General features: G+C 42.0%; 1 protein-coding gene and 1 pseudogene across 3 annotated transcripts; both read left to right on the top strand.

Annotated features, from left to right (window-relative positions):
- Positions 1-12,012: 12,012 nt before the first annotated feature.
- Positions 12,013-51,379, top strand: LOC139449796 (serine/threonine-protein phosphatase 6 regulatory ankyrin repeat subunit B-like). Of its 3 annotated transcripts, XM_071231327.1 has the most exons (7): positions 12,013-12,202; positions 20,636-20,870; positions 40,695-40,812; positions 46,576-46,786; positions 48,162-48,269; positions 49,302-49,468; positions 50,434-51,379. In XM_071231327.1, the coding sequence occupies exons 2-7, from the start codon at positions 20,775-20,777 to the stop codon at positions 51,300-51,302; spliced, it is 1,569 nt and encodes a 522-aa protein (XP_071087428.1). In that variant the 5' UTR covers positions 12,013-12,202; positions 20,636-20,774; the 3' UTR covers positions 51,303-51,379. The 3 variants fall into 3 exon arrangements, with proteins under 3 accessions (XP_071087428.1, XP_071087429.1, XP_071087430.1); XM_071231328.1 differs by lacking the exon at positions 48,162-48,269; XM_071231329.1 differs by lacking the exons at positions 12,013-12,202; positions 20,636-20,870 and adding an exon at positions 27,957-28,075.
- LOC139451114 (flagellar attachment zone protein 1-like) lies at positions 17,458-18,922 on the top strand (annotated as a pseudogene).
- Positions 51,380-58,373: the final 6,994 nt, after the last annotated feature.

The following is a 58,373-nucleotide window of genomic DNA, read 5'->3' as shown; positions in this document are numbered from 1 at the left end:
ACTACAAGTGTTACTTGATGGTCCAAGTGTATTTTGAGAAACAAATTACCTAAATGGTTACAAAACAAATGTTGGTGATACAAAAATACTAGTTACGGATAGATATAATTACTTAGGAATTACATTTGAAACTTAAAAATAGTGTTAAACCACTCCTGAAAAAGGCCCTAAGGTCAACCACAAGATCATGTCTCTATTCTTAACCAAGATATACGTGCAGCTCTTACTTGCAAATTATTCAAAACATTAAGGGTTTTGTAAATCAACGACTGGGTGTCGACAGATTATTTTGCAAAACTTTTCATGTTCTTAATTAAAGTGCTCATGTAATTTGCACTTCGCGAGGTAAGGGCCGTACACCCATTGATGTACAATAATAGCTGTCGTGGTGAATAAGCAATACTGCAATAAACTGACATGCATGGTTTGCTCACTGACGCTGATAGTTCTCTATGTTTCGTAATGCATCCAGCTTCTCCAGTACAAAAAAACTCTCTTGCCTTTACATTGCCGATTGTATACATGAAACCACCATCGGGGGTGGCAAGAAATCTCGAATGTGACATAACTTCAGCAAATTATATATCTAAATTAATATATAGATGGTAGCAGCAATGGCAGGTTCTAAGTGTTGTGCGTACAAACGTACGCAAAAATATTCGGCCATTTTCAAATCCTCAAATGGTTTGCCTTGAATAACGTTAGCGATTAGGGCACAAGATGGCGCCACATTTGTTAAATGGCTCCCGGTCGGATCTATGTATTATCGATCGGATTGTCTTGACATGGCGTCGCCATTTTGTTTGAAACAATTCCAAGTTATATGAGAGGTGGAATCTGATTGGTCAATAGGAGGGACATAGAAGGGACATAACTCGTAAAAGCCATTGGTGGTGCTACGATCGAGTGTGGAAATTCCAGCATCGTTTTGCAAGGTTGGAAACTGGACTTTTATAGTTAGTTAACGCCCTTGCCTCGGGAAAATGTAAAAAACCCAACTTTGTTGAAAAGGATGGGTATACCAACTCAATCTATTCTTACAAAAAACCTATTAATAAACATAATTCAGATTTCCTATCGCCAGTATTCTAAGAGACAATAAAGTCTAAATTAGACTCTCACTTCAAGGAAGCTCTTCAGATGCAAATGCAACCAAAGGCCCAGGACACAACCTTAGGACATACAGGGTAGTTAAAAATGAAATAAAAATATAATCTTAACTCAGTCCCTGTAAAATAAGGAAATATCGAGTGCATTTTTCTAAACTAAGATTAAGTAACAATAAATTAACTACACTGAAAGCCAAAAGAAACGTCATGTGGATGTATCATATAAATATCTTTATTTTAAATGCTTATATATGTAAATAAAGACATCGGAGAAAGTCAGAGTTTGACCCACATGAACTTAACAGTCTGGGGAATGTTTTTGCGAACTGTGAATTTAGGGAGGCACCAGAAGACATCACAGCTGGGGGTTCAAAATCAGTACCTGGTGTGGCCACCACCGACGTGGACTACGGCCACACATCTGTACATGGAGTGGACTAGCCTGTTGATGAAGGCCATTGGGATATGGGCCCATATCCTCAGGAACGCTACACGCAGTTCTGCTGCAGTTGTCGGCCTTGTCGGGCGTACGTCGTTGCGTCGGCGTTGGATCTCATCCCACAAGTGTTCAATGGGATTCAAATCCTGACTTAGGGAAGGCCAAGGCATGATGTGAATGTTGTGCTGATGGAGGAAGTCCCTGGTGATTCTGGCAGTGTGGGGACGGGCGTTGTCTTGCTGAAAGGTGTGGTTTTGATGACGGGCAAAAAAGGCACGATATGGGGTCTGAGGACTTGGTCAATGTAGCGGAAAGCTGTGATGCCATTACCCCTGCCTGGACCAATATTCTGTAAGACCTCAGCTCCCACTCTCTGGTTCAGTCCGATTCCACCCCAAACCATGATGCTTGGGCCGCCCCACGGGTCTCGTTCCATAACACAAGCATCAGTATAACGTTCGCCCCTCCTTCGCCAGACCCCTGACTCTGCCACCCACCGTTGAAACACAGTAGCGACTTTCATCAGTGAAGATGATTCTTCTCCATTGCTGTTGACGCCAATTTTGATGCTGCCTGGTCCATTGCAGTCGGGCATGTCGGTGACGATCTCTCAGGGTGGGTACACGAGCAGGACGGTGGCACGAGATGTTGTTGGCAGTTAGGCGACGTCGGTGGTTGCCAATGGTTTGCCGAGCCGTTTCAGTGGCCATTCGGAATCGGTTCTGCAGATGTTGGCGTATCATGAACCGATCATGTCTGGAAGTAGTGACTCCAGGACGACCACTACGCGGTCAGTCGTCGGTTGTGTTGGTGGTGTTGTGGCGATGTTGCAAACGATATATCGTTCTGACGTTGATATTGAATGCATTTGAAACGACCTGTGCACTCTGGCCTGCTTGCAGTCTTCCGATCACTTGTTGTCTCTCATTTCCTGATAATCTTGGAATGGCTGATGAATCGAAATAACGAAAGCCAGCTAAACAGTTTTGGGTGTCTTTTATACCCATACCAGCCGCAATATGCACGTGCATCATGTTTTTGACAAGACTTTTCCGCAACTGAGTCCATTGCACTTTTGTAGGCTGCGTTTTGGCAAAGCACTCCATTTTAAACTCAATTGTTAAATGGACTTTAAGGCAACAAAAAGAAGCAGTAGAACGATAAATGAGTTTATTGACCAAAGTACATGTCACTGCCAGTGCCTGTTAAGTTTTATCAGTATTTTCAAAAATGACGTTTCTTTTGCCTTTCAGTGTACTTAACTTGGAAGACCCCAAAAACCTCCTTCCCCACAACATCAATGACAGTGCTCTATATGTTCAACCAAATGGATGTGTGGGTCAGGTGATGGGGAAAGCTTTGTTTGTTTATAGTTGGGGGTGTCATACAAATTACTGGATAACATTTTTACTGGTTCTGTGAGATCCTAAAAGAGAGGCACTTTTCTTGCATTTGGCTATATTCATAGTTAAGGGGTTAAGGGGTTTGAACATGTGCATTCCAGCTATATGACGGTGGTTTGTAAATACTCGAGTTATGACAAGACAATCCAGTTATTTACATCAAGAGCAATTGGGATACGATGACATGCCTCAACCAAGTCAGTTCGCCTCTTACAAGCATGGGTTGCTGAAGGCCTATTCTAACCCGGATCTCCACGGGTACGTTTTGATTAATGAACAATGAAATTCTGTTCATGTTCAGAATACGTGTATTTAAGTAGAAAGATAATATATCGGTACACGCCAATTAAATGGGTTCGACTGCATATGGTTCAATGATGACCTCTTTGACAAGTCCATAGTTCAAAACATGTACTTAAAAGTTAAAACATGTATCTAAATAGTAAATTAGCTGGTTTAAAAATTTACACTTCCGACATGTTTCGTATGGGGTTTTTTTGCGTTCGGAGAGACAAGTAGTAACAGTGGTGACTGGTATCTGGTGAGTCCCTCAGTGCCTGAAACATATTATTTTCCCTTCCGCGCAGTCCTTGCTGTAATGCTATAGTCCCAAATGAAGCAAGCCCAGATGTTCAACAGGTTCAGGCTGAAATTTCCTTTTATCAAAATAATATCTCCTCAGAGACTAAGCTTTAGTCTCACCGTGAAGTACAAGTATCCAAAAGATCCCATGCTAGTCTAGATTTCTCCAGATTTCTTCACACAGACTCTCCTAGTTTCTATCGATATATACTACTCAAAATTTGATAAGGATCACTAGGTGATATGTGTGTAAGTTACCACAAACATAACAAAAGACATGACTCTGACTCAGAAACGTGTTTAATCATGTTATGAATTACAAATTCATGAACGGCATGAACTTGTATCAATATGGAATGTTTGAAATCTGCAAACACCAAAAGGCATTTCATTAAAAAATGTTAACAGCAAACAAGAGAAAGAATTACACAGTTATGAGGGATAGTCCATCATTACACTTAGTCGATGAAGTGTCAATATCGAGTATGACCTCCCCTTGCATCAATGACGGCCTGACAACGTCGAGATATGCTGTCAATAAGCACCCGGATGTTCCCAATGGGAAGGTTGTTCCACTCTTCCACGAGGGCATGTCCGAGCTCTACCAAAGTCTTGAGTTGTGCTCTACGGCGTGAAAGGGCAACCTGCAGCATGTTCCAGACATGCTCAATCGGGTTCAAGTCCGGCGAGCGCGCTGGCCAATCCATGCGGACAATTTTCTCCTGCTCAAGGTACTGCTCAACCACCCTGGCGCGATGAGGACGGGCGTTATCATCCATCAGGATGAACTCAGGGCCAACAGCACCAGCGTAGGGTCTGACGTACACATCGAGGATCTCATCCCGGTACCTCACCCCCGTCATTGTTCCTCTCTCAAGGACATGAAGATCTGTCCTTCCATCTCTGTTGATTCCACCCCAGACCATGATGGAACCACCACCATAACGGTCATGTTCACTGATGTTGGCATCATGGAAACGTTCACGTTGTCGTCGCCACACCCGCTGCCTCCTTTCTGTAAAGTCCAAACAATACCTGGGCTCATCGGTGAACAGAACTGGAACCCAATCGTTCCGTGTCCAAGTGACATGATCTTCAGCCCATTCCAATCGCTCCCGCCGGTGTCGAACAGTCAGGGGGATTCGGACACATGCCCTTCTCGAGTAGAGACCTGCATTGTGAAGACGATTCCGTATCGTCTGAGTGGACACATTCACCCCCGAGGCGTTCAGGAGGTCGTTACGTAGGCTGGTTGCTGTCCAGAAGGGATGACGTCGTGCCTGAAGAGCCACAAAATGATCTGGGCGTTGGGTTGTCGACCTCTGACGACCACCCCCATGTCGGTGTGCTGCTGTACCAAAATTTTGCTGTCGGGACCAGGCCCTGCTTACAACGCTCTGGCTGACGTTTAGTGCATTGGCAACGTCACGTTGTGAATAGCCAGCATCAAGCATTCCAATACATCTGCCCAGTTGTTCTGTCGTCAGGCGACGCCTTACACGTTGAGGGGGCATTGCGTAGATAAACGTAGTGTAAACACTCAATTGAGTTTACAGTTTCAGAATGAATCAGACACCGTTGCCTGATTGGAAATCGTGCAATGGTAGCAAAAGCATGAACTGTGATGTGAAACGCATTTCCCATGGTATGAAATGCACGTGCACGTGTGTTGGAGACGTTTTTGATTTCACTTGAACACAATATTGCCAGTTATGCAGTTATTTTGTTTTTGTATTAAGAAAAATATCTACGATCCTTATCAAATTTTGAGTAGTATATATCAAAAGACAATTACGTTTTGTTTTATAAATTCACTGTCTATGAGTGTATTTATGTTATTCTTTTTGCGCAGAACACATACATACTGATTAATTAACGTTGTAATACAACGCAAATATGTGTCCATTTGTAAACATCAGTTTAATTTTGTGACCTTTATTTGTACTTTTGGCTCTTTTTTACATGTAATTATTGGGTATAGACTAGTGCCTGAACATGGCTAAAAGTGTACTAAGCAACTCCGGCACTCCGGCACTCTTCCTTAAAGATATATGCTAAGCATTTCCTCTGTTAATATTGATGTATGTAAATATCATTTTAATGTCAACACTGTTGCAGTGAACGTACCACAGACCTGGTGCTAGACTAACATCTATTCTCTGAAATGAACATATTTTACAGAAAAAAACAGTTGTTAAATAATAGTTATAAAATATAATAAAGAGGAGCCAAGAGACTTTCTTCATCTTGCCAAATATCGGGCTGTATTTGATATATATACGAACCTGGTGCATTTAAGTATAATGAGTCCAGATAGTTGAAAAAATTCTTCTCTATAATGTTTTCTATTGTCAACTTTAACACAATGTTCTGAGCCAAATTATTCATCATTGTACATCAAAATGTGCTGAAATATATGAATGTCCTTTCAAACATGCATATGGGATGAGCTCTGTTAATAGTTCATTGAAATCAGCCTTTTATTAAGAAATAATCAAATCATCTAATTAAAGATATAAAGTAAGTATAGATGTGGTATACATTCAAATATGTTTGTGATTAACCCAACCTTGTTTCAATATATATTAAAAGATAAATAGTACCATTTTTTATAATTATTTCAAATGGGTGAATTTGGTCTTTCCCGCACATTCCCATAATTTTCACGTCGATTATCTGTACCTTTTCTTGCAATACCGATTGTCATATCGCTCTCACTTTCGGATGTGATTGTTCGGGCATTGCTTTTATCTTCGTTGCCCAGCTACATCTAAGGGGAACAACTCACTGGACACTTCCTTCTAAATAATAACGTTGTCAAATTTACGACGTCATCAAGTTGCGCGTGCATGTTCGAATCTCAAGAAAGGGCGTCATGATAGAACAATGTCGTGAAATAAATCCCGCTTTGTTCTATCTCATTTCATCAAATATATGTCAGTTACTCATTGCTTTCTGATGACGTATCCATGTCTAACCAACAACACAGTACACACATATCGTTGTCTTCGACGTACAATAGAGTCATGATATATGATATATGAAATCTTGTATATACGTAAGAGTGAGTGAGTATGGTTTTACGCCGCTTTTAGCAATATTCCAGCAATATTACGGCGGGGAACACCCGACATGGGCTTCAAACATTGTATCCATGTCGGGAATCGAACCCGGGTCTCCGGCGTGAAGAGCAAACGCTTTAACCACTAGGCTACCCGACCGCCCCCTTTATATACGTAAGAATTAAGAATGATGTTAACAATGCCAATGTTAAAAAATAATCACCATAAACTCCACACCTCTCTCCATGTTTAATATGAAAACATAATAACTTTTGTTTGTAATAATCTGAGAGAATAATAATGACAATAATGTTAAAATATGTTACAATAATCCTTAACTGAAGTAGTCCTGCACACTTCACATTCAGTGAAGAAGCCCATGAACATTTTAACTAGTTAACATACATTAATGGAGATGCGATGAACAGTTGAAAGAGACCTTCGACCGAATAACATCACTTGTTATCAGCCAATACTAATTATGGAATTGTGAGTCTACAGTGTTTTTTGCAAGGCTACTCTCACAAATTTCATGACGCAATTTAGGTCAGGGTTCTATACTCGCATTAATGTGGTGACTCATTATTGCGTTAATTTCATGATTTACAGTATTCATGAAGAACATTATATGTGGGACCAATAGAGGGAACTATTAGCATAGACTTGCTACTTATTTTATGATATTTATGCTAGCTCAAACAAAACTTTGATTTATGTTTATGGTATCCACAAAATAAGTAGGATCCGGGTGGGGGTGGGGGGTGCGGGCACAGATTTAACATGAAGAAAAGTCATCTTCAGCGGGACGGTGTTTGGAGTTGGATTAGCATATGAACTATTATTCTCTTTACGTAGCCAGTGTTGCGTGTGGTTATACTGACAAGATTCCCAGGTACACGGGGGCCTTTTCGTCACCTTGAATATCCACAGAGCGGATTACATGAGGATCCACAATGTTCGACCTGGTAAAAGTGTGTCATCAAACCGCACAACATTGGCCTTTGACTGGCCGTGGCGTTACAACACACTCATTCACTTACTTGTATGGGGAACTGAATGTTCATCTTAATTGTTATGGATTATAACGAAGTTGTGACCCAGAAAAACAGGTTGCCATTAAATAAGAATAAATCTATAACAGGATTACCAGAAAAACAAGGTATAACACCCTAGCCAATAGGCTTCCATCAGTAACACCAGAGTAAGTCATTATAAAATTGAAAACTGCCCCATAATTATGTGTGACAGATTAGTCGGGTAGTGCTACATGCGTATTGTGAAAAGTTATTAAATGAAGAGCACAACTGTTAAAAGTTACTAATAAACGTGTTTAAGTGTTATATCGTCTCTGAACAAGTTAGGACGTATGCTTGTATTTAGTGTTAACATTCAAATACATGACTTTTGTATCAGCGATATTGCGTACGTTAGACTATGAACAATAAAAGGTTATATGAGAGGATGACTCTATAACGGTAACAGGCGTTAATGTATATATGATATGTATACAAGATGACATATAACAATGAGTAGCACTTACAGTATCTAAAAAACTTTTTTATAATTAATTTCAACAATTCTCCTTATAAGTCATTTTCCTGACTTAAAAGTAAATGTAAGAATACAATCGTGCTCAATCGAAAGTATAATTCTGGTCGGTCCACTTCCATATGACTATTTAGCATACAATAAGCTTTCGGGCTCCGTTTGGATCGGTTTGGGTGGCAGTCTAGATATAGATATCCATAGAATAAACACAAGTCTGTCTCAAAGTCCCTGAACCATATCATTTTCCCTTTCGCTCAGCCCTTTCTATAATGCAAAAGCCCGATATGAAGCAAGTCTAGATTTTCTTCAGGTTCATCTCTGAATCTCCTATCTCACTGGGGCTCCTTTTCAATTTAAAAGGATTTTTTTGTTTCCATTATTATATATTTTTGGAGACTAAGCATTAGTCTAAATAGACATCAGCAGTTTGACAATAACAGAACATTGTCGACTACATTATAATATTAAGCATCTTCCCGAAGCAAGAGAGTTAACTGACTATAAAAGTCCAGTTTCCATCCATGCCGAACTAGGCTGGTATTATGGAGTTACATTTTGGCTGGACTAACGAGTCTATGCATAGTCCAATCAAAATCGTGCAAAGAAATCGAAATCCGGTTCGTAAACTCTCGTGCAGACTTTGGTTGCAGGATTTGCAAAGCGTGTGCATCGCCAACAGATATTTTCCCAATCTTTTCATGTTTTTAATCAAGGTGCTCACGCATTGCCCGATGTAAGACCCGTTTTATCACAACATAGACCTTGATTATCGATCAGATCGTCTTGACTGGGCGCCACTGTTTTTTGTTTGAAGCAAATGCAAGTGATACGAGAGATGGAATCTGATTGGTCTAAAGGAGAGGCTTAGAAGGGACATAACTCGTAATAGCCACTGGTGGCGCTACGATAGAGCCCAGGAATTCCAGCCTAGTTCGGAAAATGGACTTTTAAAGTCAGTTAAATCTCTTGCCTCGGGAAGATTAATATTAAGCAGATCACTGCTTAAGTGGCATGTGCAAATGAGAAAGTGGACGGACCTTAAAATTATTAATAAACAATGTTTCCTCAATTCCAAGCAATATCGGAAAAATATATTTGCATAAATTATCTAGCAAAATACACAAAGGTCACCTTCTACAAAAAATAATTTTTGAAAGCCGTCAAATTATTTAAGTTGATATTAGTTTGCGTATTTGACGATTATGTAACTTGCGAAAGTATATATCTTGTGTTAATAATGCACCTACAGTAAACTACGGTTATAACGAACTCAAAGGGACTACTAATTTTAGTTCGTTATAACCGTAGTTCGTTATAAGCATATATACAGCATAACTACAGCAAATAGTCGGGACAAAAGAGTAAGTTCGTTATATCCGTCAGTTCGTTATAAGAGTGTTCGTTTTAACCGTAGTCTACTGTGTTTTAATTTATGTAATTACTAGCACCATGCATTCGCTCTAAGAATAACAAAGATTTTGTAAATCTTTGGATTCATTCATTCATTCATTCATTCATACACAGCGAATTGTGTGGCCTTTGTCTACTGGGCCACCCATTCCCCTCTCATTCCCAGGGCTTTCAGTGACGCCGTATTGATGTAGAAACGAGTCCATCTTGTGTCAGTCGCATTTAAATGAAGTGGTTCTTTCAATTCCATGAGCTGACAGTCGCTCATGGCAACATCTGTCAACATTCTGTGACACCATGATTTCCAAATTGAAGAACAGAGTTGAACCCATAAATCAAAAAGTAAATCGGTAAATGACCACACAGGATTGAACTATAGGCAGCAATTTATACTGGAACGCTTAGGTTTACAATGAAAGCAGGCAATACAATGGGTCAAGAAGGTGAATGAACCGACACGTCACAGGCCTATAATATGTCAGAGCTCTCACGAATTGGGCAGAATTTTACTGTTGAATGTCTTGAAACAGTGTTGGAACCTGGCAGGAATTTGCGTTTTTACATAGGTTTCCGATCCGCACGTGGCAAGTAGACAAGACGCAAGCCAGGACGTAAAATCCCTCCTACCTCCCTGCTGTAGACTTATATAGGCACCGCCAGCCTTTCAGAAACTGTCACCTCACTTCTCATTTCGCACGCCCCAACTCCGCATATTTCGTAACGGGATCGGATGGTCAGGCTCGCTGAGATAATTGATGAATGTCATTGTATCCCAATTGCGAGGATCGATGCTCATGATGTCAGTTACTGGATTGTCTGGTCCAGACTCGATTATTTACATATATTATTAAAATACATATACCTGGAGGCTGAGTGCGGCGTTAAACAACAAAGAAACAAACAAAAATATTGTTTACACAAATGCGGATTATTCTCTGCCACCGATTACCGCTCGACATTTTACTAACGCTTCAATCATTTGCTGACCCATAACAATTCGCTCATTCCCGCATATTCGGATATATGAATCAATAACTAAACAGACCATATTTTAAAACAGAAAGTCTTATGTCCCCAGTTACGATAACGATAAGTTATAATCACTACCGCTTTGGGGAAAGACAGCGTCACGTTGGCATTCCGGTAGGGCTTTTTTTGTGTGTGTGTTTTCGCGCGTGCATGCATGTGTTTAACATGCTGGTCGTGAAAGGCAACGTTTCCTAAGATGAACGCCATATTTGGCAAGGGACCAAGTATAACCCATCGGTGCCAATGTAGTTGTCAGATTCGGTAACTTGATTGATAGCACGTCATCACGTACGACAGCATGGTTCCTTACTCACTGATCACTGGATTGTCTGGTCTGGTTAAATTACATACAGGCCGCGGTCATACAGCTCGAAAATTGCTACTGAGTGCGGCGTAAAACAACAAATCAAACCATGAGGACTTCTATTTCATTTGCATTCGTTACAAATTTGCATGCATAATAGAAGTGAAATATTGGTTACACATGATGACAAAGTCATTTGAAAATATACGTTTAGATAAAACGCACGGCTGGTGGCGCATAATCAGCGTTATGCTGGTCGTAAGAGGCGGCCAAATTGATCGGGTGGTCAGGCTCGCTGACTTGGTTAATGCAAGTCATCGTATCACAATTACGTGGATTGATGCGCATGATGTCAATCACTGGATTGTCTGGTCCAGACTCGATTATTTACAGACCGCTATCTTATAGCTGGATTATTGATGAGTGAGGCGTTAAACAACAAACAAACAGAGTCAGACTGACGACTGTACGATTCCGACTATATGATCAGCATGTGTCTATAATTCACTATCATATAGTCATGATACTAGATTTTCGTCGAAAAGGTGAGCGTAGTCTGCCCCACTGACATACAAACACGTGATGTTGCACTGACATACAGTTCACATCTGCTCCACGCAACTTGGCCACAGGGTCGGTGGAAACAATTATCCCATTATCTGTTTGAAACGTCGTTTTCCTTTTTCTGCATTAATCCAGTAGAGGTCACAGTGGGGGCTACAATATCATTTTATTTATTGATTAAGAACATTGTTGGCCTCCGAAGTGCCATATGTTGGACAATGAAAGGCAGAAATCGTTATTCATAACGCGTCGCTCAAGTTGAATCAAGTCATTTTGTTACCATCCTCGACACGGGGTACGTTGTATCTATCACGAGCCCTTAACGAGCATACGTGCAATCCCACGTCTAAAAGTTGAACTCTTACATATACATGGTAGGGGCTTCCTCGTGCCAAATGCAAGCCCCGACCAGATATATACAACATCGACCTACCTCTGTGGTATACTCACAGATAGCTCTATGTACGTGCTGGATAAGGGTCAATCGTTTCCATATACCTGCCCCAACTCGGTGTAATGACAAATCAGCTTTAAACCGCTCGTCTCCCAGTGCTCACGTACAACAGGTTACGTGACAAGAGTGCGAGTTTTAAACTTGTTTGTGGTCACTCTCAGCTTTGTTTATAAGCACAGCGATTGACAAGATATAAATCGGATTACACAGCGGGTGACCCGAGGCGAGTATCAGCACATGTGTGGTACGGCTGACCGCTTCAGGAAATGTGAAGTTTTGTACGCAATCAACAGCCCATGTGAGTAGCAATTCTAGTTTAATGTCTCAAGCGATATTTATACACACAATTGCATTTAGATCTATACAAATGGCGTTTCGGAGTAAGTATGACATAAGTTAACGTATTTTTTAGAGGATACCTTTAATCTGATTCGTTATCAATACTGGGATACTGACTTTCGTTCTCTGTGTGGTTGTAATTATATGTTACATTGCACAAGTATAAAATCTGGTCATGATGTTTTCAGTTGTATATATTCTGTTGTATGTATAGCTATATCACAAGCCATGGTATATTTCACCTTCGTATTTCCCCTCAGTCAAGCAGTCGTTATCTGGTCTGACCTGACACGCCTTTATCTATGGAGGTAAACACTCTAACCCGGGGCTTACTCTTGACGTGTTCACACACTTCAGATCACTCCGAAATATGCCGAATGATTTTCGTAAAACGCCCGATTGGTCAACACGCATCTGATCTATAAATAGAAATATATCACATTTGGCCGGGTCGCGTGTATACAAAAACTGTGTCACACACTACCCGGACTGCGTATATATACTGTGTCACACACTACCCGGACTGCGTGTATATACTGTGTCACACACTACCCGGACTGCGTGTATATACTGTGTTACACACTACCCGGACTGCGTGTATATACTGTGTCACACACTGCCCGGACTGCGTGTATATACTGTGTCACACACTACCCGGACTGCGTGTATATACTGTGTCACACACTACCCGGACTGCGTGTATATACTGTGTCACACACTACCCGGACTGCGTGTATATACTGTGTTACACACTACCCGGACTGCGTGTATATACTGTGTCACGCACTACCCGGACTGCGTGTATATACTGTGTCACACACTACCCGGACTGCGTGTTTATACTGTGTCACGCACTACCCGGACTGTGTGTATATACTGTGTCACACACTACCCGAACTGCGTGTATATACTGTGTCACACACTACCCGGACTGCGTGTATATACTGTGTCACACACTACCCGGACTGCGTGTATATACTGTGTCACACACTACCCGGACTGCGTGTATATACTGTGTCACACACTACCCGGACTGCGTGTATATACTGTGTCACACACTACCCGGACTGCGTGTATATACTGTGTCACACACTACCCGGACTGCGTGTATATACTGTGTCACACACTACCCGGACTGCGTGTATATACTGTGTCACACACTGCTCGGACTGCGTGTATATACTGTGTCAAGCACTGCGTGTATATACTGTGTCACACACTGCCCGGACTGCGTGTATATACTGTGTTACACACTACCCGGACTGTGTGTATATACTGTGTCATGCACTGCGTGTATATACTGTGTCACACACTACCCGGACTGCGTGTATATACTGTGTCACGCACTATCCGGACCGCGTGTATATACTGTGTCACGCACTACCCGGACTGTGTGTATATACTGTGTCACACACTACCCGAACTGCGTGTGTATACTGTGTCTCGCACTACCCGGACTGTGTGTATATACTGTGTCAAACACTACCCGGACTGCGTGTATATACTGTGTCACACACTGCCCGGACTGTGTGTATATACTGTGTCACACACTGCGTGTATATACTGTTACACATTGCCCGGACTGTGTGTATATACTGTGTCACACACTACCCGGACTTCCGGAAACTAATAATAATAATAATAATATCCACTTTTTAATTAAATTCTGTCACCTTCTCAAATGCAGCTGACGCTGTAAATATTTAATATCTAATCCCGCCTCGGTGTGTCGGCACGCAGGTTGTGGAGAGACAGGTGGCGAGATCGTACATCGTACATCGTACATCCAAGCCCACCTCGATGTATTGCGTTGATACAGTGCCCTCGTATATGTCCGTGACCTCCACGATGAGTGAGTGAGTGAGTTGGGTTGGGTTTAACGCCGCTTTTAACATTATTCCAGTTATATCGCGGCGTGTCAGCTTCATGTGGGAGGAAAGCCCGAAGTGATGCAGGTCTCAGGCGTTTACCACTTCGGTGAAACCCACGAGCACGGGTATGGTGCTGACAAACCTAGAAACATAATTTGGGCGAACCGGGATTCGAACCCACAATCATAGGTTTCTGGCGTGTCCAAGGGACGCAACTCTGCACAGCGAATCGCGGCGCCTTAGACGACTGGGCTACCCGTGCCCCCACCTCGACGATGAATGGAGACAGTGGACTGCTTGTTTTACGTCACGTTTAAGATTATGACACTTATATAGCAACGTACATGGTACTGGTCCGGACTGATGCCAGTTGTACTTCACTAGCATACAGAGATACCATGCCACAGCTTACCATGGATACAGACCCAGTATATCCGCCTAATACTGAGCCATGCAGGGTAACAAGGAGTACCATGTTTTAACGTCTTTTGGTCGGAGATCGAACAACCTACCTTCCGCACACAAAGTGTTAACTCTGACAGTTTAGGTTCGAATCCCGGACGGGACTCAATCCAAAAAGTACGAGAATCTTGACAGTTGGTTTGAAGTCACTGTACGGGATAAGTAGTGGAGATAACTTCAAATGCTCAGTTTGCTAAATATCACAACTGTCAGTCGCTTTGTAACCTCAAGAAGAACATCCCGCGAGTTATCGGCGGTAGACAACCACACGTAACGGCCGTTGTTGACTTGACGCGCTTCACGTTGAGCGGCATGCAGTCCGATATTTTCTTTGTAATGTTGTCATTTTGGAAATTTGATCATAACTTTTTGCTTTTTATGAACTTCAAAACTTAATATCTGATAGGTTTGATTAAATATAAACAAAAACAATCTAAGTCGTGACATCATCGACTAGATGAAACGGACACAAACATGACAAGGGATGTAAACACACACCCCTACATGCACCGCAATGCCGGAATTCCATAACATCCAATTTTTAACAGTTAACTTAATTTTTCTAAATAAAAATGCATAGATTTATCAATACACAATGCCTTTAGAAAGTGGTCAAATGTACCCCTGGCAGTGTGGGTTCGAAACCCGGACGGAACTCAACCCCCAAAAGTTCGAGAATCTGTACTTTAAGTGTTCTCTAAAGTAAAACATTAATTACATTTGACCACTTTCCAAATGGCATTGTGTATTCATAGCTTTCGGCCATGAGAGCTGAGCCAATCTACTCTTGTCAGAGGGGTACACAAAGCACGCGATCCAGACTTCCAGTTGTCAGACTTTCATTTTTGTGGAAGCCTCGGTGGCTGAGTAGGTCAGATCGCTGACTTTGTAATGCTGGCGATTAGGTCCCTCACTCTGGCAGTGTGGGTTCGAATCCCGACGGGACTCAACCCAAAAAAGTACGAGATTCTGTACTTTACTAAGAAAGTGTTCTCCCAAATATAACATTAGTTACATAGATTTATCACTCTTTAAAAAAATCTACTATTTGACGAGTTCGTAAATGGTTTCGTAAGATAAACTCGAAGTTTTTCGAAAATTCGGATAGCGAGGGGATGACGATTTTTTCGGGGTCCATGCTGAGAATTTGAAAGAAGTGGACAATTTGGACACTGAAGGCACAGGAGAAGACAGAAGAGGACCCTCAGTCGGAGCGATCGAAACACCGTGGTTTTGAGATTTTGTCGACCGATCGGGGCCTAGAACTATTGGTGAAAATGTTAGCAATGCCCTCTAAGCCTTTACCAGTGATGAAGTGTTTGATTTTCTTGTCACTGAAACCAACAGGTGTGCGGCTCAGTTTATAGCTGATAAGATGGACACGTTGAAAGTACATTCACGTGTGAATAATTGGAAAACTGTTGACACCTCCGAAATGAGGGCTTTCATTTCTATCGTGTTAGGGATGGGCCTGTCAAAAGACCATCTTGTGAATCCTACTGGTCAAGTGACCCACTAATTGAAAGTAAAGGGTTTAAATCTATCATGTCCGGGGATAGATTTATACCGATTCTGACGTGGTTTTTTTTCATTTAAATGGCAATGCCAAAGACTTGCCCAAAGAGGATCCAAGACATGACAAATTATTTAAAATGAAACGTCTGATGACAATTCTTGCATCAGGATGTTGACGAGAGTATTATTGTATACAACGGTCGAACTGGGTTTGCTGCAATATATGCCAAATAAACCACAGAATTGGGGTCTGGCAGACAGGAGGGCCGGGTACATGTGGAACTGGCAGGTTTATACAGGGGGCAGGGGGCAGGGAGGCAGCAAGGTTTGACGTATGAAGTTGTTACATCATTGTGTGAAACACTGTACATCTTCCCGAGGCAAGAGAGTTAACTGACTTTAAAAGTCCAGTTTCCACCCTTGCCGAACTAGGCTGGAATTCCTGGGCTCGATCGTAGCGCCACCAATGGCTATTACGAGTTATGTCCTTTCTATGCCTCTCCTATTGGCCAATCAGATTCAACCTCTCGTATCACTTGCATTTGCTTCAAACAAAACGGTGGCGCCCAGTCAAGACGACCTGATCGATAATCCAGATCTATATTGTGATATTGTCTTACATCGCGAAGTGCATCAAATCACATGAGCACCTTGATTAAAAACATGAAAAGATTTAGAAAATATCTGTTGACAACGAGTTAGCGGTGCACATACTTTGCAAATCCTGCAATCGAGCGAAATCTGCATGACACTTTACGAACCGGATTTCGATTTCGGTGCGCGATTTTGATTGGACTATGCATAGACTCGTTAGTCCAGCCAAAATGTAACTCCATAATACCAGCCTAGTTCGGCAAGGGTGGAAACTGGACTTTTTTAGTCAGTTAACTCACTTGCCTCGAGAAGATGACTACTGTATGGTAAGGGTTACCATTTGACCATGGAATGTTTTTTACTTCGCCCACTTTTTTTTCAGGTTCTATCAGACAAGCGGCAATGAAATATTCTTGTACATCACATGGTCTGATAAAAGGAAAGAAAACCTCTTGACCAGTGTTTACAATGGCTCTTGGTTTTTTTGAAAGAGTAAGATCTAGGTCTTCACCAAACTGCATCAGGGAAGTAAGTCCAAAGCAGTTCAGTACAGTCACACATGGGAGGCGTGGACCTGGGCCCCGTTGCACAAAGCGATCTTAGCACTAAGGTGATCTAAGGTGATCGGAACTCCAGTACTTTAACAGAGGCTTCCGATCATCGTAGCACTAAGATCCCTTAGTAGAACGGGGTCCTGGCAGACAAACAGCTGCAGTATTATATCGTGCTCTGCAGGTGTTGTAAGTCATGGAAAAGGGTATTTTTGTACCTCATGGAACTTTCTTTCATTAATGCACTTGTCATTTTCAAAGCTGCAAACCGAGGTGAGAGGGTCAATTCTGAGAAAGTCAGATTGGTCGTTGCAACAAAATTCCCTGAGGGATACGAGCGACTTAAATGTGGAAAACCTGGGCGTCCCGCAGCCATCCTGGAACGTCCTGCGGCCACCCTGGAGCGACCTGTAGCGACCCTGGAGCGTCTTGCAGCCACCCTGGAGCGTCCTGCAGCCACCCTGGAACGTCCTGCAGCCATCCTGGAGCGTTCTGCAGCCATCCTGGAACGTCCTGTAGCGACCCTGGAGCGTCTTGCAGCCACCCTGGAGCGTCTTGCAGCCACCCTGGAGCGTCCTGCAGCCACCCTGGAGCGTCCTGCAGCCACCCTGGAGCGTCTTGCAGCCACCCTGGAACGTCCTGCAGCAATCCTAGAACGTCCTGCAGCCACCCTGGAGCGTCCTGCAGCCACCCTGGAACGTCCTGCAGCCACCCTGGAACGTCCTGCAGCCATCCTGGAACGTTCTGCAGCCACCCTGGAGCGTCCTGCAGCCACCCTGGAACGTCCTGCAGCCACCCTGGAACGTCCTGCAGCCACCCTGGAACGTCCTGCAGCCACCCTGGAGCGTCCTGCAGCCACCCTGGAACGTCCTGCAGCCACCCTCGAACGTCCTGCAGCCATCTTGGAACGTTCTGCAGCCACCCTGGAGCGTCCTGCAGCCACCCTGGAACGTCCTGCAGCCACCCTGGAACGTCCTGCAGCCACCCTGGAGCGTCCTGCAGCCACCCTGGAACGTCCTGCAGCCACCCTGGAGCGTCCTGCAGCCACCCTGGAACGTCCTGCAGCCACCCTGGAACGTTCTGCAGCCACCCTGGAGCGTCCTGCAGCCACCCTGGAGCGTCCAGACAAATATACACCCTGGAACGTCCTGCAGCCATCCTGGAACATTCTGCAGCCACCCTGGAACGTCCTGCAGCCACCCCGGGGCGTCCTGCAGCAATACTGGAGCCTCCTGCAGCAATCCTGGAACGTCCTGCAGCCACCCTGGAACGTCCTGCAGCCACCCCGGGGCGTCCTGCAGCCACCCTGGAGCGTCCTGCAGCCGCCAGGAACGTCCTGCAGCCACCCAGGAACGTCCTGCAGCCACCCTGGAACGTCCTGCAGCCACCATGGAGCGTTCTGCAGCCACCCTGGAGCGTCCTGCAGCCATCCTGGAACGTCCTGCAGCCACCCTGGAGCGTCCTGCAGCCACCCTGGAACGTCCTGCAGCCATCCCTGAACGTCCTGCAGCCACCCTGGAGCGTCCTGCAGCCACCCTGGAGCGTCCTGCAGCCACCCTGGAACGTTCTGCAGCCACCCTGGAACGTCCTGCAGCCACCCTGGAACGTCATGCAGCCATCCTTGAGCGTCCAGGAGCCAAGCTGCCGAAACGCGGTCACGCATCCAAGGACTCACCTAGTTTTTGACCTGTGACCTGTGTGCTGTGCATATGACAACGTGCAATTGCGAATATCTTATCGCATTCAGGAATGCATGAACGCCACTTCGAAACAACAAATTTGTCACGCTCATTTTCGCGCCCCTGTTGTGGAGGGTGGTCATTGCCTATAGGCGATAGCTGTAGACGCATTGCGTTAGACACAATTATTATAGTAAAAACAAGTCATCAGCCTACCCCACACTTACAAGAATAATATCGTTATTTCAACTTAAAACAAAAGGGTGATCTTTAAATCAACAAAACTTCAAATGAAGATACTGGGAAACTTGCCTGTTGCATGTTGACATATAGCTTCGGATATCTACTACGGTTTCCGTGTCACGGGAGCATACGAGGTCAAACCGGTATAATAATATGCCACTTAAATAGTCATAGTCACATTATTTCTAATGAGTGTATATTAATTATATCATGTAGTGATCTGTGTTTTTAGTGGGTGTGACAGACGAAATATTTCCATATTATTGACATATTTTTCAACGAATGATATCAGCTTTTAAATCTAAGATATTGGAGATATGAGAATTGCAATCAGCACAAATTTAACAATTTAAACAGGTTCCCAATATGAAACGCATTCACATTCAATAACGTGATTCATGTAAGTTCATGAAAATATACATGTTTTAACCTCTGTATGTTTGAAAATGTCAGGATATTTGTTTCATGATAATGTGTATTTTTTATCCGGAAAAAACGTGCGAAATATTGCTTCATTCAGCCTGTGTTTAATGAAGCATCGACTGTTCCAAATCACCCACCCTCTTTACAGCGCCTTTGTGCCACACTTAATCCAGGGCTAAGAAATGTGGAAACAATTCAGCAGGCTTAACCAATCCAGCATCACATATCCTAAACTGATGCAGGTGATACATCATTATCACTTCAGTGAAACCCACGATCACGATCACGATTTCGACCCACTGTCAGCGGATCCTGGCACAACTAATCAACGCAACTCTGTCAACGCTTGTGCTATACCAGCCTCGTGTCGATTTGCAAAAATCGATTGTAAATATCTTGGTTAGCAGCAGGGAATGATTAACCCCAGCAAGGTCAAATAATACCACATGCAATATTAATAAAATCGCCCATATTCGTTAATTTGATATGGGAAAGACCCGCGATGATCCGGTGAGAATAGGTCTTCAGCAACCCATGCGGTAAAAGGCATCTGCTTGTCGTAAGAGGCGAATAACAGGGTCGGGTGGCCAGGCTTGCCGTCTTGGTTGATGCACGGCATTATATCCAAATTGCGTGGATCGATGCTCATGATGTCAACCACTGGATTGACTGGTCCATACTCGATTATTTACAGACCGCTGGAGTAGTGCTGAGTGCGGCGTTAAACAACAAACAAGCAAGGGTAACGTTCTTTTACAATGCGTTTAGGTTTAATTTGATACAAATATGCGATCGATTGGTCTCATCAATGCTTCGCTTCCCCATTTTGCGAAGTCCGATATTGTTATTCTTGTTGCGTGTTCAAACAACTACGAGCCAGCTCTCTATTTCTTCCTGCGAGACCATGTCACTGACTACCCTCAACACGCATGGTCTCACTTGAACAAGACCGAAATGACATACAAAGAGACAAAGACTCAATACTCGTCTTATTTGAGAGACAGACTTCACTCGCAAACATATGAACCGACCACGCATGCTTGTTTCGTTATAGGAGGAGACACAAACTCGACAGCAGGGCCTTTCCCTTTGACGCAGAATAGCGAATCCTCAGCGACCGTGTTTGGAGTTGCAAAGCGGCGGGGTGGAAGGGTGCATGCCTTGTCCCCTCAAGCGCCGCCCGAAGGGACGGCATGGGGCTGTGGAGCAGCAAGGAGGGGCTGTTACATGAAGCTACCCGGGGTGGAGTTACGGAGACTGTTACTCGTCTACTGGATGCAGGCGTGTCAGTAAGTAGAGCATGTTGCCAATCAATACAACTCGACATCACCATGCACGAGTCGTTACACGCCACGAATGTAGCATGTTTCATGGTAAAGTTGTTTATTTATACACATTTTGTTATCTGTAATATAACTTAAAAACACCGTTGATAAACACACGGAACAGGAAAATATCATAGACAAGAAAAATTACATGTATGATCCATTTTTGTACCTTTCAAATGAAAGCTTCCTTATTGTGATATTTCTAAAGGTGTGAAATACAATTACATTTACAAATTTCCAACACTTTGTAAATGTATGTTGCCATGCAACGGCTTGGTGTTTATCGTTAATCGGGATTATATCGTGTATGAATATATTTCCAGTTTACATGGGAGATCCGGGTAGAATAGGTTTTCAGCAACCCATGCTTGCCATAAATGACGATTATGCTTGTGGAAAGAGGCGACTAACGGGATCGGGTGGTTCAGGCTCGCTGACTTGGTTGATGCATGCCATCTTATCCCAAACGATGTATCCCGTGGAACGATGCTCGTGACATCAATCACAGGATTGTCTGGTCCAGACTCGACTATTTACAGACCGCCGTCATATAGCTGGAATATTGCTGAGTGCGGCGTTAAACAACAACAAACAACAAACAAACAAATCAACAACACTCAACTTAAATTCTGCTGATCTACGGGCACAAAATCAACTACGACAGGGAGTTTTTTCAAGTGTGTTTTAAATAAACCATATTGTCAAACCTCTGACATGATGATGAAATATTCACCACACGCTTGGAAGATAAAGCAGGTATATCTGGGTTCACGGAGAGGTGATAATAGATACATAGAGGTTATCACGCGAGTGTTTTTGAGGATGGTAAATCTCCTGTATTAGATATAAACATTGTATTTCGCGACTACGCACCCCACCGCCTCCTCTAGTCCCGACAATGGTATATATGGTATATGATTTGTAAGTATACCTGAAAGTCTGGCGATGTTACTACAAATCTATGAAAACCTGTTTGACTACTCCATTCTGTGAGTCTGCTGTTCGATAGTCATAGATGTCGGATTGAGAGTTTGTGAAATATATGATCATGAACATTGTTCAGAGTTATTGTGCGTGTCTGTGCCTGCTTGTCCGGGTGGAGTGCTCGGCGATCTGAGCAATGCATATGTATACATTACTTGATGAAACATGAGCAGGGTTGCTGGTATTCTGATACGAGTGGTCCCTGATGAGATGGGTGTGAGGTGACAGACAGTTTTCAGTTGGGTTTAAGGCATAACGGTGAGGGATGATTTGAGTTGAGCTTTAAAGTTTATTGGGTCTTGGGTTTATTTTTGTAATTGAGGAGGTGTGTGTGTGTGTGTGTGTGTGTGTGTGTGTGTGTGGTGTTTAGTATGTGGTTAGTCGGCTGGATCAACGCTTGTCTACTGGGTATTGCATGTGTTGATAGTGATATACTATAATTCCATTCTTACCATACGAGAGGGAGGTAGGCTCTGTTATTGCGCACTCACTCCATAATATCTCAACAATACTACCAACTACTTTGATCGAACCATGCTTCAGTCGTTTGTTTGTGAGAAGCCATTTCGCTTTTGTAAGTCGGTAACAGCAGAGTGTCTTGATCACTGCATAATGCATTTCGCAACATGTACTGTGGAAATCGACACAAGCTGTCATATAATAATACCGATCTGTTGATTTCGGAGCTATATTGCCAGACGACTGACACATTACACAATAAACGGCTTTAGCGAGTTGCAAATATTACTGTTTGTTGAGTGGATAGAATGTACTCACAGACTGAGGGGTGGTAGGGTAGCCTACTAGTTAGAGCGTTCACCGGTTCGTCACGCTCAAGCGCTTGGGGTCGGTTTCCGCACTGTTAAGCCCATTATTATTGTCGCCCTAGTGATATTGCTGGAATATTGATAAAACTAGGACAGACCCCAACTCACCCACCTTTTTCAGATTGGATTAAAATACATCAAATATTTTGTTAAAAATCAATATATATTATATACAAACTTACATCTTGTGGTTCACAGCATTGTCAGTGATGAATCATGAGTATTTACTTGCTTCGTGTTGCCCGTGGCTCTAATATCAGTGACTGGATTGTCTGGTCAGACTGGACAAACATTATAGTATGTCTTATTAATTGTCTGGTTTGTTTCCAGACCTCTTCCCAGGGCAGGAGTTCTGCTCTGTGGCATCAGGCAACAAAAACTTACTGTTTTATGCAGATTGTGTGAATGGCGGGTACTACCGGTAGGGCAGGGCATGCCTTCGCTTTTCACGATCGCCAGGTGTCATCACTGATTTTCACAGCTATTTTGCCATTTACGTCAAATGGGGTTTCGGCGGATATGCAGAGCTCCAGATAAGCTTTTGGTGTTGTGGGTATTTTACCCATGCATTTTAAAATCATTGGGTATCAGTAATTCTATCTGCGTATTCAAATTTCTGTTACCTACTAGTTTTTACATATGTGGGTATTTAAGTTAAATATTTAAAAACACTATTCATCTAGTCCCTGCAAACTGGAGTCGTGTGGGTTCGAGAGCTTTATAGGACTCAAAAATACCACGATACTTCCACAAGAAAGTGTGATGGCAAATTATCATGATCTGACTGTCATCGTGGAGTTTGGCAAGGTTGACGGAATGCCAACTTATAATTTCAAAATAAGTTGCTCATTTGCTAATCGAATACGCAGGGTTACTTCACAATATTTTGATGATACGCACAAGTTTTATTTTTGTAGCGTATCTGTAATGTTCGTTGCGTATTTGATACGCTTTGATTATAATTTACTGCGTATTTCTGAATTTCTGATGCGTATTTTACGCAGATACGCAGCTTATCAGGAGCTCTGATATGTCCGATTGGTTAATCTCTTGCATTGATATTGCATACGACATACATACATACATACATACATACATACATACATACATACATACATACATACATACACACATACATACATACATGTTGTTTGTTTCATTAACTGACAGAGCAAAGCTCGAATCTCCTCTAAAAGATAACCATCTCTGTATTTCCTTTGAAATTTAATACCTATTGAGTCCTGAATACCTGAACTGCCAGAACGTGACCTCCAACTTTACATCGGGGGTCGATGTTTGTTTGCGGGGTAATTTGTAACCAGGTTTCAACGGAAAGGCCAGCACGAAAAACCCTAATCTTCAGTGATAGTTGGTTCGACTCCTAGACTCGCCCAGATCAGCACCATTCCCGTCCTCGTAACTTTCACCAAGGTGGTAAACGTTCACTTGCTCCTCTGCGGGAGTCGCTCGTTTGTTACACCGATTTGACACGCTCTCGTGTAGCTCAAATATTCCAGCAATATCACTGCGGGGGACACTAGAAATGGGCTTAACACATTTTACCCATGTCGGGAATCGAACCCGGATCTTCGGCGTGACGAGCGAACGCTTTAACCACTAGGCTACCTGACCGCCCCTGTAGCTCAAAAGCCCTTCACATCTACGGTAATATTAATTTACTCAACGCGGGAAGACACTCTGGTATTATCGTTAGTATTATTAAGTGTGTATAATGATACGTGAACTACACTAAATATTCGTATTTACCGCCTTTCGGGTAAATATATTTCTATTAGTAAAAGGACTTCGTGTATGATGAGACCTCTCTCCACCTCATCTCATTGTCATCCATACAGTGAAGTGATTTTTGTGGCTCTTCGCTGTAAACATTTTTTTTTATTCTTAAGTGTGAACGACTGAAGTTTCAGAGTTTAGAAAAGTGTTATTTTTCATAGCAGTGACAGAAAAGTGATATTTTTTCATGGCAGTGACAGAAAAGTGAAATTTTCTTAGCAGTGACAGAAAAGTGATATTTTCACTGCATTGAAAATAACACATTGCCGGAACTACCGGTAACGCAGTGGTTGATACTGGGACCCACGCCCATGGTACAGTGACACACGATACATGGACCCACGGTACACGGTACAGTGACACACGGTACAGTGACACACGGTACACGGTACAGTGACACACAGTCACCAAGGTCACTCGTCGTTACACGTTGTTATTTTGACTTTCAGAGGAACACTTGACATGCCTTTGTATGTGTTTGTGATGGGTGCCATCGGTTGGGTAGGATACGCTCACCTTTTCGCAAACACCTAATATCATCACTATGTAGTAGTAGACACATTCTTGTGATGTCGGAATCATGCACTGAGTCTTAGTAGCATCTTCTCGAGGAATGGAGCTAACTAACTATAAAAGTCCAGTTTCCACCCTTGCCGAACTAGGCTGGAATTATGGCGTTATATTTTGGCTGGACTAACGTGTCTATGCATTGTCCAATAAAACATCGCGTAATAAGATCGACATGTAGTACGTAAACTGCCGAGCAGATTTCGTTCGATTGCAGGATTTTCGAAACATGTGTACCAACAACTTAGCCTCAACAGACATTTTCCAAATCTTTTCACGTTTTTTCATCTAGGTGCTGAGGTGATTTGATATACTTCGCGAGTTAAGACCCGTTTTATTACAATATATACTCAACAACAAAAGTTCCTGTGACATCAATATTTTTGGTAAAGTTTGGTTTTCAATATTGTGGTACATGTATGGAATCAAGTCACAAAAACGCAACTGCTACAGAAAAGCATGCATTCCATGCAAAAGTTGACTTTTATGCAAGCCCCATGCATTTCACTACCCAAGAATGGGTATAAAAACATGTGCGTTGACTGGATTCCATATGCATTGTTTAGCATCGTGCTGACAACAACCACTCAGAAAAACAACAAAATTACGCAATTATTCAACATTATGAAATGCCACGCCTGTCCGAAAATGAGCGTCTGCGAGCCATTGGTATGCTTGAAGCAGGATCGAGTCAACGTGATGTTGCAAGACAATTTGACGCCCACAGAAACACCATTTGGTCTTTATGGCAATGTTGGCAACAGACGAATGCAGTCAGAGACCATCCTCGGAGTGGCAGGCCACGCGTAACCAATAATCGACAAGACAACTGGATTCGAACAACACACCTACGAAATCGATTCCAGCCAGCAACAGTGACTGCAAGAAGCATCCCTGGCCTTCGACGAATTTCTTCACAAACCGTACGTCGTCTCCTAAGATGTGTAGAGATTGTCGCCAGAAGACCCGCCAGTGGTCTACAGTGGAGCAGACAGCGTCTACGCTGGACGGTCATGCAGTGGGGACAAGTTCTATTCACTGACTAGTCTCGTTTTGACCTCAGCCACAGCAATGGACGGATTCGACTGTACCGACGTCGAGGTGGACGTTACGTCAATCATTGTGTCATGGAAGAAGATCGGTTCGGGGGTGGCAGCGTTATGGTATGGATTTGGATTACAGCAAAACAGAGGACCCGTTTGATAGTGGTAGAGGGAAATCTCAATGGACAGCGCTACCGCGACGAGATCATCGTCCCTGTTGTTCTACCGTTTTTGCGTCGTCATGGCCCAGGCATTTCCTTTCAACATGACAACGGCCGGCCTCATAGTGCTCGACTTGTTCAGGATTCTCTTCAACAAAACAACGTGAATGAAACCCCCTTGCCGGCTCGCTCCCCCGATCTCTGACCAATCGAGCACATGTGGGATGAGATGGAATGGCGCCTTCAACGCCAACCACGTATTCCACAGACACTCCAGGAACTTCGAAACATGCTCCAGCAGATATTGACAGATATCCCACAGGACTTTGTGCGACGCCTGGTCCATTCCATGAGACGAAGATGTGTTGCTTGCATCGCGGCCAGAGGTGGACACACACGCTATTTGTAAATTGACAATTTGGCACGTTCATGTTTTTTTTATGAAATCACGCATTTTCTGAAGTCAGTATGGCAAATTAAACCATTTGAACACTTACAGGAGTCTTTTATCTGTTGTAAACCGAAATTGTTTCAGATATGGTAAAAAACATAACTTTACATTAAATCTTATTCAATGTCACAGGAAATTTTGTTGTTCAGTATTGATCTTGACATAGAAGGGACATAACACTGGTGGTGCTACGATCGAGTCCAAAATTCCAGCCTTGTTCGGCAAGAGTGGAAACTGGACAGAGTCAGGTAACTCCCTTGCCTCGGGAAGATGTCTTAGTGGAGGCTTCTTATGATTATTGGAAAGGTTTTTTATGACCATTTACTCTTCATTACTCATTAATCGCGCGTCAGATGGTCAAGTGGTTAAGGCGTTCGCTTGTCACGAAGACCAAGGTTGGATTTCTTAGATAGGGAAATCATGAGTGTTCATTCTGGTGTCTTTCTTTCGCTAACTCTTTCATCAACCTAAGTTAATGTCTACCACAAACTTTCTTTCAGAAAAAACACATTCATTTATTTTCCGGAAAAGGTAATCCAGATCATTTTGACAATTTAACTTTTGTTCTCTAACACAGTAAACAATATGTGTTTGATGTCCATCGTTGCCCGTGGTACACGTGCAGGCGTGGCGCAGTGACTAATTTTAGACAGACGGAAGTGGCAGTGTAAACACGTGCTTGTGTGTCTGCGACACTGAACCCAGCTCAGTGCAAGTTTACATTATTTTAGTGAATCATTTTAGAAAGAGAAAAACGCCACATGAGTTTTTCTTATATGAGGTAATTAAATTGAGTCATAAAACAGTTTATGGGCCGTGTTATCATCACACACATATATGCTTTATATTGAATACCGTTGACTCTGTTGGTTTTGTTAACCCAGCACTGTTAAGACAACCCTGTTTTAGCACCGATGCGAGGTTATGGCTCCCGACATTCGCTATTTACCCACATGTTAATGATTTCAGCCCGAAAAGCATTTCCGATTAACACCAGCAACCGCGGTCCCGGCCATGGGCGATCACAGTCTCCAAACAACACAATAGAACGCGGTTAACCCTTGGCAGCACGGGCGGTGGCGGAAATTAGTCATAGGGAAGTCACGACTCATTGAGGGTTAGGCTAAGTTCACTGAGCATTTGTTGGATGCCGGGCCAACCATAAAGGTCAGTGTATGATGTCCATATGACGTTGGCAGTCTATAGGTATGGTGAACACATGTCATCAGTCCTCATAGCCGTATGAGTTTGGTGATGGGATAGTGCTTTAAGACGTGCGAGACATCAGTAGTGGCGCTAACGATATCTTACGCAGGCATACCTAGATTACCTCATTAAGGTAAGTGTTGTCACACATATCAGTTACCACAGCAACAAGAAACTAGTGGTGTACGTTGCAAGTCACGAACTGATTATTTGTATGGTTAGGCAAGGCTGACAAAGTTTCGATTTGTGACCGGCATATATGTTTCGTTGACTCTAAGTTGAGGGTTATTTTTTAAAATATTGTAGTTAACAATGAATTACATTAAAACACTTCCTATTCATACCATCTTCGTCAATGTGTAATGACTGGCTTCTCGAAAGCCACTTGTAAATTTCAATAGTCGTGCATCGCTTGATAACTGTCATAGCAGGGAATGTGATCGTGGTGTTTGATGTTTAACGTGATTGACATCATGGGCATCGATCTACGCAATTGGGATACGATGACATGCATCAACCAAGTCAGTTGGTTTGTTTGTTTGTTGTTTAACGCCGCACTCAGCAATTTTACAGCTATATGGCGTCGGTCTGTAAATAATCCAGTCTGGACCAGAAAATCCAGTGATTAATATCATGAGCATCGATCCACGCAATTGGGATCGATGACATGAATCAACCAAGTCAGCGAGCCTGACCACCCGACCCCGTTAGTCGCCTTTTGCGACAAGCATTGTCACCTTTTGCGGCAAGCATGGGTTGCTAAAGACCTATTCTAACCCGGAATCTTCACGGATCCAACCAAGTCAGCGAGCCTGACTATCCGATAACGTTAGTGGCCGCTTACAAGCATGGGTTGCAGAATATTTTTAAATCGATTTATTCATGTAGATCTTATAAACACAATTATGTTGGCTAATTATTCCAGTTGTGAGTGATAATTGTTGGCGATAATACGATACTTAACTGAAATACGATCTTGTTAATTGCCAATACAGTTAGAGCTTGTGCGGAAGTATTACAACAAATACCCAGAGAATGAAAGGAAATGTCAGAAGTTATTGGCTATGAATGTGCTCATCAACATGCATGTATTCAATATTAATCCCCCTTGGGTACGTGTGTGTGCTAGGACGAGACTGTCGTTACTGCCAAGGCGATAATTACATAACCGCTGTGGAATGTGGTGTTATTATTGCAGAGGTATTAGCGGGCGTGACTTCAGGATAGACTAATCATGTTGGAGTTTGAGAACCACTTTGGTCGAACGAGTTAGAAAACAATCTAGCATCCGAATTAAGGAGATTGCAAATACATATTACATCTTGTTTGTTTGTTGTTAAACGCCGCACCCAACAATATTCCATCTATATGACGGCGGCCTGTAAATAATCGAGTCTGGACAAGACAATACAGTGATTGATATCATGAGCATCGATCCACGCAGTTGGGATCAAGCATCAACCAAGTCAGCGAGCCTGACCACCCGATCCCGTTAGTCGCCTCTTACGTCAAGCATTGTCGCTTCTTATGGCAAGCATGGTTTGCTGAAGACCTATTCTAACTGGGATCTTCACGGGTCCACCTCTTTTTAAATTATGCTGGACCGGCCCTGTGTATGGCAGTGGTTTCAAGCTCTCTTTTGAGTCATGGTTGGATGCGTCCGACAGCGACATTGATTTGTATGGTACTGACGCCATTACTCCCGTTCCTGGGCAAAATAAGACACCGGCGCATTATTTAGTAAGACGAAGGTGTGGATCAGTTGGCTCCTTGTGTGTCGCCGTACTCTGACGACGATGCGCACAGTTGTCGTGCTTCTAACCACTGGTGCGCATGATCCAGACTTGATAACGTACAGGGCGTCCGTGATATAAGACACTGTGAATACTTGTTTGCATTCGACGCGATAGCTGGATCTTAAATCGATAACGCGACAAAAAATGCCTGCGTTTCGAGTGATTTCTCCGATGTAAACCGTGTTCTGGTTAGTATATGATTTCTCTATTAAGTTTGCAAAATGACCTGTAGTCCAGGTCACTTGTCATGATGCACGTTCACAAAGGCCAGTGTATTCCCAACTCAGAATTAACTGCAAGAACAATGCAATGAAGCTGGTAGGCAGTTTAATCACGAGCCGACAGGTTGCAGCACTCAAAAGGCGGGACCTTCCGCACGTGGTGCACGAGCTTTACGTGATGATACTTTCTATAAATAGCTGGGCAGAAATAAGCGCACACGTTTCTCTTGTCATGAGAAGGTACATAATATTTGCAAGGAACTTACTATGTTACGCCTTTGTTGAAGAATGGATATTCCGAACACGAATTCACGCTGTGATTAAAAAACACAAATTTGTATCAATAACCGAAGCAGATGTGCCGGGATGACACTACAGATGACTGCTGTCAGTCAACTTCATGAAGGCTGTCGCGTGTGTGATATTGACTTGAAAAATCAATTTAACACACTGGCCAAATCGATATATGTTGGGGTTTATTCAGCATAGTGAGTATGGCCCTTTTTAGCAATACTCCACCAACATCACGGTGGGGGACACCAGAAATGGGCTTCACACATCGTACCCATGCCGGGGAATCGAACCCGGATCTTGGGCGTGACGAGCAAACGCTTAAACCACTAGGCTATCCCTTCGCCCCTTTATTCAACGAGAGTCAAAGCGACAAAACCATTTCAATTATCAAACGAAACCCAAAAGCGTTCATTGTACGATTCCGGCTACATCATAAGCGTGTATTTACGAATGAAATATTTATAATACCAGGCGTTCGTGAAAAGATGGACGCATCCTGTCCCACCGGTGGCACCCGTCACAGACACGTGGTAATTGACAATCGTGGGGTACAGTGTGACAATACTTGAGGGTACTATTTAGAAAGTGGGTGAGAGAGTAATATTTCAGCTCTCACATTTGCCATTAGTTCCGACCCGTGAAGATCCGGGGTAGAATAGATCTTCAGCAACCCATGCTTGCCGTAAAAGGCGACTAACGGGATCGGATGGTCAGGCTCGCTGACTTGGTTGATGCATGTCATCGATCCCAATTGCGTGGATCGAGGGATTCGAGGCTTATGATATTAGTCACTGGATTGTCTGGTCCAGACTATTATTTACAGACCGCCGTCATAAGGCTGGAACATTGCTGAGTGCGGCGTTAAACAACAAACCAACGAACCAAGCCATTAGTGCCATTAAACACATTATGTTGTCGTTTGTTGTTTAACGCCGCTCTCAGCAATAGTCCAGCTATATGACGGCGGACCCGTGAAGAATAGGGTAGAATAGGTCTTCAGCAACACATCCTTGCCGTAAAAGGCGACTATGCTTGTCGTGAAAGGCGACTTACTGGATCGGGTGGTCAGGCTCGCCGTCATGTAGTTTTGTTTTTGTTTGGTTTGTTGTTTTACGCCACACACACAAATATTCCAGCTATGTGACGGTGATCTGTAAATAATAGAATCTGGACCACGAAAGCCAGTGATTGACATCATGAACATCGATCCACGCAATTAGGATCGATGACATGCATCCACCAAATCAGCGAGCCTGACCACCCGATCCCGTTAGTCCCTTACGACAAGCATGGTCGCCTCTTACGACAAACATAGGCAGCTTATGTGGTAGATCGTGTTTATGAATGATGTGTTTAAACACGTGCTACATATGACGATGTTGAAGTCCAATGTGGAACTGTCAACATGTTTCCTAATCCCAGAAACCTATACGCTTGTGAATACCTGTTAACATCGCTATGGGCGTGACCCACCAAGTTGCAATGGCTGTGGTAGTGTTTCGCTGTAAACTACTGCGTCATCAAACGCATGCGATTTCGACCTAAAATACACAATGCAATAAATACATGTAAGTAGCTCTAGCTTGGAAACTTTATTACCGCTCTCGCATTAATTAGCAACGACAGTAGCGAATGGCTTAGGGGTGTCGTGGCCCTATCCACGTTTCAGTTCGCGGAGTTCGAGGGGTTGTTGCCCTTTACCCGTGTAAGGATCTGCTGGTCTGTGGTACACCTCGCGTTTATCCCTTTGATGATCTTTGGTTTGTCCGTCTTCCCGATGCAAGGGCGTTAACTGACTATAAAAGTCCAGTTTCCACCCTTGCCGAACTTGGCTGGAATTCTGGAGTTACATTTTGGCTGGACTAACGAGTCCATGCATAGTCCAATCAAAGTTTTAGTAACGAACTAAACATCCGGTTCGAAAACAACATGGATTTCAACGCGCAGATTTCGGTGACAGCATGTGTACCGTCAACTTTGTGTCGACAGATATTTTGCATATAGCTGCATGTTTTTAATCAAGGTGCTCAAAAGAGCTGATGCACTTCGCGGGGTAAGACCCGTTTTATTATAATATGGATCTTGATAATCGATCAGATCGTCTTGACAGGGCGCCGCCAATTTGTGAGTGATATGCAAGTGATAAGAAAGGTGGAATCTGATTGGTCAAAAGAAGGGACATAGAAGGGACATAACTCGTAATAGCCACTGGTGGCGCTACGATCGAGCCTGGAAATTCCAGCCATGTTCGGGAAGGGTGGAAACTGGACTGTTATAGTCAGTTAACGCCCTTGCCCCGGGGAGATGTGGTTTGTCATCATCATAACCAACGTTGTAAGCGTCTGCGAAACTTTGGACTACCACATTGAACTGACAAGCATGATGAAATTAGGATACTGATCGACGCAACTCATGCTTTGAAGGTCTCTGCGATACCTTGGTATAAACCTTTGCAAGTATATAAGGTGAGCTAATGGATTGATTGCAGGTGAACTATTCAGTCAAGGCCCCATTACACAAAACCTTTGCCAATGTTAATCTTAACCAATTAGTTTAGAATTAAAGGTGCCTTTGTCTGAAGTTACGCCCGTTTCACTTAGCAACCGCACTCGATCTTCGGTGTGTCAACATTCGTGCTAAGATTTCAGTCATAAGAGTGTACGACATCGCGTGCTGAAGCCATTACTCGCTATGCTGTTAAAACATGACTGTTTAGGATTTCTTTACCTTTTTCTAGCACAAATTGTGAGTGCTGATTATATAGACCGATTTTCATAATCGTCAATTGTAATTTGTAAGCACAAACGGTAACGAGACAATCTCGAACTTCCACCCCACTGTAACATACTGATGTAAATAGCATGCCTACGGGTTGTTTAAAATCAGTGACTACGATCTGTATTTAATTAATCCTAGGTACACTCATGTTGCACAAAAACTTCTGGATGAACAAGTAGCGGTTCCCTCACAACTACTCAAACACGAAACCAGTTGCGGAACGTTTATCTGAATGATCGCCATACATTTGCTGATAGTGACAACTTTCTTTGTACATTGTACTTCTACTATCAGGGGGTGACATATCTCAAAGACGGGTAGAAATACCGGTTGTTACAACACATATACTGACTCCGAGCCGACCTCTCTTTGTTGTAGCCTCTTAATGCCGAGCGCCAGGCAGGGTATAAACAAGTACCATCTTTAAACGTATTTTGGTATGACGCGGCTGGGGATCGAACCCCGAACATTACGCTCACTGGGCGGAGACTAGACCACGGAGGCGGGCTGCTCATAATTGAATATCTCACAGGATGTCGTGAGTTGGATTTAACGCCGCTCCCAACTGTAGCTCACTTGTCGTTGAGAGTCATCTCAACATGGCAGTCCTTGGCGACCCTAGGTGTAGACTGTTACCATTAGCAGACACTTTGGGAAGCCAGACACTGCATAACATATTCCCATATTTTGGATGTATTAATCTTATACGTTTATACATTATTCATACTGGCCTTTATGCATGATGTAAGCATTTGGGTGAGAACAGCTCGAAAACACAAAACCCAACATATTCCCATATTTTGGATCTATTAATCTTATTTGTTTATACATTATTCATACTGGCCTTTTATGCGTTATGTAAGCATTTGGGTGAGAAGAGCTCGAAAACACAAAACGATTCCATAGATTACTAAGTTTCTGGCAGACACGGAAACCCATGCACACAACGCTGCTAATGTACACAGACACATGCACATGCAGGTGCTTTATGTCACATGACCCTGCATTACTTTGTCCCCCCAACCCCCCACCGCCACCCCCAAATGCAACTCTCGACCACTGTCACGTGGATGTGTCACGGCGTCTCGTCGCCATGTTGACTCGTCTCTATGTATTATTGATCCGACTATGAACGCTGTCGCCTGACAACCAACCGCAATATAACCACACACCCTGGGTGCTCAGCTTTGCCCCCCAACTCCGCCACCCCACCCACCCCCAAAGGCTGTACTTTATTTAAATTCGAAACTTTAGTGGAAGAAATTTCACCCAAATAGACGAAGTGCGTACAATTCAATACAGGATCAGTTTAAAAATAAATTCACGTTTCACTGAAGTACATTTCTGCTCTTAAAGTCTTATTTAAAATATAACATGACAGATATTAAATCACGCTACAGTGTGGTTGCCAAATTGCGAGTCCTACTACTTTAGGCTTTTCTCCGTATTTAGCTGACATGACCTAATTTAAATTAAATAATGTAAAATGTGACAAACTACCCAACTCACTTATACGCTTTAATCGTAAATGAAAAGTTGAACGTCGAGTTGTCGACAAACGGAAACCTGCATCAATCGGTCTAAAAATACACCCACATCGACCTCACCTGAGGCGAGACCTCTGTTGTTCCAGACCTGTCACAGAGGTCTGTATTCAAATGCAACTCTCGACCACTGTCAACGTGGATGTGTCACGGCGTCTCGTCGCCATGTTGACTCGTCTCTATGTATTATTGATCCGACTATGAACGCTGTCGCCTGACAACCAACCGCAATATAACCACATACCCTGGGTGCTCAGCGATCCATTATACCCAGAAATTACGATCAATTCTACTCAGAAATTACGATCAATTCTACTCAGAAATTACGATCAATTCTACTCAGAAATTACGACGTGTTTTTCAAACAGAAACCTGGCATATAACTGATTATTTTCTTCAGTTGTGTGTATTTTCGACATGACATATGCTCTTGGTTCTTGGTGTTTGACGAAATACTGTTTAAAGCGGCGTTAAGCACAACTCACTCATTCTCTGTTGGTTGTCGGTTTTCGCAATGTAAGCTCATATATGCCTATCTCTAACATCTGTCTATATTTATAACGTACTGCCGCCGAAAACGGCGCGAGACAAGTTCTCTCCTTTCTTCCAACGAATATCCTTATTTGCTTAACATGCACGTGCAGCAGAGTATCCTATGAGGTGAGGTGAAATGGGGTTTAGCGTCGCGTCCAAGATTATTACACTGAAAAAGCGACGTGCATGCACGGTGTGTGTGTGTGTGTATGTGTGTGTGTGTGTGTGTGTGTTTGCCTGTGGGTGTATGTGAGTGAGTGAGTTGGGTTTAACGCCGCTTTTAACAGTATTCCAGTCATATCGCGGCGTGTCAGCTTAATGTGGGAGGAAAGCCCGAAGTGATGCAGGTCTCAGATGTTTACCACTTCGGTGAAACCCACGAGCACGGGTATGGTGCTGACAAACCTAGAAACATAATCGGGGCGAACCGGGATTCGAACCCACAATCATAGGTTTTGGGCGTGCCAAGGGACGCATCTCTGCACAGCGAATCGCGGCGCCGTAGACGCCTGGGCAACCCGTGCGCCCCCCCCCCCCCCCCCCCCCCCCCCCCCCCCCCCATTTATATAGTGACGTGTGTAGCACTCTCTACCCCTCGTGTGTATAAGTCAAACTATTGATTGTTTGTTGGTGAGGTGAAAGGGGTTTAATGTCGCGTCCATGATTATTGCACTTATGGCTGCTTGTACTAGTCCGGACTGATGCCGATTTATAGTGCTAGCTCACTGAGATACCCTGCCGCAGTCTAACATGATACCCCACTCAGACACACTTTACTGACTCCGAGCCGACCAGTCCTTGTTTTAGTGATCATTTACGATCTGTCGAGGGACAATCAATCTTTGTGTGATTCAAGCGTAGACAAGGGGAGATCAGCACCATACTTTATATACCTGTGTGTGGCATGGTGATCCTTTCCCTGCTGAGGGACATCACGTCCTGGAAGTAGCTCATAGATTACATGTACGTGGGTAAATGACGTCATTAACGGGTGACAGGCATGCGCAGTTATAACATTTATTTAGTGACATAATATCATATATTAGGAACACACTGTGTCATGCCAAGCGGTCTCAAACTTAGAACCAGATTCCTTAGAACCAGAGCTGAAAACCAGGAAAACGACTGGAATTATAATGCACAAACTTGATAATCATTATTGGTAGGAATTATTCGAAAGAATCATACAGAGATCACAAAGCCGAGATTTCTTCTAAGCCTCTATGGAAATTAAACAAGTAAAAGTCAAATAATATTCCAGACAATTAGTACACATGGTGCAAAATGCCTCTGTACGTATTTTAGATGAAAAACCATTTTGCAAATATTATGATTACATTACAGAGAATGCTAACACATCATCATCACGATTATAATGTCTTTACTTATTCTCTAAAGCCTATAAATGCCATTTAATTGGCATACTTATGTTTTCAAGTCTCAGTCTACATCAATGATATATGTGTAATGAGATTTACAGTATTTGTATAACCATACAAGGAGTAATCAAATTGCAGTCTGGTATCATAACATTATGCAACACGATAAATGAAATACAGCTCTCTCTGTAGATGGATCTATTAGCTCGATCATACAGAAGATAATAAATCAGGTGCAACCTAGTTCTTAGTTAACATCATATATTATTCCAAACAATTATTATCAATCATCCGTAAAATGATCGATGTTTAAGTCGGTTTACTTTAGAAACCGCGTAGAAATACACTGCCTGGGTGAACCACCACATTTTCATTACTTAGTGCCTAATGACTTGCAGCCATTGTTTACATAACCACTAATACCAGGGAGACAGGTAAACTGATTGGAAAAGTTAGGCAGTAGTTCTTCAAACAAGTATGCATCGATGTATAGAATTTATATAGTTACCAAGGCAACACCGTCCGTTATATGATACAGACAGGCACCTGCATGTACATTGTAAATGGGCAAAGTGTTATCACTGCAAGCGTGCTGTCTCTAGAGGATTAACAAATGGTATTAAGTTAAGAACATATCGACTGTTTAAAACGTCTTTAAGTACCTCCAAATATGTCATTAATTTAGCCAACAGAGAACTTCGTAGTATATTTGCTAAATTTAGATGTGGCACCCTCCCTCTGGAAATTGAACTCGGTCGTTTCTTGAAACCAAAAATTCCCTTACATAATCGTATTTGTAAACACTGTAATACAAACAGTATCGAAGACGAGGTTCATTTCTTAACAACGTGTAATCTTTATGTAGATCAACGAGAATATGTTTGGGGTTACGCCTCGTCTCTTTGCCCAAATTTTTGTCTCATGACCCCTATAGATCAAACCACATTCCTTATGAAGTGCGATAATTTATCCTATTCTGTGGCTGCACTAATTAAATCAATGTACAAACGTAGGTTATATAACAACGTGTCATAAACCAATTCTAGTATTGTATGCCCCTGTATATTTTATAAAACATGTCATTGTATAGCAATGCTTGTTATAAATGTACGAGTATTATACTTTTATCACTTATTTTGTGCACCATTAATAAATTCATCACTGTCCACTATAACTATTTTAGCACTTGCAGTGCTTTTAAGAACATTAGTGTCTAATAGGCCCACGTTGGCCGGGCGATGTATATCTTTTAATATATTTTATTTCCTGTATAAACTGATGTAATTTTATGTATACACCGCTGGACACTTAAATAAACCATTTTTCTTCTTCTTCTTCTTCTTCTGTATGGCTGGCGGTCATTGTGCGGCAGCTCATGATCGGAGAGGAAAGCGGTGACTTTTCACGCTGCAGACGCGGGTTCGATCCCCGACGTGTGAGACTTATCTGGTGTCCCCCACCGTGAATATTCCTAAAATTGACGTAAAACTCCCCCGCTCACTCACTCCCCCACTCACCTCCCACTCACTCACTCACTCACCAGATAATTCTCGTATGGGATCCTTTCACATTTACATCGATTGAGCCCAAATTATGTGATATTTATTCACCCCATGACAGGACCATTAACTGCTGATTACAAATTGCGGCATTTAGTCTATGGTTGACCTTACCCTGGGCAACCTCACAGACTCCCGCCCAAGTGTAAACTATATCAGTCATCACAAATCTGCTTTTCTTTCTGCTTGTGTGTGTTGGGGGGGGGGGGGGGGGGGGGTATTGCTAAAAGCGGCGTAAAACCATACTCATTCACTCAGTCATGTTATGATTATGATTCCCAGTTTATGACAGATATAGACTGTAAAAAGGCTTTGGTTAGATATTATCATTAAAATATTATAATCACTTGAAATCATCATCATCATCATCATCATCATCATCATCATCATTTCGGGCTTTTCCCCAACTTCAAGTTGCCACTACGTGATGTGAAATGATTGAAACAGTGATAAACACTCTCTTATTATTTACATTTTATTATTGTTAGATGATAATGGGTTTTTTTAAAAAAAAGCTATTATTAAATCGCTAATTTGTTTTGGCTTTATGGTTGTTGCATATGACCTGTTTTCAAAGCCACGAGTACACATTGTTGTTTATGCTTGTAAGAGGCGACTAACGGGATCTGGTGGTCAGGCTCGCTGACTTGGTTGATGCATGTAAGCGTATCCCTGTTGCATAGATCAATGCTCATGATGTCAATCACTGGATTGTCTGGTCCAGATTATTTACAGACCACCGTCATATAGCTGGAGAGAGGCGTTAAACAACAAACAAACAACAAGCTGTTGGTAAAATTGTTTGTTGGAAAAAAGGCTGCCCATACTATCAGTTTGTTTTTTTGTTTGTCAGCACTATTCCAGCTATCATAAATACCTCTGACTTTAAATGATTTACTGTTGCATAATACAAGTACATGAGTATGTACAATTACATAATATCTAGACACTGTACATAACGTCTTTCTCCAATTTACGCTGTTGGGTATCCACTTGGCGTTCAGGCACTAACGACCTATGGAGGCCTCTCTATACATACGCCGCGCTATACATACCAACAAAAAGATACCTCTTATTTAATCATGTGCTCTGCACAGTCGGTCACGCTGTCCGGTGACGAGATGACCTTTTGAGTACCTGGTCACTCTGCCGTTACTTGGCCGTTCTCCGACCAAACTGACCGCCTGCTGACGGCCTAGCGGGGAGTAGTGTGTGGCTAATCGCGCTATTGTCATGGGTCGGCCTTCAGTCTCATTGCAATCAACTTAAGATCGATCTTTTTTCTGGCACAGACAGGTGTTTTTAACTTGGTCAGCTGAGTGTGACGGTCATGTCCGTGTTATTGTTGAAGACGGTTAAGTAAGAGTGACCGCTGGGCAGTATTACGTTAGTCAAGGTCCAGCCAAGGAGCAGGGAGTGCAGGTATTTTTGTGATTTTTTACTTCTTGACCGTTTTGTTAGCTGGGAAAGGATTTGAACAGTGCTGTCATGTTATAATTGTAGAGTATGTGTGTTGGTCGTTTATGAAGTTCGCGTGTAACGGGCGATCGTTTTGATGTAGATGAATATGTAAGATACACACAAACACTGTGGGAATTAATTCTTTGTCAAGACAATTTTCGATTCAAACATATAAACTATATATTATACAACTATTCCTGAACATTCAACATTTATTGTTTGGTCGATGTGACTTCGATAAGTGATTTCAACCCCTTCGTCTTGGTCGGCGGTAGTTCTACGGTACTATATGTGATCCCATTGATTGTCAATCACGCTCCATGCCGAACCAGGAAGCTATTATTTACAGGCCGCGGTACTATAGCATATAGACTATGTAATATTGATGACATGCAATCTAGTAAACGAATCCATCTCTATCAATCATTGAATTGATGTTACACAGAGTGTCCTTACCAAGGGGAACACATTGCTAGAGTGTCCTAACCACTGGGAAAACATTGCTAGAGTGTCCTAACCACTGGGAAAACATAGCTAGATTTTACGTTGCTTCTTTAACGCTGCTACAACGTGCGCTAATTGAAACAATTTTGGTTACGTGCCTACTCTCATCATGATGTGCCCGAACTTCTTCCTTTGATTAAAGATGTTTGTTTGTTTGATTATTTGTTGTTTAACGCCACACTCAGCAATATTTCAGCTATATGACGGCGGTCTGTAAATAATCGAGTCTGGACCAGACAATCCAGTGATTGACATCATGAGCATCGGATGCAACTCGGATACGATGACATGCATCAACCAGGTCAGCAAGCCTGACCACCAGATCCCGTTAGTCGCTTCTTATGACAAGAATAGTCACCTTTCACGGCAAGCAAGGGTTGCTGAAAACCTATTCTTCCCCGGAATCTTCACGGGTCCTTTGATTAATGAATCATTTTGGATATTTTGGTGACAGAAAACTTGTATAGTTTAAAAAAACAACATAACATTTGTTGTTTTCGATAACTGAATTAGTTTGATAGTTCACATTTCATATGTTAATGAAACTTGATATGCGGGAATGCGTCACTTGCTCAAGCCTTGCCGTTTCCAGCAACACAGCGCCTTGAACCATTGAATGAAACTGGCCTTAAGTTCGACGTGAGGAATATGTGAAACTTATTGTGATGTGATTTGTTTACAGGTGAACTGCACTGTCGGACACAGGTCACTCCTCTATGAAGCAATACAAAGCCGTCAGTATGATTTAGTCAAACTTTTCATCAAGAGAGGTGCCGACATCACAGCTGGATATTATACAGGTACACCGGACTAGATCTAGTGACTGATAGGTGAAAGTTGTAAGAAATTCCTTCTGCACACGAGAAAGCACATTTATCATCCAAAACTGGCTCCCACAGGAGATATCGCTTGGATGAGATCAAGCGATATCTACACTGTAGATATCGCTGCAATGAAATTACATCACAATGCTTTGCAGACCATTGTGACGTCACTGGTTACCATGACGTCACAATCAAATGACATCACTAATGGCTCTGCTACTGAAGCTGTTTGCAGTACTTTTTACACTGAAGACACTGCTAATTACTGTCTACAAATTGAAAAAGTTGGAAGAATGATGTTGGATGATAAATAAAATCTCACCCTCGTGTCTTTTGATATCAAATATATCAACACTCGTTGATAAAAGTGGCAAAAATCCTCGGCAAGCCTCGGAATTTTTCCACTTTTATCAACTTGTGTTGATATATATGATATCAAAAGACACTCTGGTGAGATTCTCTATATATAACTACTCTATACATTTGTTTGTTGTGTGAACGCCGCATCCCATGATAACTAATTTTACGGGTTGGTGGTGAGGTGAATGGGAGTTTAATGTAGCGTCCAAGACTATTGCACTTATATAGCGACGTGCATGTACGTGTGTGTGTTTGTGTGGCTGCTTGTACCAGTCCGGACTGATGCCGATTTATAGTGCTAGCTCACTGAGATACCATGCCGCAGTTTAACACGAATACCCCACTCAAACACAGTATACTGACTCCGAGCCGACCAGTTCTGGCTTTAGCCCCTTAATGCCGAGCGCCAGACAGGATTACAAGTACCATCCTTTAACGTCTTTTGGTATGACGCGGCCAGGGATCGAACCCCGGCCTTCCGCTCTCCGGGCGAACGCTCTACTACCAGATCACGGAGGCGGTCGTGAGTGAATGCTGGGGATGTTCCGGAAGGGGCGGTGTGGTAGTCTAGTGGTTAAAGTGTTCGCTCATTACGCCGAAGACCCGGGTTCGATTTCCTACATGATTACACTATAAGTTGTCAACCGAAGTCGGGGTTTACATAGGCACATACCCAGGGTGCATCACACCATATACCCCGAGGGATCGGTTGAAAACGAATGTATTTGGCTGACATTAATTCATACAGATCCGAAATATATGTCCGCAGTTTCACCGAACAAACCTCGTAGCAGACAACGCAGACGAACCGAGTTACTTCCCTTTACCCATTGCATTCGGATAAACATCGGTTTATTTCAGAAACTCAACAATACTTATGAGAGATAAGCATGTAACCTAATATGTGGTCCGTTTGATTTATTAGGGGGTAAGACCCGTGGCGATCCGGGGAAGAATAGGTCTTCAGCAACCCATACTTGCCGTAAAAGGCGACTATTCTTGTCGTAAGAGGCGACTAACGGGATCGGGCGGTCAGGCTTGCTGACTTGGTTGATGCATATCATCGATCCCAATTGCGTGGATCGAAGCTCCTGATGTCAATCACTGGATTGCCTGGTCCAAACTCAATTATTTACAGACCGCCCTCATATAGCTGGAGTATTGCTGAGTTCGGCGGTAAACCACAAACAAATAAACATTAGCGGGCACTTTGTCATTTGTACCTCGCCCCTGAGCGACCTACATTGAAAATAATTGCACACTTGCTCCATAACCAGTCAGAATCTAGTCTAGATAATGTGTGAAGCCCATTTTGGGTGTCCTCCGCAATGATGTGGGTGGAATATTGCTAAAAGCGGCGAAAACACCATACTCACTCACTCACTATGTAAGTCGTCACAAATCCCAATTCTCCAACACACATATTTCCATGACGTAACACAATCACATATTCACTTCTTCACTATGTGGAACATTCTATTGACCTTTTTCCACACTTCGCTACTTCCGGTTTGAAAGCGAGGCTTGGAGAGCAGAAGGTGAATGCTGGATAGCACATGAAACACATGGAGATGTCAACAAGGCACGTAATCGGGACAAACTGTGACAATTTAACCATCCCGGTACATTTATCGTAAGTATTGAACATTATTCTTATTGACAAACTATTCTACTGTTATCTGGTCTCCTTACCGATATAAATTTGAATCTGGCCGTTCTGTTGTGATTTCAATTTAAAATATCCATGACCACCTGGTAACTCCCAGTGCAGTTTATGGTAGCTGAACAGACTAAATACAAATGCTACTGAAATCTTGTAAAGAATAATTCATTGTTTACACACCATTAAGCCAAACTATTTATTGTGAGTTTAAATAACTTTGCGGGTTGTATTTGAAGTCGAAATATTGACCTTTTGACCAGATATATGTCAGAAACTAACTAAATTGATATGTTGATATAATGTATCAAATTGTAACCTACTGAGAATTTACAATCGTAACAAATCAAAAGTTTGCATCAGTTGCGTATTTGATGTAAATTGCAATGGACTCAAATGCATTCCAATAAAATATTAGACCTCTCGATCCACTTGTGCTGTTGTGATTGTGAACAGTTGTTATTTTGATTGTCAATGTTGACAGATTAGATAGCATGAGGTGTAATATTTCAACTGAATTATATACTTTACTGTACCAATTTAATCATGTCATGAAATGAACAAAACCTCAACTAATTAATGTCCAGTAAATGTTCAATCTACATTTGATCTTTATATAATTTACAGAAACAGATAACTCTTTAACAGTTTGTATTCAAATATATCAAATGCATAAATTGATATTGACATTACTATAAACTTAAATTATAAACAGAATTATTTTTAATTCCCATGCGTATTGCAATCATAACTTATTAATTCCCTTTGTTTAATTGTGAAACCCATCTGGTTTTATGTCCACAAACATGTTTTGAAACTTTTAAAACAAAAAGATTTCTTTTGTGCAAGCAATTGCCATGTATTATTGATTATTAATCATATCAATTTATATATAAGAATATAGTTGTGCTTACTGTGTCATTTTGCAATATTTATATTGTTATGATGTAATATTTTACTATTGTTAACAATCTTTAGAACTTTAGTTTATTTCAATCAAGTCAAGTGGTGTGATCATTATGATATTTTTTTATAATTCAATCAAAACGCGAAAAATAAAAAAAATATAAATACATAGAAGAAATTTGTTTTCCTTGTCAAATAACGATGATAGCATGAAATTATCTCATGCTCCTTGTGAAAATTCATACCATTTCTTCTTCGAATGTACCTTATATGATGATTTTAGGGAGACATTACTGACAGGCTGTGACAGCTATCGATAATCTTGGAGGACAAAATACTTCACATAGTATTCTTTTTGGTGATCCAAACTTAGATGTTTTCCTGAATACAAAAATATTCTTGTCTGTACACAAATTTATAGAAACGACTAACAGATTCCGTAGCTAGCATATTATTGTTTCCAAACTGTTATTCATTAATATTGTTAAATCTATATTGAACACTAAAATGTATAATATTAGGATATGTATGAGATACACACTGTCTTCACTTTCCAGCACATTGTACATATCCTTCATATGAGCACTGTATATATATTGCGCACTATGTTTCCACAATGGGAAGCTTCAACTGTAAATTGTTCATTTTCATTATGCAATATTATGTATAACTGTATATAGGGAGACTGTATATAAGTGCTGCCCTTTGTCTTTTTGGACAATAAAATATGTTTAATAATATTTCATCTTGTGATCTGACAAAGTTAATATTTTCAAGTCAAGATATCAACTTTAGTAAACCACATGAAGGGATAAACATTGCATTTGACAAAATAAATTCAAGTCATATATTTTCTTTGTGATCTTCATGACCTTACTCAGAAAACCATAGTGTCAATGAGGCAGACTGACTGTAGGTGTGACAAAACGTGATATTTCACCTGATTTTCACTCCAGCGAAAGTATGTTTTCAACATGGTTAGACTAAACAAAGTATTTCATGATTAAATACATACTGGTAATGCAAATATTAAAACAAGAGTGAATTTCTGTGTGACATTGATATAAAGAGCTTTAGTACACTGTCATTAAATTGATGCATCTGTTGAGTTTACTGTTTACAAAGAATATACTGTTTTGAGTTTTCGACATATCAGATGAATTGATGCCTTCAAGATTGTTCTTAAGTAGCATATAATGTTACACACTGTGATTAAATTTCCTTAAACTTCTCTATTTCAGAAGAATGTTGTTTTCTAAATAAGCAATATTTTGAGAGAAGGTGAATATGCATTGTTTATAAAAAATGTTATTGAAGTAGGAATATTATTACAATATTATTGAATTATTCATTTCAGGCCAGCGAGTCACCACAATGAAGTACTAGTATCCGGTGACGGATGTCTTGGAGGAGCTTTCTTCTGACAGTAACACAATGGTTACAATGTGCGTCCTGTCAAAGGACGAGGAAGTGTAAAGCCATAATCATTTAATCAACAAATGTGCTTCCTGTCATATTTCACTTAAATAGGACGAGGAAGGGAAAAACCTTATTCACTCACAAATCAACATGGCCAATATTTATCGGACACTGAAAAAGCACATTGTACCATTTGTTTACAAGCAAGAACATTATTTTCTCCTGGAATTTAATTAGGTGCTTTTGACTGACAAAGACACACAGTCGATGTTAAGTTTTGAAAACTTATATTGTGAGAAATAAAGATATGAAAATTTTGGTTTGTTTTTCTTTGTTAAATATGAGAAATCCAGATTGTTCCATCAACATAATTTGTACCGATACATATATTTTATCTTGGCTTGATTACCAATTGAAGTTGATTCCTTTTTATCTTTTGTTATTTTATCTGTACTCATATCTGATCAAGACATTTTCAAACTATTCAGGATAAATGTATTAGTAGCTTCCTTTTGATATACAATTACCTATCATCATACAGGATTAGGTGAGGGTGTTCAAGAAGTTGGTAGTTGTATCAATTCTTATATTTCTTCAATTTCATACATTATTTATATTTATCAATTTTTAGTTTCCCTTTAACTTATTTTAAACAGTTCACACATTATTACTTCTGTTGTGCACGATGCAATCTCAGTCGGCAATAATCAGTTAAGTAAGTGATGTTTGAAAGTATCATCTGTCATTGTACACACTGAATAGAGTTATCGTCCCTTCTGAATATTTATTTTGACAACCGAATTATTTTCATAATTAACATTGTAATATGTTAAAATGAAAATCTTAGCAGAAAAAGTGTCTTTCGTCAACTGGACTAATGGCAAAACGATGGTGCGTTGTGCAGCAAACACCACTATGAAACGTGAAATAAACATATCTCAATCTTGATCTAGAGTTCGCCAAGCCACGCATTGACTGAGCAATTTTGCAAAAGGAAACTGACGTGTTTCATGTTATGCGGTTTATTTACGATACAAAACTTCTGTCATTCAATGTACTGTCACATTGTCTCTATATGCCGACGAGGTTATGATAAAACAATCTATTTCTGAAATACGTATCTCGAAATTCACCTTTCGATTCACTTCCGGGATCCTGACAGCAAAATGCTAATTCCAGTGTATTACAGGCATATTTTAGTTGGACCTCATGATTTAATGTGAAATATCTTCTGTATTAGATACAGAGGATACTATTTTTTGTTTGTTTAAAATGTCCATCAGTGAAATGCACAACATGCTGTCCGTTCCCTATGAGCTGATGCGACTCTCACTGCATGGAGCTATGCTCTCCAAGCCTCGTTTTCGATCCAAGAATTCGTGCATATTTTCCAGATACACCACTTCATTTAGCCAGTCGGATGGGGGCTGAGGACCTGGTGAAGCATCTGCTCCAAAGCGGGGCTTGTGTCAACATGCCGGATCATAATAACTGTACTCCGCTGTGGGGAGCTGTCGCGGAGAACAAGATGGCGGCAGTACAGGTCCTCCTGCTCCATCCGGGTATTGATGTCAATACGCCATGCAGTGATCGCTTTATGAAACAGTAAGTTTTCCGTTGTATGGTGGCCATTTTTACCAACAATCTTACTATTTTGAGTTTTTGTCTGGGTAAGTTGATCAGTTTAGCTCTCATTGGTCTCACAACGTGATGGCTTCATTTTCGATGGAAGCAGACTTGATTCGTTGATTGCAAATAGCGACCACACCGTACAGCTGTGTATACGACGGAGGAACGTGGTGTAGACAGGGTCGTGAAGTTTGCGGTGCTAGCTGCGGGGGTGGGGTGTCGTGGGTTGGCAACATCGCAACATCTTCGAAAGACATCAGGTTTACTTTGCTCCCACATCCGTGAGTGAGTGAGTGTTGTTTTACGCCACACTCAGCACTATTCCAGTCCTACACCGGCAGTCTGTAAATAATCGAGTCTGCACCAGAGAATCCAATGTGCTTAACATGCATCAACCAGGTCAGCGAGCCTGACCACCCGATCCCGTTAGTCGCCTCTGACGACAAGCATAGTCTGCTTTTACGGCAAGCATGGGACCTATTCTAACCCGGGTCTTCACGGGTCGAGTGAGTGAGTGGGTGGCTTGGTGGGCGGGCAGTGGGCTATATAGATTACACAGGCACCTGTTGGTCCGGATCGAGTCTGGACCACACTAACAAGAGGTTGACAGCATGAGCAGCAATCCCTACAGTTAGGGTACGATGACACACAATCAACCAGATAACACAACTGGACACTATATTTTATTCAGCCGGCTCTTCTGGCAAGCTTTTGTGTACCGAAAACCTATTGTGCTCCTGAAACTCCACAGGTATCCTTCTCCTGCTTTACTCTTACATGTGGGGATCCAGCTCACTCACTCACTCACTCAGTCACTCACTCACTCACTCTCACTCACTCACTCACTCACTCACTCACTCACTCACTCACTCACTCACTCACTCACTCACTCACTCACTCACTCACTCACTCACTCTCACTCACTCACTCACTCTCACTCACTCACTCACTCTCACTCACTCACTCACTCACTCTCACTCACTCACTCACACTCACTCACTCACTCACTCACTCACTCACTCACTCACTCACTCACTCACTCACTCACTCACTCACTCACTCACTCACTCACTCACTCTCACTCACTCACTCACTCTCACTCACTCACTCACTCTCACTCACTCAACAGACACTCATCCACCATGACGCGACAATGAACAGTCTGGATAGTTAGAACCAGAAACACATATTATTAAAAAATATGATTTGAAGTTTGTTATTTATAGCAAAGAGACAAAGAACAAATGATTAGTAATAATTTGAATATCCATTTAAACGCGACTCTATATTACAAATTACTTTCCCAGATGTGAAATAGGCCACGGCATGACCTGAAATGTACCTGTTTCAGGGGCAGGAGTAGTTCCCCTTTGAAGGAGGCCATCGAGAGGAACAACCTTGAACTTATCTCTCTTCTCTGCATGCACGGCGCTGACATTGAACAGGCCGATGACGCGAGGTGATTCCCGTCCGTTAATGGTCGCTTGGGTCATCAAGCCAAGTGCTTAACACGACAATTTGGATTCGTTCACCCGCATCCGAGATTCACATTGATAAGCGTGCGAGATGTATCATCATCGTACCTGTACCCTTGCAAAAAAAAAAACCGACCATGACAGACGTTGCTTTGGGCTTTATACACATTAACCCTGTATGATTTGTTTGTTGTTTTACGCCGCACTCAGCAATATTCCAGTTATATGAAGGCGGTCTGTAAATAATCGAGTCTGGACCAGACAATCCAGTGATTGATATCACGAGCATCTATCTACGCAATTGGATTACGATGACATGCACCAACCAACGTAGCGAGCCTGACCACCCGCTCACGTTAGTCGCCTCTTTCGACAAGCATAGTCGCCTTTTACAGCAAGCATGGAACCTATTCTAACCCGGATCTACACGGGTCGAGTGGCTGGGTGGGTGGCTGGGTGGGTGGCTGGGCGGGCGGGCGGGCGGGCGGGCGGGCAATGAGCATGGGTTGCTGAATGGCAAGTATGATAGTGATGTGTTTATAGATGATGATGATGTGTTCAAACACGTGCTACAAATGCCGATGTGAAACTGTCAACATGTTTCCTAATCCCAGTGACCTATACGTTTGTGGATAGCTGTTAACATCGCTAGGGGCAATAGCTGCAATGACTACTTAATCGTGTTAGATGTCTCTTGCGACAAGCAGTGTGGCCTCTTGCAAGCATGGGTTGCTGAAGACCTATTCTCTACCCGCATCCTCACGGATCTAACCCGATATAACTGAAATACTTCTCAATGCAGCTTTGACAACCAACCGTAATCCAGGTCCCAGGCCTTTTCCACATTGGTAGAAACCAGCAGTATGACGATGAAGCAATGAAGAGTGTTAAGTACGGATTAAGTGTAAAGTGCAAAAGCACCTCTTTGCTTCTAAATATGATGTTTCTGCCAATTCAGATGATTCGGCCAAAATATATTACGAAACAAACCCGTTATCGACCATCTAACGTTTCAGACACAAACCTCTGCATTATGCATCCTGTCTGGGGTACAGTGACGTTGTGAACTTCCTCATCTGCGAGGGCAGTGACCTTGACGTCGTTGATCGTGGGAACGTCACGCCTCTGTATCTGGCCTGTGAAAGGGGCCATCTACAGATTGCCTCCATGTTGATAAATGCAGGTAGGTGGTATCCTTCCCCCGTGCCGCTGTGCAGAGTTAATCAGATTCAGTCCCGGAGTCGTCCTCATGATGTTTTTTGTCAGCACCATATACGTGATTTTTTATTCGCCAAAATTTTGAGCGTCTAAGACTTTTAATTTTAATTAAGTTTCTTCACGATAAATATATCACTTTCAGGGATGAGGTGAGGTGAAACTGGGTTTAACTTCGCGTTCAAGATTATTGCAAGCGACGTGCATGCACGTGTGTGTTTCCGTGGCTGCTTGTACTAGTCCGGGCTGATGCGGATTTATAGTGCTAGCTCACTGAGATACCATGTCGCAGTTTAACATGAATACGCCCCTCAGACACAGTATACTGACTCCGAGCCGACCAGTCCTTGTTCTAGCCCCTAAATGCCGAGCGCCAGACAGGTTAACAACAAGTACCATCTTTTAACGTCTTTTGGTATGACGCGGCCGGGATCGAACCCCGGACCTTCCTGTGTATTGTGCTAGCCCACTGAGATACCATGCTGCAGTTTAGCTTGGATACCCTTGTCAGACACAGTATACTGACCCACGTCCTCAAAGCTGATGCTCTGTCCACGAGACCATAGAGGCGTTGTTTTTTTCAAAGACAGTTTGAGATTTTGAGATTATGATCTAAGTTGATAAATGGTTCTGGTCAAAAAGAAAAATATATGAAATACACATCCCTATTTTTTTACCATTCCACATTAATAGGCTATGGTTTAACGCAGTCGTCAGTAATATTCCAACAATATCAGGACAGTGGACATCGAACAGACGTTCCCATATTGTATCCATATATGAAATTGAACTCGGGCCTTCGACGGGACAAGCTAACAGTTAGGTTACCCAATCGTCCTGATTTAATGCACTCTTATTACTTTATTTATCTACGATCACACTAGACATATATATTAAGACCTTGATTCAAATGACTTTGATATTTTCTGACAGGGTGCGATGTCTCTATATCCCGCAATACGACTGGCTGGAAGCACAAACTGTTCTCGCCTCTGCACATCGCAGTGCAGGAAGGACACACAGACGTCGTCAGGTTGCTGTGCAGTGTGGGAACGGATGTGAACATGGTGGAACGTTTGGGGAAAACAGCCCTAACCTTGGCCTGTGAAGCTGGACACTTGGATATCGTGAAAATTCTCATCGACTATGACGCAGATGTAAATCGAAGAGATGTGTTTGGCCACACTCCGTTATTCTATGCACTTCACATAAGTCAACGGAATCTGAAACAAAAGATGCAGAGGGCCAATCAACCCTGTACCACACTGCATCAAGTGAAACAACCTCATGGAACAAATGGTGGAGAATCCTTCAGTGTCAAAGCTTTACACATGTTGTTGAGAGCGGGTGCAGAAATGAATTGTAGAGATAACATAGACAAATACTCACCTATCCATTATGCAATAATATACGGGCACTTAGATACAACATGTACTCTGCTACAATATGGTGCCAAAATACATTCCAGGGACATACAGGTAGAACATTTGAAATGGGAAGACCTGTCAATGCTCAAGCTGCTGATATATTATTGTCAGGATTTCCACGATCTAGCTTATATACTGTGTCAGCAACGGCCAAAGTTGGTTCCGAGTTGCCAAATATTACCAGCATTGATGACACGTCAGCCAGACAGTCTGCTCAAACTCTGCAGAAGGTCAGTGAGGTGTGTTCTTCAAAATCGAACTCAAAGGTCAATTGAACCTCTTGTTGAAGAGCTGCCTGTGCCGTCGACATTGAAGACTTTTCTACTCCTTCAGGACATGTACGACTTAGTCTTCAAGCACTGGGATCTAGCTTAGATGAAGCTAGAATGGGAAATCATTTTTGCTATTTAAAACAAATTATCTTTTTGAAATCTTTTTATAATGTTCCCTGAATAAACATGTATAGCTATTGTTGTCATTGTCTTGGTGTGTCCTATACAATTTTATACAATCTGATTTTCTGGCGAAAGAACACAATACATAATATTCTAACTTCACACAACTAGACAACTTTATGTCCACTCGCCCACACACTGTACCACACAACTAGACAACTTTATGTACACTCGCTCACACACTGTACCACACAACTAGACAACTTTATGTCCACTCGCCCACACACTGTACCACACAACTAGACAACTTTATGTACACTCGCTCACACACTGTACCACACAACTAGACAACTTTATGTACACTCACCCACACACTGTACCACACAACTAGACAACTTTATGTACACTCGCCTACACACTGTACCACACAACTAGACAACTTTATGTACACTCACCCACACACTGTACCACACAACCAGACAACTTTATGTACACTCACCCACACACTGTAGCACACAACCAGACAACTTTATGTCCACTCACCCACACACTGTACCACACAACTAGACAACTTATGTACACTCGCCCACACACTGTACCACACAACTAGACAACTTTATGTACACTCACCCACACACTGTACCACACAACCAGACAACTTTATGTACACTCGCCCACACACTGTACCACACAACTAGACAACTTATGTACACTCGCCCACACACTGTACAATACAACCAGACAACTTTGTGTACACTCGCCCCCACACTGTACAATACAATCAGACAACTTTGTGTACACTCGCCCACACACTGTACCACACAACTAGACAACTTTATGTCCATTCACCCACACACTGTACCAGACAACGTTATGTACACTCGCCCACACACTGTACCACACAACCAGACAACTTTATGTACACTCACCCACACACTGTACCACACAACTAGACAACTTTATGTACACTCACCCACACACTGTACAATACAACCAGACAACTTTATGTACACTCACCCACACACTGTACCACACACCTAGACAACTTTATGTACACTCACCCACACACTGTACCACACAACCAGAGAACTTTATGTACACTCGCCAACACACTGTACAATACAACCAGACAATTTTATGCACACTCGCCAACACACTGTACCACACAACCAGACAACTTTATGTACACTCACCCACACCCTGTACAATACAACCAGACAACTTTATGTACACTCACCCACACACTGTACCACACAACCAGACAACTTTATGTACACTCACCCACACACTGTACAATACAACCAGACAACTTTATGTACACTCACCCACACACTGTACCACGCAACTAGACAACTTTATGTACACTCACCCACACATTGTACAATACAACCAGACAACTTTATGTACACTCACCAACACACTGTACAATACAACCAGGCAACTTTGTGTACACTCGCCAACACACTGTACCACGCAACCAGAGAACTTTATGTACACTCGCCAACACACTGTACAATACAACCAGACAACTTTATGTATACTCGCCCACACACTGTACCACACAACTAGACAACTTTATGTACACTCGCCCACACACTGTACCACACAACCAGACAACTTTATGTCCACCCGCCCACACACTGTACCACACAACTAGACAACTTTATGTACACTCGCTTACACACTTTTCTGACAAAGACTGACTCAAGACAAAGCTGGGACTGGCTGTGTCACCTACGACATGCAAACACGACAAGATCGATACACGACAATTAATCATCTAAATTCAAAGCCTATTTTCTTTGAATTGATGTAACACTCATCCCAAGGTGGCGGCTTCCTCATAGATTCTTGTTTTTAACTGGGTGACTACTGGAATGTCGGACTAATGAGAAGATATCTTGACAATGCCGCCCATCAGTCAAACCAGATTATCATATCATGAACTTGTTGACAAAGTATAACAGCAAGTGCAACGAATTCACAGTTGCTATTGTTGACGCCCCGTCATTTCTATGCTGAAGACATCTATTAGCTTTCACAAACAGCAACGCTGCCAAAACAAGCAGCATACACTGTTCTTACGCATTGACTTACGTAGTTGATGGTGTACAAAACAAGCAGCATACACTGTTCTTACGCATTGACTTACGTAGTTGATGGTGTACAAAACAAGCAGCATACACTGTTCTTACGCATTGACTTACGTAGTTGATGGTGTACAAAACAAGCAGCATACACTGTTCTCACGCATTGACTTACGTAGTTGATGGTGTACAAAACAAGCAGCATACACTGTTCTCACGCATTGACTTACGTAGTTGATGGTGTACAAAACAAGCAGCATACACTGTTCTCACGCATTGACTTACGTAGTTGATGGTGTACAAAACAAGCAGCATACACTGTTCTCACGCATTGACTTACGTAGTTGATGGTGTACAAAACAAGCAGCATACACTGTTCTCACGCATTGACTTACGTAGTTGATGGTGTACAAAACAAGCAGCATACACTGTTCTCACGCATTGACTTACGTAGTTGATGGTGTACAAAACAAGCAGCATACACTGTTCTCACGCATTGACTTACGTAGTTGATGGTGTACAAAACAAGCAGCATACACTGTTCTCACGCATTGACTTACGTAGATGATGGTGTACAAAACAAGCAGCATACACTGTTCTCACGCATTGACTTACGTAGATGATGGTGTACAAAACAAGCAGCTCAATATATGTCCACATGGGTTGTGTAATTACATGAGTGGAGGCTTGAATACTTGAAAAGAGACAGCATGTGCATTGTATCTCCGATATCCTGTCCTATGGGATGGTAGTATCATGTCTGTATATGTGTTACACCCAATCTGTGCAATTGCCCATTGTGAAGGCCGTTTGCATGCAATGGACAGTGAGGAATATGGATCCGTTGAAAGGCTACACAATCAGTCTCGTTCATGGTGTAAATGGCAAATTAGTGGTGAAAATAATGGTTTGGGCATTGATATTTCTAATCTTAGAGTTATGAAAAACGATAATGGTTTGAAATATTGTTAGGAACATTTTAAGACAGGTTCATATGACTGATTTTGAGGTTTTTCTTCATTACGCTTGCACGTTTAATTTATAGCAATAGTATTATGGAAGACATTTTGACTGACTCCATATATTCTCGTGGTTTTAGATGAACATTTGTCTTGCCTTTGCATGTGTTTGTGACGGGCGCCACCGGCAGGGTAGGATACACTCAGTTTTTCGCAAACACCTGGTATCATCACTAATTGATAGTGTCAACGGACGGATACTTCTTATGATGTAGTCGGAATCGTACAACGGACAGATATTTCTTATGATGCAGTCGGAATCGTACAACGGACAGATATTTCTTATGATGCAGTCGGAATCGTACAACGGACAGATATTTCTTATGATTATGGAAAGGTTTTTTTCGCTTTTATTTTCATTACAAGTTTTAGAACCTTCCTCTACCGATGCAAATCCCGTGTATAATGACGAGTAAATGTGGATGCCTCGTCATCTGTTACATACCGGTATTTCATGACATCAAACTGACCGATATCAAACAGAGAAACAGCTCCTACTTCGGGAAAAGAAATCCCAAACAGTATGATTTCACTGTATATTACCTTCACACTATTACAGTACATAAACACAACACATTACAAACCAAATACATTTGCCGGCATGTCTGGGGGCACCTTGAAGACTTGTATGAATACATCCATCATAATAATCAACAGCAAAAGACAAGGAAATCCCCAAGGAAATCAAGCTTGTGAACAACAATGTCGACAATGTCAGAGGACTCTACAGTCACCTTCATATTTAATCCATGCTATATATTGAATCATGCACTGAGGCCACGCAGGGCGTCATCGCCTCAACTTAATTAACCTTAGCTCGTCTTGATTTACCTTTTCTATGATCAGCTATAACTGGAGTGACAATTCAATTAAGCAGATGTTAGCATACACGAGGATACACGTCCTCGGCAGTCGGCATTGCAGGTAAATATCACCCACGCTGTTGTTCTGACGGTCATCGGGGCGGTCGGGTAGCGTAGTGGTTAAAGCGTTCGCTCGTCACGCCGAAGACCCGGGTTCGATTCCCAACATTGATACAATGTGTGAAGCCCATTTCTGGTGTTCCCCCGTCGTGATATTGCTGGAATATTGCTAAAAGCGGCGTAAAACCATACTCACTCACTCACTCTGATGGTCATCATTGCCGGCCATCCAGCGCGGCCGTCCTGCGCGATGACTACATACCTGTTCAGCATCTTGTATGTGATCCTCTTTGTATTTTGGTTTCAGATGAATATTTTTATGTCACAGAGTGACTTAATAGCACTCTGTTTGGACAACGTTTTATCTTTTAAGAATAATAGCTTTGAGTTGAGTTACATATCGTTTAGGAAATCTGGACTATTTGACATGATGTAGTCCATGGGTAACAGCGGTCAGTTGTTCCGTTGTCTAACATAGCATTTCACATTATGACATTTATTGTTTTAATCAAGTTTCCCTTGGCGGTGTTTGTAATCACATCCATAAGTCCCATGTCCAGGGAAACGCAATTGTCTTCTTCGTCTGTCCACTGTTGTCCAATGGTGTATATATGTTCACATCTTTACTGTTTGTCTGTTACCAGTGAGTCTGGTATTCCGACATTACCTGTATGTATAGCCGCGAGTAGGATACGCCTGCTTGCTGGACTTGACTTGTAGTAGTTGAGGTGGAGTCTCCGCTCGACATGTTTCTGTTAGTAAATGCATTGATTGTTTTATTGCCAACTGAGTTTGGACTCAACATATTGTTCGTCTTCAATCGGAGCTTATTTCCCCGTCAACATACGCGTTGACAGTTGTATGACTTCAAATCCCATGTAACTACTCCGTGGTCTAGTGATAGAGCGTCCGCCCGGAATGCAGAAGGTCCGGGGTTCGATCCCCGGCCGCGTCATAACAAAATACGTTAAAAACGGTACTTGTTGTTACTCTGTCTGGCGCTCGGCATAAAGGGGCTAAAACAAGGACTGGTCAGCTCGGAGTCAGTGTCTGAGTGGGGAATTCATGTTAAACTACGGCATGGTATCTGGTTTAAACATATTTTTATTTCAAAAGAAATCTGGATCGGTAAACAAGCAAAACTTGCTTATGTAAATACCTCTCCAGGTAATAACTTTACAACAGCTGGTTATATATCAGATTACATGTAAAATAGTGCTAAACATAAACATACTAAATGCACAAATGAAATATATGAAGCCAATACAAGTGGTGTCTGTGAAATAAGATATTGCAGTTTTCAATTACTACATGCATAAAATTAAGCTACTCGAATCTTTTGCTTTTGACAATGAAATCGTGAACTGATTTAAGAATAGTCATGTTTGTAGAACTGCTAACTGAACTATTGCCATGTAATACCGTTTTTAAATCATACCCATGTGTGTAGAAGTACATAGTGTTTCTGATATTATGGTATTTTTGACAGGTATAGAAAAAGTGAATTGCGTCTTCAAAGTGATACCCACAAGTGCAGTCTGATATGTCTGATACATGTCGTCTAAACTTATCAGCGTTTAGGTCACTGCAGCCGAGCCTAAGGCGACAGTTGACAATTTGGCATGATCTATGACCGTATTTTAGGTCAAAATTATTAATAATTGTGTCAGAACGATTAATTAAGGATTTGAATTATTTTGATGAGCAAGAATTAGTAACTTCATTGGGTAGAGCGTTCCACAGATTAATCGTATCCGGAAGAAATGATTTAGCATAGGTTTGGGTTCTACATTTGATTGTTTGCATGTTAGATCTATTTCTAAGGTTATAATTGCTATTATCAGAGACTGGACTTGGAATGAGATCGTTGAGATATACAGGTGAAATACTGTTTTTCATTTTGTAAAATGTAATCAATTTGAAGCGGTGTCGTCGTTCTTTTAAGGACTGAAAGTTTGTTTCGTTATAAATTTTAACATGACTGGTACCCCGAACCGCCCCACAAATAGTTCTCAATGCGTCCAAATGTAAATTCTTTAGTAACAATGATTTTTCGTTTGTACAGTTGTCCCAAATATGACAGCAGTAGTCGAAGTTTGGTAGAATAAAAGATGTGTACCTAGTTTCAAGCGTGTTTCTTGTTAGTCTGTATTTAAAGCTCCTTAGGCAGTTGATCATTGGACTGATTTTTCTAATAATTTCGTTAATGTGTATTTTCCATGAACAATCAGATTGAAGTGTAATTCCTAAATGTTTATGACTTTGTACTTCTTCAATAACATAACTCTCCATGTGTAAGTTTGGTCTAAAACCAGAATTGACTTTGCGACTGAATGTTATAGTTTTGGTCTTATCGGGATTGAAACCAACTTGCCATTTTGGGGCCTAGTTTGAGATTTTTGCCAAATCATTGTTGATACAATTTGCTGCAGAGATTTGATCATCAGTGATGACATATATAGATGTATCGTCTGAGAACAGGCGTATATAACTCTCGATACCTTCGACAATGTCATGTATATAAACAATAAAAAGCAGTGGTCCAAGGACTGACCCTTTGGGGACCCCATCTTGTACAAATTTTGATTCTGAGGTATAACCATTAATGACTACTTTTTGGACTCTATGGTCTAAGTAGCTTTCAAACCATTTCAAAAGATCACCTAGGATACCGTAAGCATTGAGTTTATGAATAATTCCTTTGTGCCATACTCTATCAAAGGCTTTGCTGACATCACACAAAAACAGCTCTGATTTCTTTAACTTCGTCTAATGCCCTAGCAATAAAATTATACAGGTAAGTGAGTTGATAAGATGTGGAATCGCCAGGCACAAATCCCGACTGTAAATTTGTCAACAATTCGTTTTCTCTGAAAAAGTTTAACACATATTTGAGTTGGTGAGTCCAAACAGTGCACAGCAGGTTGCGATGAAATTAACACATATATCTTTGGACTAAATTTGGAGGGTTATTTGTCAAGTTCTATTTGAAAAATTATGTGTTTTGAACACTTATGTTAAT

This window comes from Haliotis cracherodii, unplaced genomic scaffold (assembly GCF_022045235.1).
Source record: "Haliotis cracherodii isolate W230 unplaced genomic scaffold, xgHalCrac1.p SCAF_8, whole genome shotgun sequence".
Taxonomy (NCBI): Eukaryota; Metazoa; Mollusca; class Gastropoda; order Lepetellida; family Haliotidae; genus Haliotis; species Haliotis cracherodii.
This window is presented reverse-complemented; position numbering and strand designations above follow the sequence as displayed.

Excerpts from the sequence above, each read along its gene's own strand:
- LOC139449796 (XM_071231327.1), top strand. The coding sequence starts at position 20,775 with ATGGGGCTGTGGAGCAGCAAGGAGGGGCTGTTACATGAAGCTACCCGG. Across the intron at positions 20,871-40,694 it reads TACTGGATGCAGGCGTGTCA|GTGAACTGCACTGTCGGACA; the intron begins GTAAGTAGAGCA and ends ATTTGTTTACAG. Across the intron at positions 46,787-48,161 it reads AGTGATCGCTTTATGAAACA|GGGCAGGAGTAGTTCCCCTT; the intron begins GTAAGTTTTCCG and ends TACCTGTTTCAG.